At 36.9% G+C, this 72,089-nt stretch overlaps 2 protein-coding genes and 1 long non-coding RNA gene across 5 annotated transcripts; all 3 read right to left on the reverse strand.

The window, feature by feature from the left end:
* Positions 1-7,154: 7,154 nt before the first annotated feature.
* On the reverse strand, positions 7,155-24,603 carry LOC105440694. Of its 2 annotated transcripts, none has more exons than XM_030985333.1 (7): positions 22,447-24,603; positions 21,728-21,815; positions 19,436-19,500; positions 11,676-11,772; positions 9,589-10,791; positions 9,139-9,252; positions 7,155-8,761 (listed from the first exon to the last, which is right to left on the reverse strand). In XM_030985333.1, exons 5-7 carry the CDS (start codon positions 10,033-10,035, stop codon positions 8,576-8,578), a joined length of 747 nt encoding a protein of 248 aa, XP_030841193.1. In that variant the 5' UTR covers positions 10,036-10,791; positions 11,676-11,772; positions 19,436-19,500; positions 21,728-21,815; positions 22,447-24,603; the 3' UTR covers positions 7,155-8,575. The 2 variants fall into 2 exon arrangements, with proteins under 2 accessions (XP_030841193.1, XP_030841155.1); XM_030985295.1 differs by having other exon boundaries at positions 9,589-10,901.
* Positions 24,604-43,539: 18,936 nt separating this feature from the next.
* LOC115923985 lies at positions 43,540-45,074 on the reverse strand. The gene is made up of 3 exons (XR_004064107.1): positions 45,064-45,074; positions 44,486-44,491; positions 43,540-43,624 (listed from the first exon to the last, which is right to left on the reverse strand). It is a non-coding gene; the product is annotated as an uncharacterized LOC115923985 (long non-coding RNA).
* Positions 45,075-48,489: 3,415 nt separating this feature from the next.
* Positions 48,490-56,739, reverse strand: LOC115923998. Of its 2 annotated transcripts, XM_030985534.1 has the most exons (5): positions 56,614-56,739; positions 55,917-56,054; positions 55,125-55,331; positions 54,111-54,169; positions 48,490-49,987 (listed from the first exon to the last, which is right to left on the reverse strand). In XM_030985534.1, exons 2-5 carry the CDS (start codon positions 55,932-55,934, stop codon positions 49,810-49,812), a joined length of 462 nt encoding a protein of 153 aa, XP_030841394.1. In that variant the 5' UTR covers positions 55,935-56,054; positions 56,614-56,739; the 3' UTR covers positions 48,490-49,809. The 2 variants fall into 2 exon arrangements, with proteins under 2 accessions (XP_030841394.1, XP_030841345.1); XM_030985485.1 differs by lacking the exon at positions 56,614-56,739 and having other exon boundaries at positions 55,917-56,141.
* Positions 56,740-72,089: the final 15,350 nt, after the last annotated feature.

Below are 72,089 nucleotides of genomic sequence, written 5' to 3' on the forward strand. Positions count from 1 at the left end.
TCATCCAGGCGCCATTTTTGTTTTTTTTGGTACTTTTTACTCATGATCATATCTTCATAACGGAAAGGCATTTCTCATTCATATTTATCACGATTAAGGTCAATATCCGTCCGGTCAATTTCAGGTCAGAAAACGCGCGCGCATGCGTACGTCCGCGCGTCACCGCGCGCGCAAAAAATAAAAATGCTCAAAATCGTCTCAAATTTTTTTTGCATACGTTTCAGGCCATTTTAAGCATTTTGCAAAAAACGCGCGCACGCACATGCGCGCGCGTTTTCGCGCGTAATTGCTTTTTCCTACATAGAATCGCCAATTTTTTTCTGTCATCATATTTGACACATTTTTCCAAGCATTTTGATACCTTGTTCACCTTTTTCTGACCATTAATAACGGAATGAGCGTCCGTTTAAGATAATTTCCGTGCGTGCGAGCTCTTGTAATACATAGCATACATGGGCAAAAACATGCCTATACAAAATCCATTGTAGCGCTTTAGGATGCAAAGTGAACCCAATTTTTTCTCCATATTTTGATAGAGTATGAATTGGAAATATGATTTAATGTCTCATTTGACCCTCAATTAACTCATGACGTCATCATAATGGCCTCCCAACTCAAAATTTCAATTTGCATATTATGACGTCAGTATTTTTCTGGAAAATTGACTGTATCTCTGTAAATATTGATTGATTTTCTTCCAAATTTTGATATGATCTAGCTGAGACAATTTTCTACAAATGCAGTTGCCACAATATTTCATTTTGACAAAGGTATCATGGCGTATTTTTGCGATTAAAGGTGGCATGTCAATTTTTCACATTTTGCGTGTATTCTCTATGGGACATGACTTTTTCTCAAAACTGGATTCTACATCCTGTCTTTTGCGAGCAATATCTCCATTTTTTAGCTTTATTTTCGCTGAGCTTTGAGTATGTTGTAGCTGAGACAATAAGCTATCATAAGTGTGCCCTTTATTTTTTGGTCAGATGCCGGGATCATGCTCATATTTCACTTACAAAGTGGGATTTGTAAATTCTATTTTCCGTTTACGTGTAATCTCTATGGGAAATGTTTTGGTATATCAGTAAGGCACTTGACTTCCGACCTCGAGGTCCCTGGTTCGAGTCCGGGCGTCTCCAACAATTTTTTTTTCTTCACTTTTTTTCTTTTTGACCTTTCACTCTACCATCTCCTTTGAATAAAAACACGTACAATCGCAAATAATGTAATAAACAACCATATTTACTTTATTATTACCCTGTTATCACTTGATCCATTACTTTTTGCGTGTAATCCTTATGGGAGATGACTTTTTCTCAAATCTGGATTCTACATTCTTATCTTTTGCGAGCAATATCGCCGTTATTTCGGCTTGGTTTTTGTTGATTTTTGTGTATGTTGTAGCTGAGCCTATATATGCTATCTAAATGTCCCCTCATTTTTTCAATCAGATGTCAGGATCACGCTCATGATCATCATCATGGTTATCATTATCATCATCATGACAATCATGATCATGATCAAGTAGTTTATTTTTGTTCTTTATTTTTATTTATTTGCACACTTTTTGTTAACAGGATAACTCAAGATCAGTTTTTTTTCCATATTTTGATAGAGTATGAATCGGAGATATGATTTCATGTCTTATTTGACTCTCAATTAACTCATGACGTCATCCGAACTCAAAATTTCAATTTGCATATTATGACGTCAGCATATTTTGAAAATCGATTGTATCTCTGTAAAAATTAATTGATTTTCTTCCTAATTTTAATATGTTCTAGCTGAGATAATTCTCTACAAATGCAGTCGACACGATATTTCATTTTGACAAAGGAATCATGGCGTATTTTTGCGATTAAAGGAGGCCTGTCAATTTTTCACATTTTATATGACTTTTTTTTTCAAAACTGGATTCAATATTCCCTCTTTCGCGAGCAATATCTTCATCGTTTTTTGGTCTATTTCCCCCACAATTTAAGCATGTTATAGCTGATAATATGAGCTATCTTAACTGTGCCTTCCGTTTTGATTGATGTTGAAATCATGTCGAAATTTTCAATTGAAAGTTGAAATAGCGACTATGCCAAGGCCGTTTGTCAGCTTTACATGTATTGTCTAAGGGACATATTTTGGTATATTGGTTAAAGCACTCGACTTCCATCCGGTGTAATTTTTTTAAAAATTTGCTTTCGTTCTTATCAGTGATTTTATCATCTTTTTCGACTACTATATCTCGATCTATCTCTACGCTTTCACCCTCTCCCTCTCTTGCTCTGCCTCCCTCTTGATCTGCTCTAGCTGATGTCTCCCTCGATCTGTCTCTACTCTTTCACCGGCCAGCTCTCCTTTTCCCGCCTTTGGCTCCCGTTCTCCCTCTTATGTCGTATAGGATGTTCCTTAATTTCCTTTACCTCTTTCCTTTGCCCTTTGTATTCTTTTTTCACCCCTTCCAAGTAGCCTATGCATTCTGATTTCTCTTTCATCCCTCGGTCCATCTCATGTATTTTTACATGACTATACCAGTCTCCTTCCGTCTCCTTATATCTCACCATGTTTCACTTTGATGACGTCATCACAGTGACAATTTTGATTGAATGCGACATGTCAGAATTTTCTTAGTTTGCGTGTCATGCCTATTGGAGGTGACTTTTTCTGAAATCTGCATTAGGACATTCTAGTCTTGTTTGAGCAATATCTCGATTATTTTTTCTCGATTTTCTGCAAGCTTCGAATATGTTGTAGCTGAGAAAATTCTCTACACTTAAGGTCACATTTTTTTTCTATAAATCAGATGTTGGGATCATGGCGATATTCCAACGACAAGATGTGAATTGAAAATCCTATTTTTCGTTTACGTGTAATGTCTATGTGGAGTAAGTTGGAATTCTAGACAACACCGACGCAAAGCCCCTGGACACCAGGTCGAGTTGTCCAGGGTGGGGTGCTTCGGGGGACAGCTCGATCAACTTTTTTTTCTCCTCATGATTTCATGATCTAAAATCCCTCATCTTAGATAAATTTGTCATTTTATGTATTAAATATGCTTTTATAAACACCAACCCTAACCTAACCATAACTCTAACCCGGCGATTGTACGCCTTCGGCTCGTCAAAAATATATTCTCGTTGCAAAAAATATCAGCTTTATTCTTTAGAACAGCTCTCAAAATACTCACAATTTCCATGTTCCCTGTCATGACTGCGTTAATTATAAAAGCATTAATACATAAAATGACAATTTTATCTACGATGAGTTATTGCCAGTTATTCACCCATGTATACGCAATGTTTACGTCTCTAGCTCCCACGGACAAAGAATTGTTTACATGTCAATACATTTCTCTTTCTATATATCTATCTACTCACATCTCGCTTAATTCTTTCTCCTCTCTACTGCTTTGTTTCCCTTCCCTTCTCTTGCTCTATTTCTGTATCTCTCTTTCTACTCTTTCACCCTCTCCCTCTCTTGCTCTGCCTCCCTCTTTTTCTCTTGCTCTGTCTCTCGATCCTTTTCTCTACTCTTTCACCCTCCCCATTTTCAGCCTCTGGCTCTCGTTCTCCCTCTTTTATGTCTTTGGATGTTCCTTAATTTTTGTCAATAAAATCTATTCTTCCTATTTAAAGTCATCATCTTATTGAAAGTCATCATGACAACTTTTACCATAAACAAAAATATTCTTTTCAAAAATAATTCCTAGGTACTGAGCTTCCTTCTCACATTCCTAGATAAATACTTATAAAACAGTACGACATACACAAATCACTCAATTACTACATATCTCATGAAAATGTTTGGAACAAACTGTTTCAATTTTTACTGCACATAAATTATCATTTAAGCTTTATCAAGGTAAACCTTTAAAGTCAAACATAACATTCTTCATCTTATCAACCATTACATGATATCAGAAGATCATGACACAACATAGCTCATATCACTAAATACCAATCCTAGTCAATATACATATAGTTGTATATCCAGAAATCTCAGTTCTCAACCTATGGTTTAATCAACCAAGTTTTATAATGTACAATAAATAATATGACATTCTTACTTTTATCAAGTCATGAGACTTAGATACATTACATTTCTCTTGTATTTGAGTTGAAATCTGCACATGCAATTCTAAACGCAATTCTAAATGCAATTACTAAAACGTGTTTCCAATAATCTGATTTTTTGTTTTAAATGATATTATATAGCACCCGTACTTCAGAACGTTAATATCATGAAAAAGGTTGAGCATGGTTATAAGTCTACAAACACCTTTGAATAAAACCTTTGCTAAAAACAATGCCAACATAGCACAACAATATCATGCTGTGGGATAATAGCATAAAAACAATCCATGTATAAATATGTATGACATATTCTGCACAAAGTTGAAAACCTATAACATGGCTATACGTCAATGTCCATAGAGTTTGTATATAACCTGTTAATACAAAGTAGAGATTATCAAATGTTCACATCATCACCTGAAGACAATGTCTTTGACTCAAAATTAAACAATTATCCAGCATTAAAGAGCACAACCCATTGTGTTCAGCATCATTAAGCCCTCTCTGATATATTTAGATACATAAGGTGGCTGTCTAATTATCATCTCTTTCTGTTTTTTCTGTTCAAAATGTAGTGAGTAATATTCCTGCACTTGCATAAACTACAATGCGTATATATTGCTGTAATATTTTCTTCTTCATATCAAACTTGTGTAGTGGATTTCATGAATTTCTACAAAACATATGCTCAGGATAATAATTTTGTATGTGCTATCATAGAAAGTTTGATGGGTATACATTTGTGGCTGGGAAGATCAATATAAAATAAATCTCAACATTACATAATCCTGGTAAATGCAATATGTATTCAACAAATGACATTAACAAAATATGTTATTAAACCGTGATACACATCCAATAATTTACAATGGTAGACAGACAAAAGAAATCCATGAGTATAGTGCATTTTACATTCTGCTCATATAATCTGCTGTAACATTATACTGAACCTTCACCGATACAAGCCGAAACCTGTAATCTTGGAGCATCATGCTCCATCTCATGATTCTCTTATTGTCAAACCTCTTCGCTTGAATATAGAAGAATGGTTTGTGGTCTGTGTGTACTTCAATTCAATACAAATAATATTTTAACTTTTTGATTGCTCGTACTATTGCTAAGCACTTTTTTTATTTTGTGTAATTTCTTCCCGTGGTAATGACTTGTTACTCGCATAAGCAATCAGGAATTCTTCTCCTGAATGTTACTGCATAAGCCCAGCACCCACATTTACCTTCAATATAAACTGATCCTCGGCATCTTCTGCAGAATCTTGACACACCTTCCTACTCTCTATACACAAATCAAAGCAGCCAGCCACTGACAAGTTAACCTTCTGCCTGAGAAATTATTTGTTGAGAAGATTAATGTGATATCTTAAGAACACCACTGACAATGTAGTCATAGTCATACTTTACGCCAGCACAGGGAATGGACCCTCCATTTCAGCAACAACTTGTTCTGATCAGTGGGAAGCAAGATAAACCTGATCTCCGTTATTAAATTTCCTGTTTCTAGCATTCATATCCTAATACTTCTTGTATTTTCCTGCAGCATGCACCTTTTAAGGCTTCCTGGGCTAACCCCCATGACTTCACCAACTTCTCACGGAGCACTATGTCATATTCATACTCATCTTTCAACTCCGGTATTACACCATCATTTGTCCTCAATTCCCTTAACATATCAAAGACACTCGCCAAGACCCAGTCTTCACTAAACCAAGTTTCTGAAATGGTAGAAATTTTGAAGATATTCAATACCTACACATGGTGATAAAAAAATGTAATATAAATGAAACATTTCCATTGTCACTGCTAATATTAAAATAATCAGTGTCTCCGTTACCTTTACTACTGCTATCACCTTCACCAGTATTGTTAGTAGGTGAAAAGCATTACCCTTATTCATCTTTCAGATAGATGTTATTACTGATCACTGGTTTTATGCTAATGTTATCGTATTCATTTAATCAACGTCTGAGGAAATTAATTTTTCAAAATATTTTTTGTACAAAGCAAATGAGATATGAGCTCGCATGTGATGTCACACAGTTTGCAATTTGTGCTTCACTGATTACAACTCCAACAATTTATAACTTTCTCATTTGTTTTGATTTTCCTCAAAATTTCATTGATTTGTTTCTCTCATTTATCTGCTTTTATGAAGACCAACTTATTTTTGGGGTGGACTTCTCTTTAACACTTTACATGTATGAAGATCAACTTATTTTCGGGTGAACTTGCCCTTTAACACTTTACATGTATATGTAAGCATCTTAAAAAATGCATATTTATAATTATATGGCTAACGTCATTTACTCCTTACTGTACTTGGGGGGGGGGGGTGGCGTAAGAGCCCCCCCCCCCCTCCCCCACCCCGCATTTTTGGAGATAGCGCCGCAACCGCTTGGAATTTTACATTGTTGTTCTTCGATTCTTTTCCTCAAGTCTTATGCACATTTTGATACCATTTTCATCGAATTTGGATACACCTGTCAGGTGTTACATAGCAATTAGTATGCGCATATCATCAAAAAGTGCTACAATTGCATATATACATGTACAAGCAGAAATGTGAATACAGGTAAATAGATGTATAAGTGGGAGATATGAATTGATATCAAATTGCTTTGATACGTTTCTCAAAGTAACTTGATGTATTCCAGAACAAAAGAATACATTAGAAATAAAATAATAGATCGAGGACTTAAAACCACAACTGTCTATGTCCAAATATGCCATTTGAGTAAAAATGCATTTAAAAGTTTGATTGCAAGCATAAAATCTGACAAAGTGTAGTAGTTATGTTTAATGCCATTAACTTATAAATAATACTTGGTCAAACATCATACATGGAAGCCATGACCTTTTGACCCTGTCAATGTCAGAAACTTAAAAAATGGGAGTGCCAAATACCATCCATGGAACTCTTCAGGAATGGCTAGGCTATTGCACAAGTTGATGAGATCCTTCTTCTTAAGGTTTAGGCTTTTTTAAATGCTTCTCTTGGTAGACAAGGTCCAGATTAGGTGGAACTGATGATCTATCTTCTTGTAGTCATCCAAGTAGTTATAGATGGTAGCAGATGGTGCTTTGCTCTTCCTTCCTGTATTGGAAGCTCTTTACATGTAGCCAGTTGAAGACGTGTCTATCTTCGTCTAGGCGTTTGTTATTCATGATCTGCTGTGAGAGATTTTTCAGATCATAAAAGTCTCCATGGCACATGTTTATGACCTTGTATGGAAGCCGACGTCTTAATTTGTGGAAGATGTTTTACCCAGTCATGCATTGTGAAGACATTGATGTTCTTTTTTTCTGTTTCAATAGCAGAATGCATGCTATTGCATTCCACGTGGGAATGCCCACTCTCCAGAAAATTGTGTGCGATGACTTTGAGATGTGTGTTCTGGATGGCATAGAGTAATGTTGCAGCGACATTCACTTTGCAAATCAAAAGAAGCAGAGACAAAAGTCCTCTTTCCAGCAACTACCTTGGCCTGGCATAGCTGCCAACACTTTGGAATTTTCAATTAGTAACATTTAAGTAAAACTGAATATCATGTGCGCGTAGCGCACATCACGAGCTTTCTTTGGAAAATCAGAGTCAAATTCCCTCATGTAGCAGGGTGTTGTTTGGCGAGCCTTAGTAATAAGGACACTTTTTAGAGTTTCGTTGCTCATGGACCCTCTGAAGTCAGTTTTGTTCTTTCGCACCTGACTGAAGACCCTTTCACATTCAGCATTGGTATGGGGTATGGTTAGAATCCCTTTTGCAAGTCTGTCATAGCACAGTTCACCAGAAACATTCTTTTCTGTCATCATACTTGTCCACTGCTTGTCAGTAGATTCCTCATTTTGCACTAAGTCCGGAAGCTGAGCAATTTGATAGATAAGGAACTGGTTCTCCAGAGCATCTAGGGCACTGTGCTTGTCTTCTTCTTCTTCCTGAAGCAACATGCAGGGGAACTTGTTGATGAAGAACTTTAGAGAAGTGAATTTGGCATCCTTCTGATATGCAATGTCAGCCACTTGCACATGGATGAGAACATCAGACTTCAATAGAAACTTACTTACAATGTAGTCACATGCCTTGGTGTAATATGAATGCACTGCTGCATAGAACTTATGGCAATCAGACTCATCTAAAGTGTTCACAATTTCTCTTGTTGCGCTTTTTATGACCATTTCAGATTCTTCACAAAGATTCTCCTTGTTCTTGTAGTCCAGAAGGGTCAAGTCTGTGGCTGCAATGATTGCTTGTGGAGCTACAAATTGGCTGTACAAGTCACGCAGTAGACTTTCTAGTATTCCTTTTAGCTTTTGTATCAGAGGACTTCTCGTCTGAAAGATGACATTTTTCTTGTGAAATGCAATGATGCTGTGGCTGATATTGGGTTTGAGTGCAATGAATTCAGAATTCTTTCCTGTCTTGTTTTATCTCTTACTGTCTGTCTTGTTTCTTTTTTCCTCCACATCTTGTTTTTTCATTTCCAGTCATTTTACTAGAAATCATACTGGGATGACTGGAAGTTCCAGTCTTGAGCACTGTTGAGCCTGTTGCCTTGCCAACAACTTTCCCAGTCTTCTGCTTTTTGCTAGGTGTATCCGAAGCTTCCTCATTTGTCGTTTTTCCCGAGTAGTAGAGCTTGAAGATGCAGGTCTACTGTGTTGTGGCTGTGGTGTTTGAAGTTGAACCTGGGAGGTAGAGAAATTATTGATTACCATATGAGAAAGAAACAAGACTACTGACACAGTTTACAATTAAAAAGATACACTACATTTGAAATCTTGGCAGATGACTAGCATTATTGAATACATTTTTATATCTGTAAACTGAACAGCGGAGTGAAGATGATTGGAAGAGAAAGAGCTTACAAGTAAATGACCTAAAAATAAGAAGAAAAAATAAATGATGTAAAGGAACATATTTAACTGTCACCCTGTATATATCGTCCCTATTTTCACGAAGTGACGGTAGTGAGGAAAATCGTCACGCAAACTGTATGCAATTTTATTTCACTACCGTCACTTCGTGAAAACAGCGACGAATTATGATCAATTTTTGTACTCACTTGGGTCTGAGACTGGGCAGGTTTGCTCACATGTGGTGGATCTGCAGACACCTTCTTGGGAATGCAGAATGCTTGGAGTTGTGCAGTCATCTTGGTTTGGTGAGCAGGCTTTTTCTGCAGGACAAGACAAGCTTAAAAATTAATGCGATGCCTGCAACACTATTGATGACTTATTTATAAGCATGAAATTTAATTACACATTAAATTAAATTTTGCAATTACCATTTTGGTTCATGTAATATCCATTTTCATTTTTTTTAAACTATTTTAGAGTGTAAAATGATAATAACTGTTGCCAATTTGAGGAGTAAAAGCTGATTAATTCAAACATTAAGAAAGCTCTCTACTGCTAGGGTTAATCTATTCAAATCTGGTAATTTTAATGATGGCCATATTTAAATGGAATAAAAAGGAGTAGATGCCTTGTAGTAATACATTTTCTAGCCTTACCTTCAGTTGAGATCCCTGAGCAGGTTCATTTTTCACAGCTGGAGTTGGCTTCTTTGGAACAAGTGAAGTCTGGACACTATTCTTGGTAGCCTTGGTCTGTTGAGTAGGCTTCTTCTGCTTTGTCTGTTGAGTAGGCGTCTTCTGCTCGGCTGACACTTCTCCTTCAAAAAAGAGGACTAGAGCTTGCCATTGTTGGATAAATCTTGGCAAGCATTGGCCCAAGCTCAGCCATCTCGTACAAGCATGTTTCAGAACTGCCTGCACTTCGTTCCCAATGAGCATCTGGAACTTCTTGAGATTCAATTTCCTGTTCACGCTGGCTTCCAGATAGTAGAACACATCAATAAGGAGCGAGTCAATTGAATATGGTAATGCAGATGACGCATCTTTGGCAGCAGAATCAATTAGATGATTGGGGCAACCAAGCACTGACACTTTCCGAGGCATGCCACAATTTGGTATGGTTTACTGTCGCTGACATTACTCCCATCAGTTGATATTGCAATTGGCCGTGCTTTCATGGCTGAAACGATCTGTCCTTGTTTATCTTTGGCCATTTCACGCACAAGACAAGATGTTTGGTCCTTGCACTGGTAAACTTCATAACCTCCTCAGAATTAGGAAAGGCTTTTTTCAACAATGGTCCCATGTGACTTGCAGCTGATAGAGGAATATTGTGCTCCAAATAAAATGATGTAAATAAGCACTCAGCTCTAGTTATATTAAAATCCTTGGAGGTTGACATCCATGATGTTATTTCTCGTGCTGACGATTCAGACTTGAAAGCAGTGATGTGTTGCTTTGATTTGCAATGAACAACAATGTCATTACAACCGCCATGCAAAATTGACAAATCTCGGCGACATTCCTTGCAAGTTGCATGATGTTTGCTCTTTCCTGATGATGCACCGAAGTCAAATTTATCAGCATATTTCTTGTTGTAAGCATGTCCTCTTTTGCACTCCATCTTATTCACAACGATTTTCTGTCTTACACGATGCAAGGAACTGCTTTGGCATCTTGAGCCTCTGTTTTTTGTACGAGATGGGTTTCCGTGAAATTCTCCTTCTGATCTCCAGACAACTGGTCATACTTCGTACATGTTGCACATTGGTCTTTTTTATTTATCATAACGTTTTTTCCGGGCAATGGTATGGTGTTGCTTGGCCACAATCAGTGAAATAGCTGCATAGGGAATCTTATCTGCTTAATGAGTAGAAAACTGCAAGTATTGCGCAATTCTTGATGAATGTACTTGAAACAGTCTGAACATCAAAGTAAAATGGCTAATGGACACATGGGAATAGACAGTTCTGAATAGACACAAAGTGAAATGAATATACAGTTCTTTGGTGGACATAACTGAATTTCACAAAAAATGGACATAGACAGTTCTGGCTTTAAGCCCTCTAGAAAAAATAAGAAATAAAAAACAATATAATACATATTAAAGAAAATAAAATGAAATTTGCATATTCAAAATTTATGCAAATTAACCTTTGCATTTTCAAATATCGACAGCCCCCCCCCCCCCCCCTGCAGTCAGGGGTTGCTCAAAATAGCCCAGGGCCAGTAGAATTTCAGAAATATGTTTGCTTGCTCTTTCATTAAAATTTAATGAGAAAATTGTAAAGCACAGTTTTTGTTGGGGTTGCAGGGGTTTACTTGTACATGTTTCTATGCGATTCCGTGTTTGTTTTTTGGGGGAAAAAAGATGAAAAATTGTATTTTAAGATCGTATTTCACTCTTATTATCATACTAAATATGATTTAATCGTACTGGTTGGCATCTCTGTATAACCCTCCAATTTTCATTAACTCAAACAACTTACATCATAGTGAATAACCTACTCAACTAAAACGCATTATCACTACCAAACAATCATCTTTCAGCGAATAACATTCCAGCATTGCGTCCCGATATTAGTATTCTTTCATTATCATTAACCTTCCCATTTTGATATTCCATATATAATATGATATCAACCTCTTCTTTACTTAAATACTTGCATGTCTCATTGTCACGTTCAAGCTTGATCTCTGATTTGAGTGTCTTCTTCAGAGTGATGGTTTCCACCGTGACGTACCTTGTCTCCTACTCCAACCCAGTCAAAAAATGAGCACTTTGCAAGGTTCATGGAATGTTCCAACTTCAATATACGGATCAGGTCGACAATCCTTAATCTGGGAAGAAAAAGCATGGATGTATGATCTTGTTATCCATCCACCTATCAATCCAGTATTCTAAATGTGCACCATTGTTTTAGATTTCTCAAATATGATCTATAAGTTCGAAATACATGTACATGTCATGATGTGAGTGATGTTTAAAGATACTAAGGTTTGAAAGGCAAGGAGTGACAACACATAAATCCTTTAACTCATCACCTTAAGAAAAGGGTTTTTACCAACTTTACAACCTGCTTTCAATGTGATGTCCATGGCAGATGATATCATTGATAAGTGTACGGTAAGCCAACAAAATATTGACAACCCTTTTAAGAAGGAATAATATTCATATTGGTTTTTGCAAGAATGAAGACATGATAAATGAAAATGTTTAATTATCAACAAAATTAAGAAATTTACTTGTTTATTCTTCTCATTTTACTACTAATATTAAAAAGCAATCTTAACAGCTTCATGGTAACTATAATATGTAGGGATGACCTCTGTTTCCAATAAATCTAGTCCCTTGCTGTACACATGATCTATCAATGTTCCCTTCTCAGTAGTAGCATTAACAACATGCTGTTTGTAACCTTTATTACACATTAGCTTGTTTACCTGTAAAGAACCTTTAAACAAATCCTCATTAAAATCTCCCATCACAATACACCTAATGCTTGTTTTGTGTAATACATCTAGCAAATTGTCTAATGATTCACAGAATGATTTGATACTATATGATGGAGGTCGATAAACAACTGAAATCACAACAGAAACTGGTTTGGTGACAAGAATTGCAATAAACTCTAAGTTGTCGACAGATATGTCTAATCTACTTGAATATGTATTCTTGATATACATTGCAACACCTCCGTGCGATTGTTCTTTGAGTACATTTCCAACTCCAGAATTACAGTATGACAGATGTCGTGGCTGATGATAAAATCGAAAGTTATCTAAAGCAACGTCACAGAGATCATCATCATTAATCCATGTTTCGGTCAAGCAAATACAATCTACATTCACAAATTGGCACTGGGATTTGAAATCAGTAAAATGCTGTTTTAATCCTTGTACATTTTGCATTACCAAAGAAAAGTTATAATCGTGAATATCTTCGGAAGTTTCATTCTCAATAAACGGCTTCATAATCTCAATGCGTTCTTTAATTTCTGGATTACAATATATACGTTTAGGATCGAAATGTTCTATCACAAGTCCAGATAACGAAGTAACGCGACTAAGCCCAACATATGCCTGTCCAGATTGAAATACATTTTTTAATGATACAACAGCTTTGTCTAATGTCGAACCTTGTACTTTATGAATTGTGCAAGCATAAGCAAGCTTAAGTGGAAATTGTTTTCTCACATATTTCTTACCAATGGATTCTTGAGACATTTCGATTGAATGAATACCAATATCGGCCTTCTCAAAATTAACTTTGATGCAAACTGGATTCAAATTTGTATGATCCGTTATTATTTCTGTTACATTTCCGAAACATCCATTTGTCAGGCCTTTACTAACATCAATGTTTTTGAGCAACATCACTCTAGCATTAACTGCAATCCACAGATAAGGAGGCAACTGGGTTTTCATCTTTGTATAAGGTTTTTCCCGTATTTGATTTCCTTTTTTAACATCTTTGTCCATGTCTTGTGCTTTTACGCATATCATATCTCCACATTTTTTATGCAATAATTTCTTGTTCCAAGCATCTACTTCATTGTTACATGCATAGATATGCAGAGCATTTTCACATTCTTCACCAGTCTCACAGGACTTGAGCATTGCTAGGTCTTCATCACAGAGAATCTCTTCCCCTTGTTTTACACGTAATCTATTTAAGAGAAAAGCAAATTGGGTATCGTCTTTTTGTCTCATAATGTCTTCAAGTTCTACTTTCTTGAAATTAGCATTCCACAATGCACCATTGAGTGTGTCTTTATATAAAGGAGTTCCTAAGACTGGAGGTAACTGATACATGTCTCCCACAGCAATAACTGAAACACCAGCAAAAGCAGTTTGATCTCGTGATTGTTTTATTTGTCGTAGGCGGCCGTGAATGTAAGACATCAACTTTTGATTTACCATTGATACTTCATCTATGATTAAAATTTGCAATTCAGCCAGCTTATTTCGAAGGACACTTATTTTCTCATCACTCAGAGGTTGATACAGTCTTTGTGCATTGATTGGAATAGAAAGAATACTATGTATAGTATGGCCATTGATATTGTATGCAGCTACTCCGGTTGGAGCCATTTTCAATACTGAGACATCATCAGGATGTGGCAACATTCGGGCTAGTATACGTGTTGCTTCATAGTAAAGACATTTGATCAAATGACTCTTTCCAGTACCAGCACCTCCAGTTAGAAACATATGAAACGGTTCGACCGATTTTCCATTTACTCTATCTAAACACCACTGTCGTATTTTGTAAAAAACACTCTGTTGCTTCTCATTCAAAGACCTCATCAAAGAATGTCCATCTTGTTTGGAAATTTTTACTGAACGTAGTTCAATGCTATAGTCATCTTTTTTCGGTTCATTCTTTAAATCTGGGATATCAAGATCTCCATCACAATCTTCGACATCTACATTTTCTTTGGGATGTTCAAGTCGCTCTACTTCCTTTTCCGGACATAAAAGACCCCATGCATCTTCGTGTGGACCAAATTTGTCAAGATGCTCCTGTGCATGATCAATTGCATCGGCATTCATTTCAAACTTCTTTCGGTTAGTACAGACAATTGACCAGACTTTCTCCAATTCACGTCCACATATTTTCACAGAACCTGTCTCGTAGAACTCTTCATGTGTTTCAAATGTTGGGGGCTTTAATTGTCCATCTTCAAAATATGGCAGAAAGAGTTGCAAAATGCTCAAATAATATTTTTCGGGTGAGATGATGGGTGAGAATCGGGGATATCTTACAACTGCATCTCCCGTACGAGTACGCTTCTGAATATATCCCAGATCGTTATCTAATTTAAAGACATTTTTACTTCTTGTACTTGGCGTTTGGGATGCAGTTAAGATTCTATACTGAGAACAAAACGTTGCAAGACACATATCACTGAATTCTGCGTTTTTAGGTCGAGCTTTGTATCTGTCGAGCTTGCTAGGCATCCAAACATTCTCATCATCATCATTATCGTTATCTGGTCTGCTCTTTATAACGCTTAATGGTAAACTCATTCTGACAGGGTCTGGTCCAACAGGAATGAATTCCACTTTCCTAGAAGATTCTTTCAATCTGAGACTGCAAACACGATAGACGCTTTCTTGAGCAGACACTTCACGATTTTGCATGTACACCTGGCCAAGTTTTTTCATGCTTTCCTTTGCGTTCTCATTTCCCTCTTTCATTTCTGATAGTGTATGACTCAATAGCATTCCGATTTCTCGTTCAGCTTTTGACATGTAGGATACAATATAAGCCACGCATGCAAATACATTTGTTACGAACTGCAAATCCATGTTGGCATTCCAGCTTCTTAGTAGACTTGGATTAAACTGATTCACCCATACATCTTGTATTTCTCTTTTGATGATTATACTTTGTTGTGATGCTAATTCATTATGTGCATTCTCAAATTGATTTTGTGTAATGCCAAGCTTTTCAAAGAGATGGTTTACACTGTTGTACTCGATTCCATTGGATAATGCATCTTTAACTGACTTTAACAATTTCTCTGCATCATCTTTAATCTTTTAGAAGCTTTAATTTGATCATTGTCCTTTCCCTTATTTTGCACTTTCCCACAATCTTTAGCTGGAATCTCTTCAACAGGTGTTACAATGAATGTTTTTTCAGATGGTGGTCTTGGGAAATTAAATCTACACGCTTTTCCCGTTTTTGTGCAAGATTTAGAATGTTTCTTACTGTGTTGTTGGACCTTGCTTACTATTTCATGTAGTTCTCGATCTTCCTTTTCATCCGGTTTCTGGCAAGAAATGTATTTATCTACAAATTGTACGACATCATCATCTTTATCGATACCCAACTGTGGAGCATTTTCAACCCAGAACAAGGCATGAATGTGAGGGGAACCACGGGCTTGATACTCTACTCTCCAAAATGAATCAACTACTTTACCAATCGGTGCAGCGGGAGATAAAATAACTCTCTTCATAAAAGTGTGAAATCTTTTATCAAACATTCTGGCAACTGTTACTGGATTTGATCTTAAAAGATTACATTTTTCTGTATAGTCTAATTCACTCGATTCCCTGGTGTCTCCTTTTTGTCTAAGCAATGTATTCATTAATTCTGGCCATCTCATATCGGCAGATGAGAAAGAAGCAAACCATGTCGGCTTTCCAAGCTGTCGTACCATTGCGAGAACATCTTTTTGTGTCTTTTGCCAGAATGGAGGTGTTCCACGAATTTGCTTTAAAAATTTATAGCCCTTGTCTGATTTTAGTATTTTTTTAACTTTCTCTGCATCTTTCAAATCTGAGGCAGTTATTGAAGACGAATCATCTTTTTTGTTTGGACTTTGCCTTAAAGCGATAGAAACTTGTGATATAACCTGTTGAATTTCATAAATATATTGTGCATAAAAGATGTAATCTGTATTCTGAGCAAATCTATTGTCCACGTGCATCAGTCGGTTATGCAGATAACGTCCTAATGTTATTTTTTCATCTCTTCTATCATGGAATGTTGGTTGACCTTTAGGAAATAACACTGGGAAACATTTGGCCTCATTGCTTTCATCTTGTAGAATTGATACAGGGCTTCTTCCTTCACAAGGAGCACAACATATTATGTCTTCAAAATACTGATCTAATATTTCCTGTCCAATATCTACCGGCTGGAGACATGAGTCTAACTGAATACCGCGTAAGCGTTCTTCCATATCGTCTTCAGTGTTGTTGTCATCTATTTTTTGTTGTAGTTTACTGTTGTCTTGCATGTTTTCATTAGCATTTTTGTCTTTGGACAAAATGTAATCAATTTGTTCTTCCATTTCCTTCCAATATTTTGCCAAACGAGCTTTACCACCAATTTCCACTGCTTCTTCCTTTTCATTATCTTTTTCATTTCGTTCAAGTGAGTTTTCCCATTTATCATTTACTGCAACATCAAAATACCACTTATTATTTGCTTTTAAATACTGCAGAGCATTGAGCAAGTTAGATTTATCTACAAATTTGTACTCATAATAGCTTTTGTACGACAATTTTCGTTTGAGTTTAACACGGATCAATTGATCTTCAGTCTGTGGTCTTGGCAACATATCTACTGTTTCATAAGTGTTTGAAGGCACGCACACGACTGGGCCATGGACTCCATTTTGACCACCTTTAGGCAAGGCCATTAACTTCATGAAAGGGATATTCAATGCAATCAAATGCTGTTCTAAATTGTTCAGATTGGCAAGTTCTTCTGGAACTTCATGTAGTTGTAAATTGTTCATGTTTGCTTCTGCAGGTACTTTTCCAGCTTGCAATTTTCTATGACAGGTAAAGCATATCCAAAGTGTCGATCTGGCTGACTGGCCTATTAAACATTTTGACCGGCATTCTGAATTGCAAACATGCAAATATTCTTCACTTATGCACGTCTGAATTTTATAATTACTCTTTTTACATTTCAATACCTGGTTCTCAAAGAGAAGTTTTAAGCATACACAGCACACATATTCTGGGCCATGAGAAATTATCTTTCTAAATTCTTCGAGTACAATATCAAACTCGGACAATTTTACCGTTCGAAGTACAGACCTTTTTTGATTTTGTTTTATTACATTTTGCCTATATTTTTCAATTCTTTTATATTTCATTTTTAAGCTCATCAATTTCTTTTCCTTAAATTCGTTGCCTTTATATCTAATTTTGGACAATGTTTTCATATTTGCCTTTTTTGTATGTTTAAATTGTTGATCGTTGTGATATAATTTCTTCATTTGTTTTTTCATGATATCTTGTTGTTTTTCCTTAAAATTTTCATCGTTCAAATATTTACTTCTTAATTTGCTTTTGTGAATTCGTTTAAATAGTTCATCATGCTGGTATTTACTTCTTATTCTACTCTTGTGCATTCGTTTAAATAGTTCATCATGCTGGTATTTACTTCTTATTCTACTCTTGTGCATTCGTTTAAATAGTTCATCATGCTGGTATTTACTTCTTATTCTACTCTTGTGCATTCGTTTAAATAGTTCATCATGCTGGTATTTACTTCTTATTCTACTCTTGTGCATTCGTTTAAATAGTTCATCATGCTGGTATTTACTTCTTATTCTACTCTTGTGCATTCGTTTAAATAGTTCATCATGCTGGTATTTACTTCTTATTCTACTCTTGTGCATTCGTTTAAATAGTTCGTCATGCTGGTATTTACTTCTTATTCTACTCTTGTGCATTCGTTTAAATAGTTCATCATGCTGGTATTTACTTCTTATTCTACTCTTGTGCATTCGTTTAAATAGTTCATTGTTCCAATATTTATTTTTCATTTTAGTCCTCATAGCTGTTTTAACATTTTCTTTAAATCCTTCATTTCTCAAATATTTTTGTTTATTTCTATACAAAATTTTCTTTTTATAACATAAATCAGAATGATATTTGGTTTTCATAATATTTAGCTGTATGTTCCTGAAATTTGAATCCTCTTTATACATTTCTTTTTGCCTTTGTTTCACATAAGCTCCTTGCTTTATTTTGTGTGATAAATTAGTGTTGTAATTCTCTTTTTGTCTTTGTTTTACTTCATTTATTTTTTCCATGTTATAGGTTAAATCATTTTGATATTTATTCTTCGATTTAATTTTCCTCATTTGCGCATTGTGAAGACACTTTTCCTTTTTCTTAATTATTTCATCTTTGGTCAAGGCTCGTTTTTCTCTCATAAGCTGTCTACTGCGCTTCCTTCTTTGATTAGAACTTTGTCTGTGTTTACGTTTTTTCTTTCCATGGTCTACATTTCCAACATGAACTTCTCCAATTATTATTAATTCATCATTACTATCAGCACATTCGCTTGCATCAATTCTTAAGCTGTCGTTCTCATTCATTTTTACCAATTTGGTTTTTCGAACTTCATTACCAAGGTCAACATCGACTTTTGCATCATTTTCAATGTTACTCAATTTTCGTTTTCTGCTTAAGATAGAGTTGGAATTCTGAACTTTGTTCACTAAATTTAATCTATCAGAGTCATTCCCGCATTTAGTACAATTTTTGAAATCTCCATTTTGTTCATTTACATATTCTGTCTTGATAGAGTCATTTCTTTTCAAAAGACAACTTTTATTCAGCGGTGGTTCTTTTAGTTTCGTTAAGGTAATTGTCACACTCTTCAGTTTCAATTCCTGACCGTTATAATGTACATCATGACTGATCGTTTCATTTGCTTTTTCAGGGAAGAGAAATACATTTGGGTTATCAATCATCTTTTGTGGGGAAACACTCTCATCCAATATTTGAACTTCATCAAAGCTTTCACAATGTATGGAACATCCAGAGCTTCCAGACTGACTTTCACTGTGTGTATTTGACGAAGGAATTGGATTACAAACAAAATCCTGTAACTGTGGATAGCCTTTCAAGGTTTCATTCTTACCGGAAGTTGCTTTAGCACATACACTAGTTACTTCATATTCGGTGTGCAGGGGGCATCCCATTGATTTTGCTAACCTCATGCAATGCTTGTACACACCTTGCCAGCTTTGAGTACGAAGTACAACACTGTGTCCGTTACAAATCAGGAAACCTCGACTGCTTCTGGAATGTGAATCAAATATAAAAAAACCATCTTGACCAGATAATACAATGAAAGTACTTCTAGCAAATGTCACAAAACATGCATCAGAATCAGTACAGAGTTCTTTTTCGAGTGCTTGCTTCAATGTCATCGAAAGAGACTGGGCCAATATCAATTCATCTCCATCTAACAATCCAGTGACTGGTTCACGGCATACTATGTTAAACAATTCATTGTACGCATCCAAATATTCAAATAGATCAGATATCAATAAGTATTGGTTGTCGAGTGAAGTGGATCGCCGTATGTAACAATATAATTCATTACCGTTATTCAAAATCCTGTCTAGATCTGTACTTTTCCAATCATTGGCATTTTTTACCTTGCTATACAACAGTGCAGAAAGTGAATTGGTAACACACTGCTTTCCACTTAAGTCACCAAATCTTGTATCACCTTGATTGAATGTCCCTTGGGCAACAAGCGTTATTTGTGTATCGACTCTCGTGCATTTGTCTTTGTGATCACTTTCAAGGGTTTCGTCCTTGGTGTTACGTTCGTTGTGAACGACTGATTCAGACTGATTACTTGCACACTGTTCATATGTCATGTCCAAAAGATTTGCAGTACCTTTCCTCTCATCGTGATTTATCGTACCAGTCTCCAACGTGAGCCTACGTTTTTTTCCCTTTGGATCAACATGGTTTTGAAATGTTTCAGGAGACTTATCCACTACTTCATCAATTTCTTCCTCTATCTGCGCCTTGGATCTACACTTTTTGAACTCATGCTTTACTTTAACATCAGCCTGAATTGATGGACATGGCAAAGTTCTCTTTGACGTTCTATCTTCTTTAGTTGTTCTTGTCTGTTCCAATGAATTGAAATTGACAAAATCTACAGATTCAACAACATTAAAATGAACATTTCCTGTGTACAGTATATAAATTCCCTTATCAGATGTTACAATATTTATTCTTCCAGGTTTCTTTGCAGAGAACAATTGCCAACATGGTACTTGGTCATTGTATGAATAAATATCAGTATCGATTAAATTTGCTAAAGCGCTAATTTCAGTGTCTGTAGCCCACGTTCCGTCTTCCTTTATTCTACGTTTCAAAACATATTCTCTGACTGTTCTATATTCTTGCCTGAATGTATTACTAAACATGTCCTTGGTTTGCAATAAATGTTTCACAGTGGCATTTCTTAGAATTGCATGATTACGCTCAGTTCCAGAAATTACATAGGAAATTGCACGAAAGAAACAATTGCCATCACCAGTAATTTGTTTACTCTGTAAAGGAACTCCAATACAGCTATTTCTATCTAACCTTGAATCACAGCCTTTGCCTATATATCTGATATTCAGTTTTGAACAAATGTTCCGTTTGTCATTATTCTGGAGGGGTACAAATTTAAAATCTTTATCTGGTCTGTCACGTAATCCAAGATCTGCTACAAATTCAACTTCTGTTTCTGTTTCATCAGTACATGTGTACATATTAGCATCTATTGCCTTTTCAATGTCTTCATCTTTGATATTTGAATCTGAAGAAGATTCTAAAGGATTCCTTGAATGAGCATGATCATTAAATGACATATCAGTATCATTGTCTGTACCATCTTTTACTGTATCAAAGCTTCTATTCTCCAGGTCATTGTCAAACACTGCATCTTCTTGTACACCATCTGAAACATCTGAAAAATCATTTTTCATCATATCATCATTTTCCAATACCGATTCACAGACATTGTCTACTGGTTCATTTATGGGCATATCTTTTGGTCTATCACAAACATTCAAAGGCATATTGCGTTCTGGTAAAACACTTCTATCGCATAAATCACATCCAGGACTTGTGTCTGTATCACTATCAGATTCTATACAATTTCTTGCACACGAACGTTTCACTGGTATATGAACATCACTGCCACTATCATCGTCCGTTTCAATTTCCCCATTTTCATCAAAATTTGATTTCAACAGATTATTCTTTGAATCGTCCTGCACAACTCCATCTGAACCTTTGTTGTCTTTCATATTGCAAATATGCTGGTCTGAGTGTGTATCATTTTTACATGTATTTGTATCAAGTCCTTGGTCACCTGCATTCATCGATATCTTTGTATCCTGCTTCTCATTCTTTACTGCTAATTCTATTCCTTCATCTTTGTCAAATCTAATCTCCGATTTATCAGAAGAGTGATTTCCATCAGTACCTTTTTTCCCTTTGGAAGACTGACCTTTCTTGTTCCTTGCTCGACCTTTCTTGTTCTTTGCTTCTTTTTTCTTGCCACCAGCATGAACTCTGTACTTTCGCAAATCCTTGATCTGTTCAAAAAGATTACAAGTACATACATCGATATCAACACATGTATCTGTTCTAGATTGAGTTGGCAAATTGCTTGCTATGTCTGCCCAGGATCGTGTTTGTGCTGTTTCACTTTGCACACACATGTCATTATACAACTTCATTGCATGTGGGGACTGCACACTGTAGGCATATAAACCTAAAAGAGTTTCTGTGTAAGATTGAACACTGATATCTTTTTTCTCGGATTTCACCTTCTTTTCTTTACAATCAACTTTCTTTCGGTCTTCCTTTTTTTTTCTGCTATGGCTTTCATAGAATGTCTTCATTGCTTTGCCGATGTAAGTTACACCAGGTTCTAAGACTTTGCCATTCACCGATTTTCTTCTGATTTTCCTGTCTGTTTGATGATCATCTATTGATTTGGGATACAATTTTCTTGATTTTAGTTTCTCCACCCATTTCGTCTTCCTTGATTTCACAATTACCCAGTCATCCTCAAATTTTTCATTTTGCATCTCTTCGTGTTCTATTTGGGATGAATTTTCCATAGCCAAAGGATTATGTCTATCAGACTCATTTGTTTTCCTGTCAGTTATATGATGTTGTGTTCCTCTCAATCGATTGGTTTTCTTTCCCTTTTTACCATACCTCTTCTTTGATCTGCCACATTTTCTTTTGTTGGTCGTACTTGATAGGGTCCTTGATTGGTTCAAATCCAAGTAACAGTGTTCATCATGATCACCAAGAAGTTCGTATCTATTGAAATGAGAAGGGATGCATACTTGATCAAACATGCGATGAGCCATGTTGTTATTTCCACAAAATGAACAAATCCAGATCAATGTCAGGTCACTCAGTCTGTCTTCACAAGGGAATCCCATACATGTCACATGAAAATGCTTACTACAACAGTCACATCTTGCATCACTTTCATTTTCTTTGATTTCATTGTTACAGATACAGCATTCATTAAGCTTTGGGTTGGTCACCAATGCACAACTAGTCAGTATATTCATGATTTCATCAAGTGTTTTCTTAAATTCAATTGTATCCATCATGGTAAATTTTGCTTATATACTTGCAACAGTTCTGGTTAATAATTACAAGTCTACAATTAACGGTTCTGTAACTTTGATATATAATGTTCTGTATATATTCCTTACTCCAATAGTCTTTTATTTAAATATTCCTATTGTGAATTATGAAAAACTAATCCTTACTGATATTAAACTCTATGGTATTTCAATAGCCTAGCTTTATATACACTAGCTTGTACTGTGTTAAGGAGCTATAACGTTTTTGTCTCAAGATGGCGTTTTTTATTAAAATTATGAGTAGGTCATTAATAGCCTAAATGTATTGTAGGCCTATATAAGTTCCCAAATTGCTAATTTCTTTGTTACTCTCTCTCTGCAAACAGGTTCACTTTATATCCTGACCAAAATATCTTTCTTATTCTCTCTCAAATCAATCAACCTCACTTATATTTTTAAAACTATATATATATCCTGACCCAATCTTCTTTCTTACTCTCTCTGCAATCAAGCTTACTTTTATTTTTAAAATTCTGAACACTATATATCGAAGGATTTCTTTCCTTTTCTCTTTACAATCAACCACGCTCACTTTTCTAGGACTCTATATATTGACACAAATTTTTTGTGATTATGGTCTTATCAAGTTCTAGGAATTAGAATTAAATTGCTTTCTCGCTGTTGTTCTTCTTTTTATTTCAGTTTGCTTTTAATTCCTTTTAGAAACTGCCAATAATTTCTTTCTAATTTACAGTAATTATGTCTTCTAAAATGGCAATACAGTCTTTCAAACTTGCAATATTGCCTTCTTCACACTATTTTGTTCAATCTTCTTTATTCTTTGCTGTGTATACGCTCTTTTTACTTTCCCAAGATTACTAATACTACTGTTTTGAATTCTAATAGAGGTCTTATCAAGTTCTAGGAATTAGAATTAGATTGCTTTTTCTCTATTGTTCTTCTTTTTATTTCACTTTGCTTTTAATTCCTTCTAGAAACTGCCAAGATTTTGTTTCTAATTGACAGCAATTTTGTCTTCTAAAATCGTAATACAGTCCTTAAAACTTCCAATATTATCTTCAACGACTACTTTCCAATCTACTTTACTCTTTAAAATGTATACCTCTTTTTTTCTTTCCCAAGATTTACAATATTACTGCTTTCAACTGTAATTATGGTCTTATCAAGTTCCAGGAATTAGAATTAAATTCCTGTTCCTCTATTATTCTTCTTTTATTATTTCAGTTTACTTTTAATTCCTTCTAGAAACTGCTAATAATTTCTTTGTAATTGACAATAATTATGTCTTCTAAAATGGCAATACAGTCCTTCGAACTTCCAATATTTATCTTGAACGACTACTTTTCCAATCTACTTTACTCTTTAAAATGTATACCTCTTTTTTTCTTTCCCAAGATTTACAATATTACTGCTTTCAACTGTAAGTATGGTCTTATCAAGTTCCAGGAATTAGAGTTAGATTCCTTTCCCTCTACTGTTCTTCTTTTTATTTCAGTTTACTTTTAATTCCTTCTAGAAACTGCCAATAATTTCTTTATAATTGACAATAATTATGTCTTCTAAAAATGGCAATACAATCTTTAGAAATATTCTGTTCCAGTTTTGATTCGATTCAAGATTTCCAGATTCAAGTTTCATTCAGTATGTTTCAGATTCAAGGTTCAAGATAGTTCAAGTTCAAGTGCTAGTTCAAGTGTAAGTTCAAGAGCAAGTTCAAGTGCAAGTTCTTTGGAGAGTTCAAGATAGTTCAAAATAGTTCAAGATAGTTCAAAATAGTTCAAGATAGTTCAAGATAGTTCAAGTGCAAGTTCAAGTTCAAGTGCTAGTTCAAGTGCAAGTGCTAGTTCAAGTGTAAGTTCAAGTGCAAGTGTAAGTTCAAGTGTAAGTGCAAGTTTAAGTGCAAGTTCTTAGAGTTCTTTGGAGAGTTCTTTGGAGAGTTCTTTGGACAGTTCTTTGGAGAGTTCTTTGGAGAGTTCTTTGGAGAGTTCTTTGGAGAGTTCTTTGGAGAGTTCTTTGGAGAGTTCTTTGGACAGTTCTTTGGAGAGTTCTTTGGAGAGTTCTTTGGAGAGTTCTTTGGAGAGTTCTTTGGAGAGTTCTTTGGAGTGTACCACCCTCGGTCCTGCAAAAGACAGAAAGGAATAGAAAAAAAAATTAATTAAATTCAATACACATGTCTGGGCAATTCTTGAGAAATCATCAAGGAGCTCGTAGGATAGAACCTTGTGGTACACCATTTGTTATAGACAAAAAAATTGAGGAATTATTATTATAAACTACATATTGAGATCTATTAGAAAGATTACTTTCAAACCAAAATGACAGACAAATTTTAGTGTTGTTGTTGTAGTTTCCGAGTGGTGAGTCAACACACTGATTACTGAGCTGGGAGACATTGCCAGGCATAGCGCCATAAATCGAAACTAAAAAAAAAAAAAAAAAAAAAAAAAATTACTCTTTCGCCGCATAGGCCGCACCCCGACTTTTTGATATTTTCTCTTCCAATAATACTGCGGCCTTTACGCCGGCAAATACGGTAGTCACATTACCCAAAATTAGCCTGCTCGGCGGCCGAGCGGCGAGTTTTTAGCCAATTTTGCCCGGTCACCGCTCGTTTTTAAGGCATCGCTCGGTCGCTGCTGAAGTTTTAGCGCGGAGTTAAAATTCGGGCGGCGCCTGCTCACTTTCACTCGCCGCCCAGACTACGCTCGGCGACCGGGTGGTCGCCGCCCGGACGCCGGCCTAATCGAGCGTGCACCGTCGAGCGATTTAGGTCAACAATCGAAGCCCCTAGGTCAAAGGCTGTCGAGCAGTCGCCGCCCGGTCGCCGCTGGAAGATTAGTCGGTCACTGGGCGGCGAGTCCAAAATAGGTCGGCAGCCTTTGACCTAGCGCCTTCGATTTTTGACCTAAATTGCTCGGCGGCGAACGCTCGATTAGTTCGGTGCCCGGGCGGCGAACGGCCAGGCACCGAGCGTATTTTGGAGCTCCGCCGATCACTGGCCGGCCGCCGGGCAATTTCTTTAAAATCAGCCGGGGGCTGGTGGGAGACCGCCCGGCAATCGGAGGGTCACCGGTCGGTCACTGCCAGGACACCGCGCGAAAAAGCTCCGCGATTTCGCCCAGTTTTTACCTAAAATCGCTCGGCGACCGGTCGCCGCCCGGACGCCGGCCTAATCGAGCGTGCACCGTCGAGCAATTAAGGTCAAAAATCGAAGCCCCTAGGTCAAAGGCTGTCGAGCAGTCGCCGCCCGGTCGCCGCTGGAAGATGAGTCGGTCACTGGGCGGCGAGTCCAAAATAGGTCGGCAGCCTTTGACCTAGCGCCTTCGATTTTTGACCTAAATTGCTCGGCGGCGAACGCTCGATTAGTTCGGTGCCCGGGCGGCGAACGGCCAGGCACCCAGCGTATTTTGGAGCTCCGCCGATCACTGGCCGGCCGCCGGGCAATTTCTTTAAAATCAGCCGGTGGCTGGTGGGAGACCGCCCGGCAATCGGAGGGTCACCGGTCGGTCACTGCCGGGACATCGCGCGAAAAAGCTCCGCGATTTCGCCCAGTTTTTACCTAAAATCGCTCGGCGACCGGTCGCCGCCCGGACGCCGGCCTAATCGAGCGTTCACCGTCGAGCGATTTAGGTCAAAAATCGAAGCCCCTAGGTCAAAGGCTGTCGAGCAGTCGCCGCCCGGTCGCCGCTGGGAGATCAGTCGGTCACCTGGCGGCGAGTCCAAAATAGGTCGGCAGCCTTTGACCCTAGCGCCTTCGATTTTTGACCTAAATTGCTCGGCGGCGAACGCTCGATTATTTCGGTGCCCGGGCGGCGAACGGCCAGGCACCGAGCGTATTTTGGAGCCCCGCCGATCACTGGCCGGCCGCCAGGCAATTTCTTTAAAATCAGCCGGTGGCTGGTGGGAGACCGCCCGGCAATCGGAGGGTCATCGGTCGGTCACTGCCGGGACACCGCGCGAAAAAGCTCCGCGAATTCGCCCAGTTTTTACCTAAAATCGACCGGCCACCGACGGGAAATCGACAGGTCACCGCCCAGGCATCGCTGGGGCTCTACAGCCTGCTCGACTTCTCCAACAATCTATCATTTGCACTAGGTGTTTAAAAACAAACAAACTTGTTCTTCTTTATCAACTCCTTACATAATTCAAGGATTCTCTTCAAATTTTGGCAACACCCAATGGAAGAGTATTGAGAATTGTCCACAAAATTATGTTACATACCTACGGAAGTGTCATAGAAAATTTCATTAAGCCATAGCTTTCCTATTCCGCGTTCAATTATGTTCCCAATTATGGAGATCTGTTTCATTCCATTGTAGCTTTATTTTAAAAACTACTTGACTTTAGCCTTCTTAAGCAGATCAACTTACTCTCTGCAACTCTCAGCAATCTTGAAAACAGTCAATAACCTGAAAGAAAAAAAGAAAAGAAAAAAAACAATTGCATTTCATAAAATACCAATATGATTATATTACAAAAATAAATACAAATAGTGAGCCCTCATTCAATGCTTAAAGATACTATGTCCCTTTTGCAGCCACAATCAAATTCTGTAGAACTTTATAGGAATTATGAATATGTCATGTATGTCCTATCTGTGAAGTTTAAACGTTAGCAGTGTCCTAATATTCAAATTATGCAAAGAAACCCGTTTACTTGCTACATTAGCTTCACTGTCAGACACTATTGAGTGACTCACTAGCTTTTTTCTTCTTTGGAAATAACATACATGTACATAAAATGAGCTGTAAAGGGTATATGAGCATTTGTCAACATCAATATCCCACTTCTGCTTGTAATGGCCAAAATTAAACTGATTGAATCTTTGCGCAGCATAAAATGTACGACCATTCGGTACAATGGTCTGAAAATCAGACCATTACTTACTGGCTCTATAGCTCTTAAGTCGATTTGACAACTAATAGTCGTTATTTTCCAACTTAAAGACATTTTCAAGCCCCCCTTTTTTTAGGGAAGTTCTAAATTAGTATTATCTTTCAAATGCTGTTGAAATTTAACCTTTTCATTTTGTTGGCCTGCAAATGGGACATAGTACCTTTGAAGGCAAAGACCAGTTTTGGTCATGCGATTGCATTGTGAAAAAAACGTTGTGGAATCGATCAGAAAAGGTTGCTCAGCTAGCATATAAGTATTGGTGTGATCTGGATCATCAAAATGATGAGATTTGACCCAGTCTTGGTAAAGTTACAAGCACTGTACACAGAAAGATGTATGTGGGACTACGCGACACACACAGAATAATAATTATTTAACTTTTGATTAACACAATAAGACTAACTAGATGGAACTTAGACTGCGTGCAGTCGAAAATGATGCCTCCGCTATAGAGCGATTTTACAAACCAAATCGGAAGCAATTTTTAATATTCAAGTTTGATTGTAATCCATTATCAAGTTTGATTGTAATCCATTATCAGGTTCTCAGAATATTTTGATTACAAGCTATTTCAGTTTGAGAGTAATGCCTCTGGCTACTTTGTAGTGGAGGCATGAAAATCGAGAATGATCTTATCTGTTTGGATTGAAATCAATCATATTGTGATGATAATTTTCATCCATCAAAGTCCTTAGTAACTACCGTTCCAAAGATGGTGAAAATAAACAAGACATACCTCCTCGTCCCCTTCCTCCGCCGAATTCTCCCCTTCCGCGTCCACCGCCGCCTCGTCCACCGAAACAGCGTCCTCCTCCTCATCCACCAAATCCACCTGTAACAAACATTGTATGTCTAGTTAGAATCCACTGTATCGTATTTGTATAATAATTAAAATTATATTATTAAAGGTATAGACCAGTTCTGGTCATGCAATTCAATTGCATTGTGAAAAGAAACGTTGTGGAATCGATCAGAAAAGTTTGATCATCTATAAGTATTGGTGTGTACTGCAAGGTTCTGGAATCATCAAAATGATACAAAATTTTGCCCAGTTTTGGTAAATTAAAAGCACTGTACACAGAAAGATGTATATGGGACTATGTGATATCTATCCAGGCCGAATCTATATTTTAACTAGATGGAATTCGACTGCGTGCAGTCGAAAATGATGCCTCCGTCATAAAGCAATTTTACAAACCAAGACAGAAGAAATTTTTCGAATTCAAATTCAATTGTAATCCATTAACAGGTTCTCAGAATATCGTGATTACAAGCTATTTTTGCATACATAATGAGCCCATGACCTTTGACCTTATGAACCAAGAATTTACTCAGTTCATTGGCTCTGCAAGTAACATACATGACCTAATTTTGTCAGGAATCCATCGGTTGGTTCTTGAGATAACGCGATCACAAGCTGTTTTTGCATACATAATGTGCGCTGTGGCCTTTGACCTTTGACCTCGTGACCCCAAAATTTAATCAATTCATCGACTCTGCAAGTAACATACATGACCTAAGTTTGGCAGCAATCCATCAATCGGTTCTTCAGATAACGCGATCACGAGCTGTTTTTGCATACATAATGAGCCCTGTGACCTTTGACCTCGTAATCCCAAAATCTAATCAGTTCATCGGCTCTGCAAGATACATACATGACCAAAGTTTGGCACAAATCCATCAATCGGTTCTTCAGATAACGCGATCACGAAAACGGGACGTACGTACGTACATACAGACGGACGGACAACCCGAAAACATAATGCCTCCGGCTACTTCGTAACGGAGGCATAACAATCAGGGTTTCATTCTCCTTTAAATGAAGTTGGGTGGGGTGGGGCAAGAGGTGGGACACATCACACACAGCACAAACCCATATCCATCGTAATTAATCATAAATTCATCAGATCATTAACAATTGTTATGCTTGGGGACTTCTCGCTCAGCCAAATTGAACAGCCAAATCTTGCACAATCTAATTTTCATACCCTGTACAAAAGTGGCCAGTGCTCATCCAAGTATGAATTATTATCACATGTGTTGGCATCATATGATAGACAAGAGCTTCACCCATCCATACATATGACAATTTCCCGAGAATGTTTCACATTTTTTATTTATTTGGCAGAATATTTAAAAGTTTCAACTTTGATTTTTTTAGACACTCGGTATACCTACACTCCAAAAACTTTCTTCCGTCAAAGTCCAAAGCCCCTGTCAAAGTCCAAAGCACCTGTCATCAAAACAAAAAATAAAAAGTACAAGTAAAACATGACAAAAATATAAAAAACAAACAATTAAATAAACCAAGTTAGATTGCATCACAAATTCAACTTTGGTAACAACTAATTTGCATACTTTGATGTCACTCAAACATTTCATAATACAGTCCAACCTCATTATAACAATTCAGTATGTCATACATATCAACCATCAAGGCCCCATTGCATAAAACTATCGTATCTTTACAATTAATGATATCTCTACAAACTATGGTAAATACCATTGATTTCTTGATTTTTATTAGCTAAGCAGTGTTTGCAGAGATACCATTAATTGTAAAGATACAATAGTTTTATACCACAGGGCCCTGGACTTGACAAAACACTACCTACCGTATGTACTTTTGATGCTAAATTAACATGCTACAATTGATTTTTCCCCAAAGGTCACCTACATTAATTATCCATCCTGATAGGTTTCTTTCAGATAGCATGAGGGCAGTACAAATATGTATCAAGATTCCATTCATTCTTTTGGAAGCCACCTAGCCATCATCAAAATTGTATTAAAAAAAAGAAGAAAAAAAAGAAAAGAAAGGAGGCCCCCCCCCCCCCCCCCAAAATGAAGCGGGCGGGGACGCTAAACATGTAAAAAAAAATTAATGGCCTAACTCAAATCTTTTGGGACCCATAAAATAGCTTTAACTTAGACAAATTTTGATTTAGGACGATCATAAAATAATAGGACAAAACAGGTTGGGCTACGTGTAGACTTTCAACCATAGCAATTTTTGACTTATCCAAGTTCGACTAAGGCAAGGTCAGCTGTACTATATGTATTGCATTGGACTAAAATCAAAATACATCTATCATTTGCACTAGGTGTTTAAAAACAAAGAAACTTGTTCTTCTTTATCAACTCCTTACATAATTCATGGATTCTCTTCAAATTTTGGCAACACCCAATGAAAGAGTATTGAGAATTGTCCACAAAATGATGTTACATACTTACGAAAGTGTCAAAAATGTTATATAGAAAATTTCATTAAGCCATAGCTTTCCTATTCCGCGTTCAATTATGTTCCCAATTATGCAGATCTGTTTCATTCCATCGTAGCTTTAATTTAAAAACTACTTGACTTCAGCCTTCTTAAGCAGATCAACTTACTCTCTATTAACAACTAATATCAACTTACCGGTACTAACCAAGTCTCTAAAGAACAGTCAAAACTGAAATACAAATAGAAAAAAAAACAAAAAAACAATTACATTGCATAAAATTCCAGAAATGAACATATCACAAAAATAAATACAAATGGAAATAATGAGGCCTCATTCATAATGCTGAATTACATAAATACAACGGCCCGTATTCTGAAGTTGTGTCTAACATAGGTTGCGTTTATCTAGCAAATTTTTGGCTAGAATCAGGTTTCTCAAACGTCTTTCAGGCAAATTTAGAAGTAGATAAACGCAAAGCCTTTTTCAAACGTCTTTAGATATGGGCATATCAAAAGACGCAAAAAGGTGCGTTTTGTATGTGACATACAGCCAGAATCACGTTTCTGAGAGATCGATAAACGCAAAGCTGTTTTGTACCTCACATACAAATAGGACCACACAGGTGTTGTGTACAAGCATACGTGTGAAGTTGACCTCCGAGAAACTGTCTGCTTCCCGGGTCAAACGGAGCTGAGCAGCTGCGAAGAGACAAGGCCTTTATTGTGAATCGTGAAGTGTAGATAAACGCGACATCCCGCAAATCACGATCATATAGTGGGGTTCGATAGTGGGGTACGATATGTACATATCTAATGGCAAGCCTAGATAAACGCGCCCTTAGTCATGTCTTAAGTTAAACGACTGTTTAGTTAGACACGACTTTAACGCGAGGTCATGTCTAAGTCCTGTTTAACTAAATTTTGTATTCTGAAGTAGTGTCTAAGTCTTGTCTAACTAAACAACTGTTTAAGTCCTGTCTAAGTCGTGTTTAACTAAACTGTTTAAGTTCTGCGCAAGTCGTGTTTAACTTTTAGTCATGACTTCTGCGCATGGCCAATAGGCGTTAATTCTGACGATAGACCCAATGCGCATGCATGCGCGCACCGGATAAATAAATTAACGCGCACAGCTAGCTGTGTGCGTGCTGGTACCATGGTGATGTGATCGTGACGTAATGACTAGACTGCATGTACTGTGTACGTAGTACATATGTACTGTACGTACTCAGACCTGCCAACCTCAAGAGTTCAAAAACTGTATTCTTTAATCCCAAAAGTTGTATTTTACTGACAAAAGTTATATTCTTAAAAATAAACACGGACTGTGACATGATGGATCAATGCCTCTTACAGTTCCTACAAACAGGAAGAAAATTTGTTATGGATCATTGGCTGAATATGCATGATTTTGTCACGACTGGTGTGTTCAATGAACCAATGAACATCCCCAAATGGCCGATGTGAGATGCTTGTAGGATACTTTAGAGGTCAGAATGGGCATTTTGCCATTAGTAATGGCACACACACAGAATTTTAAAAAAATATATAAAAAAAAAAAAAAAAATTAGGGCGCAATTTCCCCCCCCCCCCTTTTATTTTACTTTTGCCTTGGATTTAGGCCTGTTTTGACTTTTGGATTTTATAATGAAGCCAGGAATTTCAGCTGTCTGATGTGGACTCGTCTCTAGACCCACTGTATGGATTTTATTTTTAATCAAGGCAATGAATCCCATTGACTTTTTGGTAAGCCTGCAAGGTCTTAGTAGGGAGGCCAATGCCCGGGCGTAAGGCTTCTACGCCTACGATTTGTGCGCTCGTCGTCCAAGTCAGAAAATTACCAGAAGAAAAAAAAGGGGGAAAAAAAAGAAAAAAAATATCTATGGAATAAAATGTATAACAAATACACAATTACACACTCCACAACATACCTATAATCTCGGATCTGTAACGGTCTTTCACCATTTATTGACGATCTTCCAGATTTTGACATATTTTAATCCATTAATTGGGCTAGCAGACGAAAATAACGGACGCACAAGAGAAACTAGAAGGGTCCTAGAGGGCGATGAGGTTAGCTCACTAAAATCCTTCTCAATGACTGAAGGTAAAGCCTAAAAATATGGAATCAATTTAATATCAAAGAACTTTTGATAGAGATTAACATATCAGATGTGCACAAATGTCACTTTTAACAACTAGAAAATATAAAGAAAAAAGATTATATCTTTTTAATTGCAGATTTTTACAAACTGCACATTCGAAGGTAGATAGAGTACGATGTTTTTGTCAATCTTGCGTCGGTTTGAGCCCCATAGCTAGAGCCATCTCAAATTGAGAAGAAAAACTGTGAACAGAGACCTCATTGTTCCAGCCCCAAATAGAAGTCTTGCGACATCATTATATGAATATGTATGAGCTCCGGTCTCATCGCGCGCAAAACAAATTTGACGTAGTCTCACACATAGTACCTTATTCTCAGCACTAGACACCAGTGTCGTGCAGTAATGTATGAGAAGTGTAACAAAAGACATTTCAGTAAAAAAAAAAAAGTCTATGTGAGCAGTCTATACTCCAATTGAGAAGTGTAATGAATGCCATGATTTGAACGTGTGTGTTTTAGTGTATGATATCATCATATGGTTAGTGAGAGAGAGAGAGAGGGAGAGAAATATCTCCGTAAGTAGTACACGTCTATCAATGCGTGCAGTCATGTTTGATTCCGTATTGTGATCGCTACAAGTGCAAGTTGGATTTATCGATCGATGATAATGCAGTGTCAGATCTTTACTCATGAGGAAATAGTAATTGGAATACATCGCAAAACTAAGGTAGACCTCTAGGCCTAGATCTATTTATTTATTTCAATTACTTTCTTAATTTACAATGAGTGGCTTTCGAGCTTTCTCTCTATCATGTTTTGACCCTCCATGCCATGGCTAGTGTAAAGTCCCTCACAAAACAAAAGTGGTCTCACATGGTTGAGGACTTGAGCTGCACTATAGATTTTATTCCAACCACAAAATGGCTGCCAAGATGGCTGACATCCAGTCCATCAAACAATAATAACCAATCACAAGATTGGACAATAAATAGGTAACCAATAGAAAAGCTTGTAAAAGATAGAGTGCCATGTGCCATGTGTGCTGGGTTGAATAGCTAAGAGATAAGGAAGAGTGTGTGTGTGTGTGGTGCTATAGCAGGTAATGTGCATGAGGATGAATGAATAGGGACAGAACAATAGAAGCCAAGAGCTAGCAGACATGAGAAAATGAATGTAGGTCAGGAGTGCGCTAAAGCATATCGGAGTGGAAAACTAAATGTACAGTGTGAAATAAACAAGTAACCACTTGGATCCGTAAAATTAAAACCTTACATAATATACCATCTTCACAGAAAAATGTCCTCATTTTAAAAGATACATCGTATTAACATGCATTTGTTTCCGAAGAAAATGAGTCACATAAAATTTGCTTGAAATACCTGAACACATCAAATCATGAAGTTTTCCTTCTGTACAATTCTTTTCTTTCTTTTTTTCCCTTTTTTTTTTAAAGAAACAGCATCTATTCATATTAGGGAAAATTAAACTGTTTAACTTGAAAGGTCACACATATAGCGAATACAACAAAAATGGTATGCTTTCATCAATGAACATCTTTCAAGCAACGTCCCAACTTCAATGGGTTCTATCCTTTTTCACCCTGAAAATTCTAGTCTGATGATTTGTAGACATAAACACTAAATAATTTCCTTTTTTTCCTGTTTCTGTCGATGACAAAATATCCCATCTTTCATATCCAATTTGGCAATTTTCAAAAAATAAAAAAAATACATGAACAGGCAATGTCTTCACCTAAAAAAAAAAATATATATCACTGTTTCGTGAGTTACTGTTAAAATTATCTTTGGAATAAGTTAGCCAATTGAATAATGAAATACAATGTACACAGACAATATGCATGCATTCTGACATAACTCTTTCAAAACTGTCTCAGATTTAAGGAGACATTATACAAATACCGTGTCTATGGTCGATATAATCTCGACTACACATGATTTATGTAATGAGAAAAAAACACATCTTATGAATTCATGTATCAAGAATCTGTTTTAAATCCAAATATCTAAAAACATCAATATAAGTCAAATGACTAAAAATGATGTTCAGAAAACAATGTAAACATGTACTTAAAATCAAATAATCCCATCAATTTTTGTCGTTGACACATTTATATAGTCCTTTTTGTAAAATAATGCAGGTCAACCCTGTGACCAATACAATCTGAATCTCACATTTTTTTAACTTTTTTTTTTCTTAAAATTGAGCACAATTGCAAAATTGCAATCAAAATTTGACATCTGAGTCTTTTTTCTGTAAAATAAAAAAATAGGAGCAAAAATGAGTTCACCCAATTGATGTGTAATTAACAAATTGGATGGAAAAACACATGACAAAATGTTTGAAAGTTTGTCTTCTTCTTTTTCCCGTCTAAACATTAAAAACTGACAATTTAATCCTATCTTTACTGACAAGTCCTACAAAAATATCATAAATCTTCCAAAACGTTCAAAAATCAAGAATTCTATCAATAACCTATTGTCACAAACAATGGGGCCATGGCGAATGCAAGGTATGACAGCGAAAAGTGAAAATCAGCAAGTCTTTCAATCATCTATCACTATTGCAAACATTATTTCCCAAAAGTCTTTACAGTTCGTAATCTTGAAACTTGGCAGGTACTTTAACCTGTCGACCAGATCTCGAACGTGCGGATGAGGACGGCTGAGGTTGGGGTTGGTCAGCGGATGAGGACGGCTGATGCTGGGGTTGGTCAGCGGATGAAGACGGCTGAGGTTGAGGCTGGTCAGCGGATGAGGACAGCTGATGTTGGGGTTGGTCAGCGGATGAGGTCGGCTGATGTTGGGGCTGGTCAGCTGATGAGGATGGCTGAGGTTGAGGTTGGTCAGCGGATGAGGACGGCTTAGGTTGCTCAGCTGATGAGGATGGCCAAAGTTGGGATTGGTGAGTCGTCGACCTCAGTTGATATTGGGGTCTGAGTTGAAGTTGGCCAACCGGCGAGGACAGCTGATGTTGGGTTTGGGTAGTCGGCAGTGATGGCCTACATGTAGGTTGTTGCTGAAGTGGGGCTGAGTCAATTAGCCTGGATTGGTGGCTAGAATTGGTTGGCTGGTTTGATGCTTGTTGCCGAACAGACAAACTTGACCGTGATGGTTGGTCATGGTCTGACTGTCGGTGATGGAGGATGCGTTCTGTTGAACTGGTTGGCTGGTTTGAGGCTTGTTGCCGAACAGACAAACTTGACCGTGATGGTCGGTCATGGTTCGACTGCTCGTGATGGAGGATGCGATCTGGTGGTCGAGATGACCATGTGATATAGGCTGGTCCATGGCTAGTAGGTTGATTTGACTGCACCTTTCTCCTAGTCTCGTCTTCTGCTGGGGGACCTGGTGGGTACTGTGTCGTTGTCCTCTCAGTCCCATGTATTGACGTAGGCTGTGGGGTTGGTGGGGATGGTGGAGTTGACATCACTTGTGGGGCTCTGGCTCGATGCGGTTTCAAACGATTATGATGGACCCGTCGCTTGAAATTTTCATCATGGACATGAACTATGTCATAATTTAGTCCATCGTCTGATGAGGAAGATACTCTGAAAGGACCTTTCCAGTTTGGTTCAAGTTTGTTCCTGATGTTGGTTGGGTCATGTAACCAAACAAAGTCACCTGTGTCATACTTTGAAATGCGTTTCTTCACATCATACTGTCGTTTCTGTTGTTGCTGTTGCTGTCGTGTATTTTGTATGGTGCACTCCCATGCTTTTCTCAATCGCTCAGACAGGTTGGTTGTGTATTCGAGGAGTGTCTTGCCAGATGACGATGGAGGGGGGGTTGAACAGGTGATGTTCGCAGGTGTACGGGCTTCCCTGCCATGCATGATGTAGTATGGCGTCAAACCTGTTGAGGCATGAGTACTTGTGTTGTACGCTAACTGGACTTGATTGATGTGAGTGTCCCATTCTCCTCCTTGATGAGAAATGTACTTCGCAAGTTGATCTTTGATGGTGCGATTACAACGTTCGACTATGCCAGCTCCTTGAGGATGATAGGGTGTCGATCTAGACTTTTTGATGCCCAATTTGCTGCATAGTTCTTGCACTAATCTTGATTCGAACTGTCGACCTTGGTCGGTGTGCAAAGTCTCTGGAATACCATGTTCTTTCACATATTCTTCAAACAGATGTTTGGCGATGGTTGGAGCAGTCTGATCTTTCATTGGGAAGATATTGACATATTTGCTGAAATGATCAGTCACAACGAGTATATAGCGAAATCCTCGTCTTGAACTTGGAAGCTCAGCAATGTCGGCAAAAACCATCTCCAAAGGGCGAGTAGTGGTAATGGGACGTAAGGGTGCTTGATGCTTAGGGGTTGGTAACCGGAAAGACTCACAAGCTGTGCACGTGTTGCAGAAATCAGTGATTTCCTTGTTCATGAAGGGCCAATAGCACATTGACTCTGCTCTCTGTATTGTGCGATGAGCGCCGAAATGTCCGGATGATGGGTCACCGTGTAACTCTTGAAGTACCCTAGGAATGAGGGAGTTTGGTACGACAAGTTGGAATGAGAGATTACCAAGCTTGTCTTTCTTCTTCCTGTAGAGTATACCGTCTTGGAGGATGAATTTGGGATACTGCCACAAGAGACGTCTAACTCGGGGGTTGTGTCTACGGATCTGTCGAATGGTTGGCCGCTCACCATTGTTGACGCATTGGATGACTGTACTGATGTCTTGATCTAGTTGCTGTTCATGTTGAACATCTACATCACTGCCAAGGATTACACCACGGTAAAGATGAAGGGCGTTTGGTGCAGACTGCCTCGTTGAATCATTGGGAGTAGATGCGTCTGTTGATAGTCGTGATCTTGATGAACGAGTCTCGACTGCATTACACAGTGGATTGGTCACCATGTGCTTGAGTAGCTGATCCGTCAATCTTGGAGTGACTTGGCTCTCTTGACTCGGGCGTCTAGATAATGCATCTGCATTTCTGTGTGATTGTCCTTTCTTGTGAATAAGGCTGAACGTGTAGGAATTGAGTTCCAATATCCATCGTGTTCTCTTCCCAGTTGCATCGTCTTGAATTGGGAACTTCCTGAGAGCCAAAAGAGGTTTGTGGTCTGTCAGGATAGTGAAGTGTTGGTGTCTTAGATAATGACGAAAATGGCGAACAGCTGTAACAATTGCCCAGAGCTCTCGATCATAAGTAGACCATTTCTTCTGCGTAGTGCTGAGAGTTTGGCTGAAGTAGGAGATTACACGTTCTCTACCATCTTGAGTCTGTGAGAGGACAGCACCAACTGCATGAAGGGATGCATCCGAAGATAGGATGAACTCCTTTTCAAAGTCTGGATAGGCGAGGAGAGGTGGATTGGTTAGAGCTTCTTTCAGATGTTGAAAAGCATTTTCACACTCTGCTGTCCATACAAACTGTTGACCTTTTTGTGTAAGGGTCGACAAGGAAGTTGCAATCTTAGAGAAACTTGGCACAAAACGTCGGTAGAAAGATGCCAGGCCAAGGAAGGATCGGACATCTGTAGGTGTCCTCGGCTGAGGCCAGGACTTGACTTTCTCAACGTTGTTTGGGTCAGGTTTCACTCCTTCGGTGTTGATTATGTGGCCAAGATACGTAACTTCTTTCTTGAAAAAGCCACACTTTGAGGGTTTAAGTTTGAGTCCAGCGTCTCTGAATCGTTGCAATACTTCTTGGAGGTTCTTGCAATGATCATCGAAGTCCTTGCCCATGACTATGCAGTCATCAAGGTATACCAGGCATGTAGACCAGTGGAGGCCATGTAGAACGGCTTCCATGAGACGCTGAAATGTCATGGGAGCGTTGACCAGTCCGAATGGCATGACAGTGAACTGGTAAAGCCCTGTGCCTGTGGTAAAAGCAGTCTTCTCTGTATCTTGGGGATCAAGCTTGACCTGCCAATATCCACTTGATAAGTCCATGACGCTGAAATATGCTGATGAAGAAAGGGAGTCAATTGAATCATCTTGGCGTGGAATAGGGTGAGAATCTCGAACAGTTACTGCATTGAGTTTTCTGTAATCCACGCAAAATCTGTATGTGTTGTCCTTCTTCTTCACCATGACGATTGGGCTCGCCCATGGGCTGAAGCTCTCTTCAATGATGCCTCTTTGTAGAAGTTCGTCCACTTGCTCCTGAATTTCCACTCTCATTGCTGGTGAAGTTCGATACGCCCTCTGTCGTATTGGAGTAGCTGTGGTGGTGTCAATGTGGTGATGAATAATGTCAGTCTGACCAATATCCTGAGACGTCGTGCTGAAAATATCACTGTAGGTCTGAAGAAGATGTTCAGCTTTCTCGTACTCTGTCCTCGTGAGTTCTGAAGAAGGGAGAACACCAGCAACTGGTGACTTGTCTGTCACTTGTGGATCAGCGTCAGTAGTTACGCTCATGATCTTGTATTCCTCTTCGGTATCCCCAGTAATGGAGAAGAATTGACCAAGGCAGGTGTCTGCAGGTAGATCGACTGCTTCGTCAGAGGGATTAATGAGGCGTACTAGAATAAGACCATCTTGAGGCTTGAACAGAGATCTGGCACCGATAACAGGAATGTGATCTTGCAATGTAGGTTCAAAGTAGCCATCATAGTCTCTTGGTACGATGTCGAACTGTGGCGACGACAATCTTCCCTGGACATGAGTTTCGCAGCTTGGGGGAATCCGAGCTTGTCCAACAAGAGAAACTTTACATTTCAGCGGGGCTTGGTATTGCTGACGATCGATGAAGGGAATAACATTTCCAGGCATGTTGAACGATGTTGGCGATATGCAGGCATTCTGGCTGTCAACAAAGTCCCATCCAAGGACAACTGAATGAGTGATGTTGCGTGCAACAACGAACTTGTGTTGTGTAGCCTTGTTCCCTAAGTGCAGAGATGGTACGATTGTCCCAATGTTGTCTACCAGCCCACCTGTGATAGTAGATGCCATGGACGTCAACTTTTCCAATGGGCTCCTTTGCGATGCTGGAATGGATGACAAAAATTTGGCACTCAACAGAGAGATGAATGATCCACTATCTACGAGTGCCAATACATAGACATTGTCGATAACGATAGGGATGTAGGGCGATTTCTTTGGCGAAATAGGTGCTATTCGCATTGGGGCCTTGGTGTGTGTAGTTGATGAATGGCCCTCTTCCTCAACTACCAGAAGTTTCCCTGCTGCTGGTCTTCAAAACGAACTTGACGATAGGGAGCCTGTCTATGGGAGTCAACTTGATAACCTGCAGTGGAAGGATGCTGCTGATTTCGGCTGCTAGAAGATTCATAGGGCCGTCTAGAGGGTGAAGTCCTAGATTGATATGCGTAGCTCCGATTAGGGCTTGGAGATATGCGTCTTGCATATTCAGGAGATCTGCGTCCTGCATATTCTGGAGATCTGTGTCTTGCATATTCTGGAGATCTCTGTCTTGCATATTCTGGGGACCTGTGTCTTCGGTAGTCTCGGCTTGGTGACGGAGACCCACGACGTTCCATGTGTCTTCCCTCACGGGAGCCTCCTGATGGGCTGCCACCACGTTGCTGAGATCTGCTAGGCCTTTCAACTGTCTCTAACTTTAAGGACATCCTATCCAGCTTCTTCTCTAACTCGTTGAGTCTTGGCAGTAGCAGTCGTAAGACTGATGATTCTGCAGGCGTCTTGTCCTGGACCCGATCATCTACTGCTGCTACTATACCAAAATCGTGTGCTTGGTGTGCTCTTTCTACACGAAGTGCGATCGTCAAGGCCTCGTCAAAATCAAAGCCTCCGAGCTCGTGAATCTTGACTTGAAGCGGTTTGTCTACCCCGGCAACAAATCGTCGAAATCTCTCACCACCTTTTGCATTGTCATCATAAGACGGGAAAGCCTCTTCTACTAAGGAAGCAATGGCTGATGCAAACACCTCTAAAGGCTCACCTGGTTGGCGAGTTCGGGCAGTAATACAAGACTTGAATGTGTCAATAAACTGTGTCCGGCCGAAAACCTGAGAGAGTTTCTCTTTCATCTTCTTGAAATCCTTCTTGTCCGAAGCAGACAAGCTCTCCCACACGATGAAGGCTGATCCTGCTAGTCTTGCCGGAAGGAGGGTGGTCAAGTTGATAGAAGTGTCCGAAAACGCCTGTGCAGCAACTTCAAATCGACGTATCCATTGACGGAAGTCTTTGCCGTTCTCTCCCGTAAACACTTCTGGCAATTCCATGCGATAAGATGCCATACTGTAGGAGTTATAAGCAATCGACTCAACAGATATGATCATCAACAAGATATCAACCCAGTAAAACTTACTGAATGAGTCAATGTGAAGGAGGGGGGGGGGGGGGTGGACGGGGGGTCACTCTGAGTGCAGATGAAGAAAATGCAAACTCAACAGTTGAAATATCTGTGGCGAGCGGCTATGATGGAAGGAGGGTGTATTCTGCAACTGGTTATGTTGCTACGCCAACACTATGTAGAATATGCAGGTTGATATGGCAGAATGCTGTAATGTACGGCAGCCAAAGGCAGACTATACATGCAAACTGGATGTGATAAGTTGCTAGAAAAATACAGAACTGTATGAAGGGTGAAGAAAAAAACCTCGCTCACTGACGAATCGATGAATGCAAGAATATTCACCAAAATACAGCTCCAGTATGAAGAAGAGTAAAGGAAATCTCACTTACTGATGCAGTATGAATGAAGAAATTCACAAAACTACTGATGTAGGAAGAAATCAAGGCTCAAAAAGTCAAGATGAAACTTCAGTAATTAATGAAGGAGGTTGAATACACACAAACACTAGCTGCCTCAGCTTAAAATGAAGGGAGGTCAATCAGTGCAGAAGAAGGGTGATATCATGCTCTCAAACATTCACATTCATATACAGATGGAGGGAGAATTTCACTTTGCAACTCACCACTAAAAACACTGCAGGAATTTCTACATATGAAGGAAGGCTGCAATTACAGTTAAGTGCAGAAAAACCACTGCTGGCACCAGTTGTAAAGTCCCTCACAAAACAAAAGTGGTCTCACATGGTTGAGGACTTGAGCTGCACTATAGATTTTATTCCAACCACAAAATGGCTGCCAAGATGGCTGACATCCAGTCCATCAAACAATAATAACCAATCACAAGATTGGACAATAAATAGGTAACCAATAGAAAAGCTTGTAAAAGATAGAGTGCCATGTGCCATGTGTGCTGGGTTGAATAGCTAAGAGATAAGGAAGAGTGTGTGTGTGTGTGGTGCTATAGCAGGTAATGTGCATGAGGATGAATGAATAGGGACAGAACAATAGAAGCCAAGAGCTAGCAGACATGAGAAAATGAATGTAGGTCAGGAGTGCGCTAAAGCATATCGGAGTGGAAAACTAAATGTACAGTGTGAAATAAACAAGTAACCACTTGGATCCGTAAAATTAAAACCTTACACTAGCATGGCTCGATTGCGGTTTGCATGCAATTACCGTACCTGAATGAATGTACTTTCGCGCGAAGTTTTGAACTTGTTGTCCGGGCAATGACCATGATGACACGCCCATTCCCTCGGGCCTGTCTAATTCTCAACGTAATTGAAATTGATTGTTTCAAGGCTCGTCTTACGGACGGCCAGGCGCGCGCGTAGAAGGAAATGTATAATTATGAGCTGGATATCTCCTATTTTATGGACATTCTGGAGTCGGCAGATGGGTGAGTTGTCTTAGTGAAAGTAAATGCTTTCTTTTAATCTTAGTTTTATTATAAACAAAGTAGTAATTAAAAAGTTAGATTTGGGCATTGGCCTCCCGGCGCTAGAGTAGTTCCGTATCCATTTTTTTAGCAGTTTAATAATCCATTCTTATAGGCTTAGCAAAGGAATTTTAGCCCAATTTGTTACTAATTTGAATCATAATCATGATATAGAGGTCTAGGGCCTATTGCATTTTCCACCTGAATTTGGATCACATCCGACATCGGGAAACCTCCGTTTAGTTTAGGGCTTCGATGTCGACGTCGTTGCTCAGTACCATCTCCAGTAGGGGCGCTGGTCCGAGAATGAGGATCGTCCTCATAAACAAGGATATCCTCATAAACGAAGACAAAATGTGTCCTCAAAAACAAGGGTCGTCTGCATTTTCGAGGACGTTTTTTTTCATCAGCGCTCTGGGGGTTTCATGTTACAGAACGGCCCGCTGGCGATGCCAAAAATGGATTCCCCGGGGGAAAATAACCCTAGTTGTCCGTCTACTTTTATGGGTTGTCCGTCTTCCCAAGGATTTATTGCTCATAATGTGAAGGTCTCTGTACAAAGTCAATGTAAATTGCATCAAGAAAATCATTGCAGAATCCGTTTTTTGCATCGGCAATGCGCCGATCAAAAATATGAAATGTCTGCAAAAATGCAGACGGTCCTTATTTTTGAGGACGCATCGGTCAGTGTTAAAGAAGACGATCCTCGTTTATGAAGACGATCCTTATTCTTGGACCAGCGCCCCTACTGATCTCTACGCTATAGAGTAGTGGCTCTGGTCTGCGGCCGATCGGCGGGAACTGCCGATTCTATTTTTATTGGAATACTCACAGAATACTTCAATACCCTCAATAAAGAGTCCATATACTTACTTATTAAATAGAAGTCACAAATAACCTAACTGACCCACAGCGTGGTCAGCATTGACCACGTTTCGAAATGCTTCGAGTTCCCCGGTTTGCGGGCACGCATTACCGGTTTGCGGCACGCGTACGTCACAAAGCTTTATGCGCTACGTCACGATGAAAGCATGTACCAAATTACTACGGGTAACCCAAATTCTCATGTTTATCTGTTGCTACGGTAAATTTGTCAAGTTTTAAACAATTTCACCTTTTTCTCGAATGGATCATCCCATCCGGGGGTAGATCTAAGTACTACTAGAAACTATCGGGTCATAGCGGGTACACACATCAGCACACATACCATCATACACGATCCCGCATGTTATGTGTGTATTAACACCCCCCGCCGCAAACCAGAAAAAACACGTAATTACGTGCCGGTTTGCGGCCACCCCATGCAACTGGCCATGCGGTGGCACAATCAAAATATCTGCGATAGGAGACAGACCACAGCCATCATACTTCCACAAAAACATCAAATTTCACCTCCAATCGGACAAATATCGGACAAATAGAGCTACAATATTGATCTAGTCATGCCTCGATCTCTTAACTTAAAAGTTAGCACCTGCTGGAATTTTCATCGGCGACTGGTGCCGTAGATTTCCGACATCGCTGACGGATACTCCGTACCGACAGGAGCACCTGCTACGGACATTTTCGGCAAAGCAGAACTTACTGTGGAATCCACGGTAGGTTTCAATGATTATTATCGAGTCATATTCATTTTATTTTTAAAACAAATACCCCTGGCCGCAAACCGGGCGATGCCGCAAACCGGAGACTCTACTCTAGCTCTGCACCTCAAACTGAAGCTATCAGTCCAAAATTATGCACATTTCTCGCATGCACGATACCATAAACCATACGAGAAGTTTGCATAATTTTGGACTGATAGCTTCAGTTTGAGTTGCAAAGCTATAGATCTAGCGTAGAGACGGTACTGAGCGACAACATCGACATCGAAGCCTTAAAGACAGTTTAAACGGAGGTTTCCTGATGTCGGATGTGATCCAAACTAGTCTATGTCTAGGTCTAGATCAAACTTTTAGACCTATGGCTATGAATTAAAATTAGTAAAAAATTGGGCTAAATTTCCTTTGCTAAGAATGGATATGAAACTGCTAAAAAAAATGGACACGGAACTACACTAGCGCCGGCCTCCCTATACACAACGCCGCAGCAACAATTATAAACCTCTGAGTCTGCTCTGTACGGTAAGCGGTACAGGGGTGTGTTTTGACTAACGTGTGGCTGCAAACATGACTTTCCATGCAGCATAATGAGAAGGAAATCTCGAATAATCAACTTACCTAAACGACGTGTACAACTAAGGTCAAGATTCGGCTTCACAAGGCAAGATTTTGTCCAAGAGACAAACCACAAAGTGACGATGCTCTCGCGACGACAAATGTTGTTGTTGTGTTTTGGTTTAATGGCGATTAGTCAGTAATTTGACTATAATTGTCACCAAAATACTTTACGGCACGCGTTATATCTCTCATTTTTGTATTTTTTAAAAATATATTTATTTCGTTTTATATTTATCTATCTTTTAAGATAGTATCGAAAAATAATATTGTAAGCAAAACATTCATGGGCTTTATTAGTGTTTTTTAACAGTACGTGCAGATTATTTGTTATATCACATACACACAATACATAAATGTATTAAAAAAAAGGCATTACGGTATTCTCTAAAACAAAAATAAAAATTGAAAAGAAAGAAATCTTGCAAAATTAAATTCATCAGGTAATTCACCAAGTCTATGTTATCTACAAATTGATTGATATTTTTATTGTAAAAAGATATCGTAGACTACTCTTGCAATTAAAACTGAGGCATCTAAACAAATAATTATACATAATACATTTATAAAGCTCTGGGTTTTCCTTGTGCTTGATCATTTTTTAAAAATTCTGTAGGCTAACATTCTTATTCTTTCTTTCAAATCAAATCATAAATGCCCATATTTATTTCACTTGAATATTGATATGAAAATCTCATTTTCAGTTTAAATAATCATAATAGGCAACACTTTGATCTTTGTCCAGTAAAGCCATGTCCCAAATGAATTTTGGTTTTCAACTTAACTGCCAAGTCTTAAATGTAAGAGATCCATCATCAGTGGTGGATCCGGGGGGATGGGGGTGGACACAATCGACGCCCCCTATTTTTGTGAAAACCACTCATTGACTGCATGTTAAAATCATAAAAATTTGGGTGCACCCCCCCCCCCCCCCCCCCCCCATTTTCGGATCCCCCTTTTAAATCCTAGATCCGCCACTGCATTATCTTGTCACAATCACAATGATCATCACAACAATCCTACCAAGGATCACCCTTATGATGACCATAATCATCTTCATCTCCATATACATCATTATCATCATAATCATCATCATGCACCATCATCATTATCAACATCATATCATCAATATCTTCATCAACAACATAATTGTCATAAACACAAAAATGGACTCGAGTTGGCTTATAAATTAAAAAAACAAAAAATAAAATCTTTCAGATAATTATGTCAGTTCCATTATAAGCCAACCCGAGTCCACTTTGGTGCTTCACACATCAATTCCAGGACCAACCGAGACCGGTTTAAAATCTTTATGCAAACTCAATCCAGTTTTCAAATGGCATCATCTATACATTGTGCCACCTCCACAGGCCACCTCAGTCCATATCTAACACTTTTCTAAGACCACTTGAAGCACAATCCAATACAGTCCACTCCTGTTATAACGACATTTGGAAAAGTGCATAACATGCATTGTATCTAAACTCGATATAACAGGAATACTGTAATCTAATATGATAACACTATTACAACTTGAAACCTATATTCACTCACTCCTCAAAGAAATAAGAATCATTGTATAACAATGCACATACACTGTACATGGCACATAGAATTCATCTCTACAATTCATTCATGGACAACACCATCCCCTGATTAGTATTTCAATCACATAAATAAATTTAAACAGTTATTCATGAAACTATATTAAAAAATACTTTAATACAAATATAAACACTAATAGAAGCAACTTTATGCAACTTTTCATCTGTATCATTGTATTGTTGATCCAATTGTATATGTTAAACACTACACATGCATCACAGAAAAAAATAGTATACCCAAATTTAAAAGCATCATATATATATGTATAAATTGTATGACCTTGTTTTATTTCATGTTAAAGATTAACTTATATTCTCTTCAATAATACAGAACTTAATTACTTTCATGGTAAGTTATACCTTATGAGGAAATAAGAGTACAGGGTACTTTTTTATGGGATGCACTATAACATATTTTGTTTTAAACTGTGCTAATAACTACTAAAATCTTCACAACAAATAAAACATTACAAATTAAATCTACCCCAGATGTGTATACTTTGCTCCTATTGTGAAACATTTCAAATGTTAATTTCTTGCAACAATCTAAACTTAGTAAATAACATTTTTTCAAATATTTCCTTACTTTCTGACGTACAATTAACACATTTTAGGAAAGCAATCATTCATATACATCTTTACACTTGACCTATTAATATCCATACGGCACAGGAATATTACCGGATCGATATAACTTTCATACGGAACGTATAATCTCTGTAATCATATTTTTTTTTACTTACTCTCTGTCATACAATTAACACATTTTAAGAAAGCAATCATTCAAATGCAACTTAATACTTGACCATGAACAGAAATATCTATAATGCACAAGAAAATTGTAACATATCTTACAGGATCGAACTTTCAAACCCAACAGTTTCAAACAAAACGCAAACAATGTGACGGAAGTTGATAAAATAGAACAATTATAACCAACATTATGGAGAATATTCTCAATACTCTCCCCCCCCCCCCCCCAAAAAAAAAGGTTGTCAGGCTCCAAAACTAACACTTAAAATTCACCTTTAAAATTACATGTATATAGTATAAATTGCTAACAAAAATATAAACAAAATATAAAGACAATTTATACAACTACGTCTAATATGCCTCCCCCTTAAAACAAATTATTTCAAAAAAGGGTGACATCTGTGGCCCTTGACCTTTAACCTCTGTATTCCAACAGTTAAAACCAACAACTATGTATAACCATATCCAAAACAACAAAATCACATTTAAATGTACGATTGGGGTCAAAAGTTTACATATCATAGAAAATATAAAACAAACATTTTTACCACAATAACAAAAATAAACTTCATTTTTTTAATAAAAATGGAGTTTTGCATATATTTGGTAACATAATTTTTTGGAGGTTTTTCTGTTTAGTGAAAATTTAATACATGTTTACATAGGAAAAACATAATAATACTATATTTCTAACTAAAGTATGCATGTCTAGGTATTTGGGTTTGTTTACCAATATAACAGTATCAAAAATAGTTTCATTAGCATCATGCTCATCTGGAAAACAATTAAATAATCATACTTTCTGCACAACATAATTGATAATACTTACATTGATTCAATCTAGGTCAAATGTTACATATCTAAAATAATTAGTGGCAATGCCTGTAATTTGCATTATTTTTGATTATCCATATTTTTTCAAGCAAGATCACAAAAATGAAAGCTCTATTGAGTGTATACCTTTTATTTTTATTATCTTACTTTCTGACCTACAATTAACACATTTTAGGAAAGCAATCATTCATATACATCTTTACACTTGACCTATTAATATCCATACGGCACAGGAATATTACCGGATCGATATAACTTTCATACGGAACGTAAAATCTCTGTAATCATATTTTTTTACTTACTCTCTGTCATACAATTAACACATTTTAAGAAAGCAATGATTCAAATGCAACTTAATACTTGACCATGAACAGAAATATCTATAATGCACAAGAAAATTGTAACATATCTTACAGGATCGAACTTTCAAACCCAACAGTTTCAAACAAAACGCAAACAATGTGACGGAAGTTGATAAAATAGAACAATTATAACCAACATTATGGAGAATATTCTCAATACTCCCCCCCCCCCCCCAAAAAAAAAAAAGGTTGTCAGGCTCCAAAACTAACACTTAAAATTCACCTTTAAAATTACATGTATATAGTATAAATTGCTAACAAAAATATAAACCAGACAATTTATACAACTACGTCTAATATGCCTCCCCCTTCAAACAAATTATTTCAAAAAAGGGTGACATCTGTGGCCCTTGACCTTTAACCTCTGTATTCCAACAGTTAAAACCAACAACTATGTATAACCATATCCAAAACAACAAAATCACATTTAAATGTACGATTGGGGTCAAAAGTTTACATATCATAGAAAATATAAAACAAACATTTTTACCACAATAACAAAAATAAACTTCATTTTTTTAATAAAAATGGAGTTTTGCATATATTTGGTAACATAATTTTTTGGAGGTTTTTCTGTTTAGTGAAAATTTAATACATGTTTACATAGGAAAAACATAATAATACTATATTTCTAACTAAAGTATGCATGTCTAGGTATTTGGGTTTGTTTACCAATATAACAGTATCAAAAATAGTTTCATTAGCATCATGCTCATCTGGAAAACAATTAAATAATCATACTTTCTGCACAACATAATTGATAATACTTACATTGATTCAATGTAAGTCAAATATTACATATCTAAAATAATTAGTGGCACTGCCTGTAATTTGCATTATTTTTGATAACCCATATTTTTTCAAGCAAGATCACAAAAATGAAAGCTCTATTGAGTGTATACCTTTTATTTTTATTATCTTAGATGTATGAAAGAAGTTTCTTGAAAGTTACCAAAAGCAAAAATAATAATAAAACTAAAGGAAAATACAGGCAATGTACATCACCAATTATATCCAAATCAAAATAATATTAACATGAACATGTACTTTATACCTTCAACTAAAACCCAGAGCCATTAGTAAACAGAGTTTGGCCAACTCGGTTACATTTGGGTAACAACATGGCGCATTTTCTTTTGTATTGTGCTTGCCTAACAAAGCAATATGCGCCATGTTATAACCTAAACGAGCCGGGTTGGCCGAACTTTGTTTATTGATGGCTCTGCTAAAACCTATACATCCTAAGGTAAAGTCTTACATAAACTTAAACATCATCCTGTCTCAACCTGACGCACACCATGACCATCCCCTCCTGCCGGATGCTCAAGATCCCCCTTGTGGGCAGATGGTGCAGGTTTACTTCAATATTGGATTGACCATTGACGGTGACCTCGTATTCTGTTCCATCACATTCGAAAATCAATTCATATGGTAATTCCAGGCTGTAAGGAAACAGACAAACACAATATTAGATGAATATTCAAATAATCCCCAAACCAAACAATATTATGACAAGTGTTCTTCCAAACACGCTTTGATCCTACTCCTGTGTATAAATGGCACAAAAGGCTTTCTTCTCCAAACCTATATCACTTCATGATTTTAAAAAAGATGATTCTATACACCAAGAGAAAAATCAAATTAATAATACTGACAGTTCTGAATATTTCTTACAATGAAATTATTGCTTTAATTGGTCAAAAAATGAAGGCATATAGGGTTGTGGTCACGACAATGAATTGTGGAGAAAAAAATCTGTCTATAGATGCATCTGAAAGATGGTAACAGCTAGTTCACCTAATAATTGTTGTGGTTTTTGATGCTTTGGAATTGCCAAAATGATATTGATATGAAATTGCTTTAAATTGCTTTAATTGGTCAAAAACTGATGGCATAGTGTTGTGGTCATGACAATGAATTGTGAAAAAAAAATCAGTCTGTAGGTGGATTTGAAATATTTTTTTGAATTTCTTTTTTTTACAATATTCTGCTAAGAATCACATCCAACCCACAAATAAATGCATATATTGAGACTAGGCCTACATGTTTCCAATAGATATTTCATTTTTTTTATCTGTCATAATATGAGTATGTAGGAAGGCATTTGAAAAGTAATCTTTGCCACTGGACTATTTTACTAAACTATAGTTAAATATTATATTATGTCTAAATCAAATGAATATAATTTTTTTCACACTACAAGCTGTGCAGTAGATTCTCTGTTCTTCATGTCTTTATCAAAATTATTTCCACTGAATATATGTTCTTGTATAGATCTACAAACCATAACTCACAAAAGGAGAACACTTTAAATAAATTCATTAGTATAGCTGGTAAGTTACATACATGTACTTGTACATGTACCAGCTGATTTGCCTGATTTTACGATCAATAAAAACATGCAATATGACCTTTTGACCCCTCAATGACCTTTACCCTCATCAACAAACATGTTGTATTACCCACTGATAAAGGATGCAAAAATAAAGTTAGACCCTGACTGGACCAGAAAATGAAATAACTAAATTACACATCAAAAATAAGCTAATAAGCTACAAGACAACAAAACCAAATTTAAGCGTTTTTCATTGGCCATCTACACTGTAGCTAGAAAGTGATTCCTTCCAAAACACTCAAAAATTGGCAGCTTCAAAATTGGTACTTTATACTTCAATTACAAAGTGGCCTGAATTATTGCTACATTGGTGAGTAACATCAAAGAATGTGCATATAGACGTCTAGCAGCCAGGAATGATTGTGTTTGCCCTTTCATTTCATAATAGACCCTCAACACACACAGGTCCACAGTTATGGAATGGTTTGGTTTTTTTTCCCTGAAGGGCAAACCCATAATCGTGCCTGTCTACCGGACAGCTATAGCATATTCCATGCACATCATTTGACGTCACTCCCCTGCACTATACAATTAAAAGTCATTTTCAAGTACTGGGGACCGGGGGGAGAGAATAGCCTAGTTGAGGTACAATCATGTATACCAATATGAAAATTAAGATTTAGTTTTGTATATTTATATTATTTTCCTACTTAGCTTTCCATTGATACAAGTTGTATTTGGGCAGTTCCAAGGGTACGGCGTTATTCAGAAACAAATTTCAGCATCCAAACAAATTTATCATCCATACTTTAATCTTTATTTACCAGTACAAAGATATGGTACACGACAATAGTTGTTGGTACCCATGCACTTTTCAAAATAATAATATTTGTTGTAGTGATCCACTTAATTAATGAGATATAAATATTCATAAGCTTGCATGGTTACGGAGTGACGCAAAATGGACATGCATATTTGAGCAGAAAACATTTTGCTTAAACTGGGTGAACTTTAAATAGATATCACAAGTTTGAGTTATTGATTGGATATGGTGTTCTTGGTGTCTTTCATAAGAAAATTGGTTGATTATTTTGTGATACGGAGTGGTATCTGGTTTCCCTGTGTATTTTGGGGTATTTTGTGAGAAGAAATGCTTGTAAAGACAAAAGTTTGTTAGAGTATAGTCCATGATAATTACTTTAAGCCAAAAAAATCAGAGAAAAGCAACTAGATATTTAAAGCACCATAGTCCCATATGTGCAAATTTGGGTTTGATCAATTATTCAGCGTAAGAAAACTGAATCTCATAATGTTTGAACTTAAAGACATAGGCTAACGTTGTAGGCATATAATTTAAAAAATATCAAAATCAAGAGGAATATGTATGGATAGCTTTATGTCAACTCAAAAACCCCAAAAGCATCAAAAATTTGGAATGAAACGCTTTAGATAAGTATACGTCTAAAACACAGATTTTGAGTATTTATTCTCGCCGCGAGAAAAATTACAACGGCCGTTACAAGAATCGATCACTAGATATCGTTAAATATCATTTTCAAACATTGCTTCAGATTTTCAATATTTAAAAATACTTCCCATAGATATTACGATTTGAGACATTCCGATTGGTCTTCCTAATTAACTCATACGTTTATACCATTTTCAAGGAACAAAATTAGATTTAAAAGAAATTTAACAAGAAAATTGCAAGAACCAACCGTTAAAAAAAGATTGATATCGTTTCCAAACATATTGTATCACATTTTCGCTATTTGAAAAAAAATTCCTGTAGATATTTTCATATGACACTTTCAGATTGGTGTTTTTAAACTATAACTCATGTACGTTTAAATCATTTTCAAGTAGTAAAACAAGCTTTTTTAAAATCCTAAAGACGTTAGCCAATGCCTTTAAATGATTGGTTGTAAAGAGGCCTTTGTGTTAATTTCAGATCCTAATTTGCATTTACAAATTAAGGCACAGTACCACATTAAAGTTTCAGCTCCATGCATGCACTTCAGCTTGGAATTGCCCATTTACTCACCGAGTATCACTCAACCTATATGACTGAGTGGATGCAAAAATATAACGCAACAAAGAATAAGAAAATAACAAAAATTGGAATTCCCTATACTTTAACACATATGCCTCCACCGTACGTAGGATCCTCCACCATACATGTAGGATCCTCCACTCTCTACCCTATACTCACTCAAATTATCTTTGTATAAAAACTAGGACGACAAAGCTGAAACTTCACAGACATGTAACCTGATAATTTATCTACAATATGAGACATTGTACAGCTCATGACTGTACATTGTTTTCATGCTATGTGAAAAAATGTGATAATTTTTCCTCCAAAATGTAACGCCTCCACCCTCTTACTATACCCCAATGTGACACATGACCTTATGATCAACTATAATCATTATGAAACAAAAAAAGCCGAAAATAACACATACTTCAATGAGCAATTCCCACTTTTATAAAGGACACAAAACAAGGCTGCGCAGGAATTCATTATTCATTTAACATGCTTATGTGCCGCCATATGGGTCAAAATCAATAACGGCATAAATCAACTAACGAAGACAAAAGCAAACTAAAAGTCAAAACAATTAAACATTAATAATACATGTATGAAAACAAACCGTTAACCATTACATTTTTACATTTAAATATTGATTGTCTATTTTTAACTTGTAGTTTAATTATGACTATGTTAGCTGATTTATTACATTATTAATTTTGATCCCCATGGCAACCCATACGCCTGTCATAAATGAATAGCTAATTCCTGCACAGCCTCTTTTTTGTGTCCTTTACAAAAATGGACATTGCTCACTGAAGCATGCATTATTTTCAGACTTGTGTCATGATAATATTTGAGGATATATGAACTTTTTCTACATAGTATATAAACATTTCCCCCAAGAACCATTTAGTTTTTATTTGGTAGACATTTTGAAAATGTATAGTTTTCATTGACACGCACTGTATAGAGGACTTCCACTTCCCTTTTCCACAAAATCTCAAAATTGATATTTGACCCCAACCAACTGATACAACAGTTTCAATGAACGCCAAAGATACATAGTTCCTGCAATACCACAAGAATGACAAACACAAACAGACCAACACACGTCAACCCAACAAAATTACCCTTTTTTACCTCTGGTAGACAAAATGTTGAAACAAAAAATATATTTAAATTCAAACAAACTTACTTGTCACTCGTAAGAGCAATAACTTGGCCAGTCTTATCCTCATCATTCATTACCACTGGCTGCAATAAAACAAACATAAAGATATATAGCACATATGTGCAACAACAAAATAAATATGAAATTAACATAGTAAATTAAAACCCAATTCATTTCAAAATAATTCATAGAATAACAATCCACATTTCACAGAAAAAATAGCATAATGCCATGTAATATAAACTTACAACCCCAAAATGGTGTTTATTGTATGCTTTTCCAACTCTTCCTGCTTAACATCTCCGCTAATGCTTTGACTGCAATAAGATGCAGAATGCACATTTTGCAATTGCCTACATGTATACCCATTGATCAACCTGTCTGATTATTCTTAAAGTCAAAATAGGGGCTTTATTCTTTGACCTTTACTCAACAACAGATGGCACTATACAATAACAGCTAGTATTGTAACAATCTCCAATTCTTCATTTATACCATGTATGTCATGTATCCAAGAACAAATATGGATTTTATTGAATCAATTGTTATTGTTGGCATAAATCTAAAAGCACAATTTCTTTTTCCCAGACATTTATCAAAACTTTGTGGTGACACTGCTCAAAAACATAACTCTGTCATGCATTACATATCATATTTACCGGGGGCTTCTAATCAAAACGTTTCTTGGAACATACCAGTATAATAAAAACTAAACCAACTTAATCATAATTCTTTTGTGAAAATTCAGTGCCTTTGATATCATATATCCATGATAAAGCTATTAATAATATTACTATATTAATATTTATAATGCACTTTTCCCATATAAAGGCTCTAAAATCGCTATATTATTACCCCGTTCCTTGAATTCAATTCCAGCTGCCATTTAACATTTTATAGGCGTGTATATCATCCTCCCAGGTATGCATCTACACCTGGATGGAGTGAAGCTAATGTAAGTAAAATGCCTTGCCCAAGGAAATAAGTGCCGGGGATCAAACCCACTTTCAACTTTTCAACTATTGTATGCATACAAACCTCAACACGCATGGCTGACGTCGAATCCAATTGTTTTACGTTGTTCCATTCCGAAACCTCCACACACTCGATTTTGAGTCGATCATTTATGTGAATGGGAATGTCCGTATGTTCTTCCCAGAGGCTAAGCCGAATGGACTCCTCTCCGTCATTTAACGAGACTGTGCGTATTCTCTTCCCTCCTGCGACATTACGGACTTCTCCAACCTACACAAATACAAAATATGAACTACAAAACTCACCCATAGTTCAAATATACTAATAAATAAAAACTTATAAACCTAAAATATACAATGTAGGCCGTACCCAAAAATTACAGGGCCACTCTTTATATTTCCATTTCAAATGAATCTCATTGCAAAAGCATTGCCAGGTTCAAGAAATGAGATTATCGTAGCAAACAATATCGTAAATGCAAGATTCCATAGCAGTTTGCAGAAAATCCATCCCTATTTGGGTGATGGGCTCAAACTTTAAGTCCAACAATTACCAAAAGAGCCCCTGGAACCTTAAATCGAAAAAACATGTTTCGACATTTGCAGATCAGGGAAACTTCCATTATGGGCGAGGGTGTGGAAGCAAAGCCCCCAGAACATCGTACAGATCGAGGGTAAAATTAATACACAAATACAAATAATTATCATACAACTGACAAAGCTTGGCATACATGTACATTGCTGCGGTCTCTTTTTTCCACCTCCGTCCACAGACTTAATTTGTACAGAAGTCAATGCGTGCGTACGAGTAAGTGGTCACTAAAATGTTGCAAAAAAAAAAAAAAAAAACACTTACCTCTTCCACATTCGCCATTACGCTAACACGCTTCTTCGTCGGCGACGCTTTTACTTGTGCAATGTTAAGAACAGGTGGGCTTAGGTAGTTCTGTACGATTTCATCCGGAAAATCAAAACCTGCAATCTTGTAGAAGAACTGAAATAAAAATGAAAAGAAAATTCATAAATTTCAATTAAAATCAGCTTTCCAATCATATCACAAATAGATACCCTCAAATTATAGACTCCAACCACTTATTTGTGAGTGTTCAAAAGGATCTAGGCCCATTTCATCATTTATACATTCAATTTAACCCGATATTTGTTTTTAGCAACACCTATTGCTGATCCATCTCGAACAACACTGGTCAACTGGAAGAAGAAGAATAATTTTTCAGGCCTGACCCCCCCCCCCCCCCCCAAGGGTCTAGGGTCTAGATCAAAGTTTGCTAGATCTACTTGTTTTTTTAAATTTTATTATTGATTTTTGCCTTGGTCTTGGATTTAGATGAAACTGGGTTTCAATCATGCTTTTGGTTTTGCTAGACCTATAAGTTGGTATTCTATTAGCCCTAGGAACGCAGGCAGCTTTGCAGGCAGCAAAAACGCAGGTTCTAACTTTTTAGGCTCATCCAAAATAAGTGAGTAATATTTTCATGCCATCCTCATAGCCTAGGGCAAAAATCTGAAAATATATTTTTTTAAATTATACCTACCTGGCATCTTTGTTCCTTCTTTAACAGTGACGGGCCATTTACTTTTTTTCCCCAAGATCATTTTTGTGCCAAATTCCGTGATTTAGACGGGTCGTTCATTTTTTCGCATGTTATATTCCCACTGTGACTGTTTTGAAACATCGCAAACGATACCGCACACGCGCGCCATGCCGGCATTAAGCGTCGCTGGGTACCGTTTGCGAAGTTTCAAAATGGCAGTGGAATTATTATAATTATAACACGGGGAAAAAGTGAACGACCCGTCTAAATCACGGATTTTGGCACAGAAATGATCTTGGGAAAAAAAATTAAATAGCCCGTCACAGTTAAGGAAAGAACAAAGATGCCAGGTAGCTAAAAAAAAAAATTAAAATATTTTCAGATTTTTGCCCTAGGATGGCATGAAAAAATGACTCACTTATTTTGGATAGATGAGCCTAAAACGCAGGCAGCAAAGCTGCCTGCATTCTCTAGATCTGGCCTAGGCACAATAAGTTAGTTACCAATACCAAATTATTGTAATTTCTTGCATTAAGACATCCTTAAAAATTAAGGTTATAGTTAAATACAGATAGGGGTACTACTCTGTCTAGATCTACCAACCTTGGTGTTATGGTTGACCAGTGCCTTCTTAGCGATTCTGTCTATAACAATATTCTTGGCTCCAAATGATGTAAGCACCTCAAGAGCTTCCAATTTCCGTACCACAGCTTGCATCCCAATTAGATCGTTGACAAATATGTCAAATAATTCCTCGGGATGCCCTTCCACCCCCACTTTGCCTTGCATAAACGCACGTCCACTTCTCGAGTTCTTGACAATGAAATTTCCAACCAACAGAAGTTTGGTAATGCTCGACATCTTAATTATCACGCAACAATACCGGTCGGTACTACCAGCGCAGCTAATTCTATATCATCTGCTGACGAACCTCAGCGCGCCATGCACCGGTCACATCTATAATACCAATTTATAAAAGCCATGTGTCAGCATTATTTGATGGAAAATTTTGGGATATACAATGTACGAGTAGCCTAGAGGAGCTAATAAAATAACCTTGCTTTAAAATAAATAATAAAAAATCCTAACCAAAGACTATGAATTCCAGCAATACATTTGATTTTAATGATCGTACGTTAAAAGTTAAATAGGTCTAACAACACCAAGTAAGATGAAATCACATGAGTTTTCATAATCCCCCCCCCCCATCCTAAATGGACACGTCTATAACACGGTACCCTAAATATAGGCATATTACTGGACAAGACGCCGCATGAATTTTGCATAATTAAATAACGTCACATAAAAAAAGAAAGAAAAAAAAAAACATAGAGGAAGACATTGCTCCTCCCCACAGAACAAAGCAGTAACTGTAATGGAATGTATTGTGCAGTATTTTATTTACAACACGTTATGAAATCTGATTCACTGACGTGCATATTGTTGTTGTTTTCCAGTTTTCACGCTCTCTTTCTGTCTCTCTTCTTTAAATCTCTAACACACGTTCTCAGCCTGTCCTATTATTTTTCCTTTCCCCCCCCCTCTCTCTCTCTCTCTCTCTCTCTCGGTGTATTTCTTACACTTCTAGTGGGGGTTGTTAGGGATATTTTGGTTCACATTCTTCCAAAAGCACCAAATTTGGCACATGGGTTGCCCATACCATACTATTTCGATTTTTGGTTGGCACCCGAGAAGGACGTCCCCTCGGGCCGCTGTAATGGTCAAACCAAAATGGCCGCTATCTTAGTGAGATGTCGACTGTACTTTCTATTTTAAAAAAGGGCTAAAATAGCACAAATTGATACTAATCTGGGGTTATATGGGTCAGTGAATCTGAATATGATGCTATTTAACCGATTTGATGTCATCATATTGCCCTAGTGGCTCTATAATGTTCATACTGATAAAAACAGTAATTTATGGGAACATTATTCTATATGACAACAAAGAAACGTTCCATCTATAGGAATTGTGTGAAAGTAGGTGTGTTATTAGGGTCTATGACATCTCGCAAGTACCTGGGTGTTGTCATCACATACACGACGTGCAACCAGCACATTGCTAGCTTGTTCCACAAACCAAACAACACTCGTGTTTTGTTCTCGAGAAAACTTAACATTAACTTCAGACCATGGCATATGCCTATAGAAAGTCGGTCTATAAGTGGAATATTGTGTGCGCTGTTATTTGAAACATAGTAATCTTCATAATTTTCCCAACAATTTGATACCATGTAAAGCATTTCATGACCATTGATAACGGAATGAGCGTCCGTTCAAGATGGACGTACGTGCGCGCGAGTTTTCTCAATACATAACATGGCCAAAAATATGCCTACATGTACACAAAATCCATTATAACTCTTCAGGATGAACGGGAGCCCCCATTTTTTTTCTTCATATTTGGATAGAATATGAGTCGGGAATATGATTTCATGTCTTTTTTTGTCCAAAAGTATATCATGACGTCATCATAACGGCCTAAGAACTTAAAAATACTAATTTTTACTTAATGACGTCATAACTTTTGTACAAAATTGAGTGTACATGAACATGTATCTCAGTGCATATTGGTTGTTTTCTATCAATTTTGGAGATGGTATAGCTGAGACGATTTTATACGAAAGTTGTGTATTTTATTTTTGATTTAGGTCACGGCATCATGGTCTAAATTTGCAATTAAAAGGATGTCATTTTTCACATTTCACATTACAGTACATACCACCGATAATTAGGTGGTATGTATCACATACCACCCTCTTGTTAGGTGGTCTGTCAACGACAGATCACCTATTGTTTTCGTCAGAATTTTCTTTCTTTATTTATTTATTTATTTATTCACTTTTTTGTGGACAAGATAACTCAAGATCAGTTTGATCAATTTCGTTCAACTTTGGCACAGTCATAGGTCATTGTCATGAGACGTGACAGAAACATTTTCAAGGTCATCAAGTCATCGTGACGTCATCCAGGCGCCATTTTGTGAAATCACGTTATCCATCATATCTTCATGACGCATGAGCAAAGGTCATTCATATTCATATCACATACACTTCAGGTCAAGAGTCAACAACGCATGTCATCAAAGGTCACATAAAGGTCATGACGCGCACGTACGCGCACGTCAAAATTTTAAAATGCTCAAAATCACTTAACTATTGAACGAGAGTACGAATCAGGTCATTTTAAGCATTTCAAATTTTTCCGTCCGTACGTGTTCCCCGCGCGCGTTGCGCGCGCGCACAGCGCGCAGAAAACGTCAAATTCAAATTTTGTACATGATTTAGATTTCTCTTACCGTAAATGACAATTTACATTAATTTCAGTCACTCTTGACCTTTCATAAGGCTGTGAGCGCGCGTCAAAGTCCAAAATCAGCGCGTACTGCTATGGGCAATATAATGCAAATTTGATCAAAAACACGACATTTTAAAAATCAAAATAGCTCTTCAGATAGTCAATTGACCCCAACTTTTATATCATGGTTGGAAAAAGCATGAGTTGGAGATATGATTTCATGTCTCATTTGACCCTCAATTAACTCATGACGTCATCATAATGGCCTCCAAACTCAAAATTTTAATATTCATATTATGACGTCAGCAGATTTTTGGAAAATTGATTGTATCTCTGTAAATATTCATCAATTTTCTTTCAAATTTTGATATGTTCTACCTGAGAATATTCTCTACAAATGCAGTTCCACAATATTTCATTTTGACAAAAGCATCATGGCGTATTTTTAAGATTAAAGGAGGCATGTCAATTTGTCACATTTTGCGTGTATTCTCTATGGGACATGACTTTTTCTCAAAACTGGATTCTACATTCTCGTCTTTCGCGAGCAATATCTCCGTCGTTTTATCTTTGTTTACGCTGAGCTTTGAGTATGTTGTAGCTGAGACAATAAGCTATCACAGGTGTGCCCTTTATTTTTCGATCAGATGCCGGGATCATGCTCATATTTCACTTACAAAGTGGGATTTGAGAATTCCATTTTCCGTTTACGTGTAATCTCTATGTGAAATGTTTTGGTATATCGGTAACGCACTTGACTTCCGACATCGAGGTCCCTGGTTCGAGTCCGGGCGTCTCCAACAATTTTTTTTCTTCACTTTTTTTTCTTTTTGACCTTTCACTGTACCATCTCATTTGAATATTAAAACACGTAGAATCGCAACAAATGTAATAAACAACTATATTTAATTTATTATTACCCTATTATCACTTGATCCATTACTTTTTGCTTGTAATACTTATGGGAGATGACTTTTTCTTAAATCTGGATTCTACATTCCTGTCTTTTGCGAGCAATATCGCCGTTATTTCCGCTTGTTTTTTGTTGATTTTTGAGTATAATGTAGCTGAGACTATATGCTATCTACATCTCCCTCATTTTTTCAATTAGATGTCAGGATCATGCTCACGATCATGATCATGATCATGATCATCAACATCATCATCGTCATCATCAACATTATCATTATCATCGTCATCATCGTCATCACCATTACTATCAAGATCATCATCATCATCATCATCATTGTTTACATGTCTATATAACTTATCCCATTCTCAAATCTATCATAAGACTTAGACAGACCACCTTATTCGTCTTCGTGACGAATTCATGTCTAGTTATTATTATTATTATTTATTTTTATTTATTTTCACACTTTTTTGTTAACAGGATAACTCAAGATCAGTTTAGTCAATTTCGTTCAGTTTTGGCACAGTCATAGGTCATTGTCATGAGACGTTAGAGTAACATTTTCAAGGTCATCAAGTTTTCATGACGTCATCCAGGCGCCATTTTGTGTTTTTGTTGGTACTTTTTACTCATGATCATATCTTCATAACGGAAAGGCATTTCTCATTCATATTTATCACGATTAAGGTCAATATCCGTCCGGTCAATTTCAGGTCAGAAAACGCGCGCGCATGCGTACGTCCGCGCGTCACCGCGCGCGCAAAAAATAAAAATGCTCCAAATCGTCTCAAATTAATTTTGCATACGTTTCAGGCCATTTCAAGCATTTTGCAAAAAAACGCGCACACGCGGATGGGCGCGCGTTTTCGCGCGTACTGATATTTTGCAACATAGAATCGCTGAATTTTTTCTGTCATCATATTTGACACATTTTTCCAAGCATTTTGATACCTTGTTCACCTTTTTCTGACCAGTAATAACGGAATGAGCGTCCGTTTAAGATAATGTCCGTGCGTGCGAGCTCTTGTAATACATAGCATACATGGGCAAAAACATGCCTATACAAAATCCATTGTAGCGCTTTAGGATGCAAAGTGAACCCAATTTTTTTCTCCATATTTTGATAGAGTATGAATTGGAAATATGATTTCATGTCTCATTTGACCCTCAATTAACTCATGACGTCATCATAATGGCCTCCCAACTCAAAATTTCAATTTGCATATTATGACGTCAGTATTTTTCTGGAAAATTGACTGTATCTCTGTAAATATTGATTGATTTCATTCCAAATTTTGATATGATCTAGCTGAGATAATTTTCTACAAATGCAGTTGCCACAATATTTCATTTTGACAAAGGCATCACGGCGTATTTTTGCGATTAAAGGAGGCATGTCAATTTTTCACATTTTGCGTGTATTCTCTATGGGACATGACTTTTTCTCAAAACTGGATTCTACATCCTGTCTTTTGCGAGCAATATCTCCGTCGTTTTAGCTTTGTTTACGCTGAACTTTGAGTATGTTGTAGCTGAGACAATAAGCTATCACAAGTGTGCCCTTTATTGTTCGATCAGATGCCGGGATCATGCTCATATTTCAATTACAAAGTGGGATTTGTGCATTCCATTTTCCGTTTACGTGTAATCTCTATGGGAAATGTTTTGGTATATCGGTAACGCACTTGACTTCCGACCTCGAGGTCCCTGGTTCGAGTCCGGGCGTCTCCAACAATTTTTTTTTCTTCACTTTTTTTTCTTTTTGACCATTCACTCTACCATCTCCTTTGAATATTAAAACACGTACAATCGCAAATAATGTAATAAACAACCATATTTACTTTATTATTACCCTATTATCACTAGATCCATTACTTTTTGCGTGTAATCCTTATGGGAGATGACTTTTTCTCAAATCTGGATTCTACATTCTTGTCTTTTGCGAGCAATATCGCCGTTATTTCGGCTTGATTTTTGTTGATTTTTGAGTATGTTGTAGCTGAGACTATATACTATCTAAATGTTCTCTCATTTTTTTCAGTCTGATGTCATCGTGGTCTGTTAATGATAATCATCAACATCATCATGATCATCATCATCATCATCGTCATCCCCATTACTATCAGGATCATCATCATCATCATAATCATCATTGTTTACATGTCTATATAACTTCTCCCTTTCTCAATATAGTAAATATTATAATACATCATAAGACTTGAAGACAGACCACCTAATTCGTCCCCATGACGAATTAAATTTCTAGTTATTATTATTATTTATTTTTATTTCTTCCCGTTTTTTGTTTATCGGTTAACTCAAGATCGGTTTTGTTAATTTCTTTCAATTTCGACACAGTCATAGGTCATTGTCATGAGACGTGACAGTAACCTTTTCAAGGTCATCAGGTTATCGTGACGTCATCCAGGCGCCATTTTGTGAAATCACGTTATCCATCATATCTTCATGATGCATAAGCAGAGGTCATTCATATTCATATCACGTATACTTCAGGTCAAGGGTCAACAAGTCATGTCATCAAAGGTCACATAAAGGTCATGACGAGCACGTACGCGCGCGTCAAAATTTTAAAATGCTCAAAATCACTTAACTATTAAACGAGAGTACGAATCAGGTTATTTGAAGCATTTCAAAAATTTCCGTCCGTACTTGTCCCCGTGCGCGGTGCGCGGGCTCACAACGCGCGGAAAAGGTCAAATTCAATTTGTTTACATGATTTAGATTCCTCTTACCGTAAATGACAATTTACATTAATTTCAGTCACTCTTGACCTTTCATAAGGCCGTGAGCGCGCGTCAAAGTTCAAATTCCGCGCGTGCTGCTATGGGCAATATAATGTAAATTTGATCAAAAACATGCTACTTTATAAATCGAAATAGCTCTTCAGATAGTCCGTCGACTCCCAATTTTTATATCATGGTTGGAAAGAGCATGAGCTGGAGATATGATTTCATACCATCCTGACTCGTACAAAGTGAAACAAAATCTTCATATTTGCATCTAAACTAAAGAAAATGTATTTTGTTGATGACGTCATTTTTGTCTTTGTTTAATTGAGATTATCTCGCTTATCAGTGATCGATTTTCTCCCAGATTTCGATATGTTGTAGCTGAGATAATTCTCTATTAAAAATATGTCATTCATTTTTCATTTTGATGACGTCATCATAGTTAAATATTCCATTAAAGGCGACAATGCATAATTTGTCATATTTGCGTGTTATGTCTATGGGAGGTCACTTTTTTCAAAACATGAATCTGCATGACAATGTGTTTTGACCAGTATCTCGGTTGTTATTCAACAGTTTTCTCCCAAATTTTAGTATGTTGTAGCTGAGACTATTTGCTATTTACATATTTCCTCATTTTTTTTAATCAGATGTCAGGATCATGCTTATGGTCATCATCACCATTAACATTATCGTTTTTATCATCATATAACATTATCATTATCATCATCACCTTTACTATCATGATTATCATCATGTTCATCATGATCATCATTGTTTACATGTCTATATAACTTCTCCCATTCTCAAATCTGTCATAAGACATAGACAGACCACCTTATTCGTCTTCGTGACGAATTAAATTCTAGTATTTTAATTGAATTTGTACAAAAACACAATTCAATTAAAATAAATTTGTGACCACTTTTTTGTGTGCACGATTACTCAAAATTGAACCGTCCAATTTCTTTCAAATTTAACACAGTCATAGGTCATCATCTTAAGACGTGACAGGAACATTTTCAAGTTCATCAACATATCGTGACGTCATCCAGGCGCCATTTTGTGAAGTGCTCTGAGAATCAACTCATGATCATATCTTCATAACCGTAAATCATTTCTCATTCATATTTATAACAATTATGGTCAATATCCGTCCGGTCAACTTAAGGTCAATTAACGCGCGCGTACGCGTCCGTCCGCGCGTCGGTACGCGCATAAATAAAACATGCTCATTATCACTTTTTGATCAAATTAGAGTACGTTTTAGGCCATTTCAAGCATTTCGAGAATTTTGCGTGCGCACACCTTTCCGCGCGCATAAATTTGCGCGCACGTTTTTGTTCGTAATGGTCGAACGCAACCTTAAATCGTCATTTTTTTGTCTATCATAGTATTTCCCATTTTTTTCCGAACAATTTGATACCATGTTTATCTCTTTATGACCGTTAAAAAGGAAATGAGCGTCCGTTTAAGGTAAATGTCTGTGCGTGCGAGCTCTTGTAATACATAGCATATATGGTCAAAAACATGCCTATACAAAATACATTATAGCTCTTTAGGATGCAAGTTGACCCCACAATTTTTTGCGTGTCAAACTCGTGAGAAATAATCTTGCCAGTTGTAAATAACATCGCGCACCAGCTGCTGGTGACAATGACAATGTATATTACGCGTATAACAAAATGCGCACCATACACGAACTCTATTGTGACGTCACAATCAGACCCATATCTCCGTCGTTTTATCTTTGTTTACGCTGAGCTTTGAGTATGTTGTAGCTGAGAAAATAAGCTATTACAAGTGTGCCCTTTATTTTTCGATCAGATGCCGGGATCATGCTCATATTTCACTTACAAAGTGGGATTGATAATTCCATTTTCCGTTTACGTGTAATCTCTAAGGGAAATGTTTTGGTATATCGGTAACGCACTTGACTTCCGACCTCGAGGTCCCTGGTTCGAGTCCGGGCGTCTCCAACAATTTTTTTTCTTCACTTTTTTTTCTTTTTGACCTTTCACTCTACCATCTCCTTTGAATATTAAAACACGTACAATCGCAAATAATGTAATAAACAACCATATTTACTTTATTATTACCCTATTATCACTACATCCATTACTTTTTGCGTGTAATCCTTATGGAAGATGACTTTTTCTCAAATTTTGATTCTACATTCTTGTCTTTTGCGAGCAATATCGCCGTTATTTCGGCTTGATTTTTGTTGATTTTTGAGTATGTTGTAGCTGAGACTATATACTATCTGAATGTTCTCTCATTTTTTTCAGTCTGTCATCGTAGTCTGTTGATGATAATCATCAACATCATCATGATCATCATGATCATCATCATCGTCATCACCATTACGACCAAGATCATCATCATCATGATCATCATGATCATCATCATTGTTTACATGTCCATATAACTTTTCCCTTTCTCATTATAGTAAATATTATAATCTATCATAAGACTTGAAGACAGACCACCTAATTCGTCCCCATGACGAATTAAATTTCTAGTTAGGTGGTCTGTTATCAACAGACCACCTATTGTTTTCGTCAGAATTTTCTTTCTTTATTATTATCAGGTGGGCTGTATCTAATACAGACCACCTTATATTTTTGTTAAAATCGCCTTTATTTATTATTTATTTATTTATTTATTTATTTATTTATTTTTCTTATTTCGACCCACTTTTTTGTGTTCAAGATAATTTGAAAATGGCTCAATCAAATATCTTAAAATTTAACACACATATGTATAGGCATATTCACAAAGCATAGGAAATTTTTCGACCTTGATCTTGACTGATGACGTCATCTAGGCGCCATTTTGTGAAAAAAATTGAAAATCAACTCATGATCATATCTTCATAACCAGAAGTAATTTCTCATTCATATTTATCAGGATCAAGGTCAATATGTGTCCGGTCGATTTCAGGTAAAAAAAACGCGCGCGTGCGCGTACGTCCGCGCGTCAATGCGCGCGCAAATTTTTTAAATGCTCAAAATCGTCTAAAAAATTTTTGGCATACGTTTCAGGTCATTTTAAGCATTTTATAAAAAATCGCGCATACGTGCATGCGCGCGCGTTCTCGCGCGTAACACCATTACAAAACATAGAATCGCCATTTTTTTTTCTTTCATAATATTTCTTATATTTTTTCAAGGAATTTGATACCATGTTTATCTCTTTATGACCATTAATAACAAGATGAGCGTCAATTCAAGATAAATGACAGTGCGCGCGAGCGCTTTTAATACATAGCATATATGGGAAAAAACATGCCTATACAAAATTCATTATAGCTCTTTGGAATGAACCGTGACCTTCAATTTTTTTTTCATATTTGGATAGAGTATGAGTTGGAAATATGATTCCATGTCTCATTTGGCCATTAAGTGTATCGTGACATCATCATAATGAGCTTCGAACTAAAAATAGGAATTTGCATATTATGACGTCAGCATATTTATGGAAAATTGATTGTATCTCTGTATATATTGATCAATTTTCTTTCAAATTTCGATATGTTGTAGCTATGATAATTGTCTACAAGTTAAATATTAACTATTCTTCATTTTGATGACGTCATTAGAGTGAAAATTTCGATTAAAGGCCTCATGTCAAAAATGACATAATTTGCATGTTATGCCTATAGAAGGTGATTTTAATTCACGTTATGAATCTACATGATATTGTTTTTTAAGAATTTTAAAGCAGTATCTCGCTTATTTTTGCTCTATTTTGTCTCAAATTTTAGTTGACCAGCCCACCTATACTTGTATTATATGTCTAGTCAGGTGGGCTGTATCTAATACAGACCACCTTATATTTTTGTTAAAATCGCCTTTATTTATTATTTATTTATTTATTTATTTATTTATCAGGTGGGCTGTATCTAATACAGACCACCTTATATTTTTGTTAAAATCGCCTTTATTTATTATTTATTTATTTATTTATTTATTTATTTATTTTTCTTATTTCGACCCACTTTTTTGTGTTCAAGATAATTTGAAAATGGCTCAATCAAATATCTTAAAATTTAACACACATATGTAAAGGCATATTCACAAAGCATAGGAAATTTTTCGACCTTGACCTTGACTGATGACGTCATCTAGGCGCCATTTTGTGAAAAAAATTGAAAATCAACTCATGATCATATCTTCATAACCAAAAGTAATTTCTCATTCATATTTATCAGGATCAAGGTCAATATGTGTCCGGTCAATTTCAGGTCAAAAAACGCGCGCGTGCGCGTACGTCCGCGCGTCAATGCGCGCGCAAAATTTTTAAATGCTCAAAATCGTCTCAAATTTTTTTGGCATACGTTTCAGGTCATTTTAAGCATTTTATAAAAAATCGCGCATACGTGCATGCGCGCGCGTTCTCGCGCGTAACACCATTACAAAACATAGAATCGCCATTTTTTTTTCTTTCATGATATTTCTCATATTTTTTTAAGGAATTTGATACCATGTTTATCTCTTTATGACCATTAATAACAAGATGAGCGTCAATTCAAGATAAATGACAGTGCGCGCGAGCGCTTTTAATACATAGCATATATGGAAAAAACATGCCTATACAAAATTCATTATAGCTCTTTGGAATGAACCGTGACCTTCATTTTTTTTCATATTTGGATAGAGTATGAGTCGGAGATATGATTCCATGTCTCATTTGGCCATTAAGTGTATCGTGACATCATCATAATGACCTTCGAACTAAAAATAGGAATTTGCATATTATGACGTCAGCATATTTATGGAAAATTGATTGTATCTCTGTATATATTGATCAATTTTCTTCAAAATTTCGATATGTTGTAGCTATGATAATTCTCTACAAGTTTAATTGTAACTATTTTTCATTTTGACGACGTCATTAGAGTGAAAATTTCGATTAAAGGCCTCATGTCAAAAATGACATAATTTGTATGTTATGCCTATAGAAGGTGATTTTAATTCACGTTATGAATCTACATGATATTTTTTTTAAAGAATTTGTAAGCAGTATGTCGCTTATTTTTGCTCTAATTTGTCTCAAATTTTAGTTGACCAGCCCACCTATACTTGTTCCAAACAAGTATTATATGTCTAGTTATTATTATTTATTTTTATTTCTTCCCGTTTTTTGTGGTCAGGATAACTCACGTTTGGTTTCGTCAATTTCATTCAATTTTAGCACAGTCATAGGTCATTGTCGTGACACATGACAGGAACATTTTCAAGGTCATCAGGTCATCGTGACGTCATCCAGGCGCCATTTTGTGAAATCACGTTATCCATCATATCTTCGTGATGCATGAGCAAAGGTTATTCATATTCATATCACATATACTTCAGGTCAAGGGTCAACAGGTCATGTCATCAAAGGTCACATAAAGGTCATGACGCGCACGTAAGCGCGCGTCAAAATTTTAAAATGCTCAAAATCTTTTAACTATTAAACGAGAGTACGAATCAGGTCATTTTAAGCATTTCAAAATTTTCCGTCCGTACATGTCACCGCGCGCGTTGCGCGCGCTCATGACGCGCGGAAAAGGTCAAATTCAAAATGTTTACATGATTTGGATTCCTCTTAACGTAATTGACAATTTGCATTAATTTCAGTCACTCTTCATATTTGATAAGGCCGTGAGCGTGCGTCAAAGTTCAAAATCCGCGCGTGCTGCTATGGGCAATATTATGTAAATTTGATCAAAAACATGCCATTTTAAAAATCGAAATAGCTCTTCAGATAGTCCGTCGACCCCCAATTGTTATATCATGGTTGGAAAGAGCATGAGTTGGAGACATGATTTCATACCACCCTGACTCGTACAAAGTGAAACAAAATCTTCATATTTGCATCTAAACTAAAGAAAATGTATTTTGTTGATGACGTCATTTTTGTCGTTGTTTAATTGAGATTATCTCGCTTATCGGTGATTGATTTTCTCCCAGATTTCGATATGTTGTAGCTGAGATAATTCTCTATCAGAAATATGCCATTTATTTTTCATTTAGATGACGTCATCATATTTAAATATTCGATTAAAGGCGACAATGCATAATTTGTCATATTTGCGTGTTATGTCTATGGGAGGTCACTTTTTTCTAAACATGAATCTGCTTGACAATGTGTTTTGACAAGTATCTCGGTTATTATTCAACAGTTTTCTCCCAAATTTTAGTATGTTGTAGCTGAGACTATTTGCTATCTAAATCTTTCCTCATTTTTTCAATCAGATGTCAGGATCATGCTTATGCTCATCATCATCATTAACATTATCGTTTTTATCATCATATAACATTATCATTATCATCATCATCATCACCTTTACTATCATGATCATCATCATGGTCATCATGATCATCATTGTTTACATGTCTATATAACTTCTCCCATTCTCAATTCTATCATAAGACTTAGACAGACCACCTTATTCGTCTTCGTGACGAATTAAATTTCTAGTTAGGTGGTCTGTTATAAACAGACCACCTATTGATTTCGTCAGAATTTTCTTTCTTCTTTATTATTATTATTATTATTATTTATTTATTTTTATTTATTTCTTCACTTTTTTGTGTGTCGGATAACGTAAGATTGGTTATGTCAATTTGATTCAATTTTGGCACAGTCATAGGTCATTATCATGAGACGTGACAGAAACATTTTTAAGGTCATTAGGTTATCGTGACGTCATCCAGGCGCCATTTTGTGAAATCACGTTATCCATCATATCTTCATGGTGCATCAGCAAAGGTCATTCATATTCATATCACATATACTTTAGGTCAAGGGTCAACAGGTCATGTCATCAAAGGTCACATAAAGGTCATGACGCGCGCGTATGTGCGCGTCAAAATTTAAAATTGCTCAAAATTACTAAACTATTAAACGAGAGTACGAATCAGGTCATTTTAAGCATTTCAAAATTTTCCGACCGTAAGTGTCCCCGCGCGCGGTGTGCGCGCTCACAGCGCGCGGAAAAGGTCAAATTCAAAATGTTTACATGATTTGGATTCCTCTTAACGTAATTGACAATTTACATTAATTTCAGTCACTCTTCATATTTCATAAGGCCGTGAGCGTGCGTCAAAGCTCAAAATCCGCGCGTACTGCTATGGGCAATATAGTGCAAATTTGATCAAAAACATGCCATTTTAAAAATCGAAATAGCTCTTCAGATAGTCCATTGACCCCCAATTTTTATATCATGGTTGGAGAAAGCATGAGTTGGAGATATGATTTCATACCACCCTGACTCGTACAAAGTGAAATAAAGTCATCATATTGGCATCTAAACTCAAACAAATGTATTTTGTTGATGACGTCATTCTTGTCTTTGTTTATTTGAGATTATCTCACTTATCAGTGATCGATCTTCTCCCAGATTTTGTTATGTTGTAGCTGAGATAATTCTCTATCAGAAATATGCCATTTATTTTTCATTTAGATGACGTCATCATAGTTAAATATTCGATTAAAGGTGACAATGCATAATTTGTCATATTTACGTGTTATGTCTATGGGAGGTCACTTTTTTCAAAACATGAATCTGCATGACAAGGTGTTTTAACCAGGATCTCGATTGTTATTCAATAGTTTTCTCCCAAATTTTAGTATGTTGTAGCTGAGACTATTTGCTATCCAAATATTTCCTCAATTTTTTTAATCAGTTGTCAGGATTATGCTTTTGCTCATCATCATCATTAACTTTGTCGTTTTTATCGTCATACAACATTATCATTATCATCATCATCATCACCTTTACTATCATGATCATCACCATGTTCATCATGATCATCATTGTTTACATGTCTATATAACTTCTCCCATTCTCAAATCTATCATAAAACTTAGACAGACCACCTTATTCGTCTTCGTGACGAATTAAATTCTAGTATTTTAATTGAATTTGTACAAAAACACAATTCAATTAAAATAAATTTGTGACCACTCTTTTGTGTGCACGATTACTCAAAATTGAACCGTCCAATTTCTTTCAAATTTAACACAGTCATTGGTCATCATCTTAAGACGTGACAGGAACATTTTCAAGTTCATCAATATATCGTGACGTCATCCAGGTGCCATTTTGTGAAGTGCTCTGAGAATCAACTCATGATCATATCTTCATAACCGTAAATCCTTTCTCATTCATATTTATAACAATTATGGTCAATATACATCCGGTCAACTTAAGGTCAATAAACGCGCGCGTACGCGTCCGTCCGCGCGTCGGTGCGCGCAAAAATAAAAAATGCTCATAATCACTTTTTGATCAAATTAGAGTACGTTTTAGGCCATTTCAAGCATTTCGAGATTTTTGCGTGGGCACACCTTTGCGCGCGCATAAATTTGCGCGCGCGTTTGTGTTCGTAATGGTCTTACGCAACCCAGAATCGCCTTTTTTGTCTATCATAGTATTGCCCATTTTATTCCGAACAATTTGATACCATGTTTATCTCTTTATGACCATTAATAACGAAATGAGCGTCAGTTTAAGGTAAACGTCTG

Source organism: Strongylocentrotus purpuratus, unplaced genomic scaffold (assembly GCF_000002235.5).
Source record: "Strongylocentrotus purpuratus isolate Spur 01 unplaced genomic scaffold, Spur_5.0 spur5_contig_36, whole genome shotgun sequence".
NCBI classification, from domain to species: Eukaryota; Metazoa; Echinodermata; class Echinoidea; order Camarodonta; family Strongylocentrotidae; genus Strongylocentrotus; species Strongylocentrotus purpuratus.

Coding starts and splice junctions, on each gene's coding strand:
- LOC115923998 (XM_030985534.1), bottom strand. Junction 54,170..55,124: donor CGTCAGCCATGCGTGTTGAG/GTTTGTATGCAT, acceptor GTTTTATTGCAG/CCAGTGGTAATGAATGATGA. Junction 49,988..54,110: donor ATTGCTCTTACGAGTGACAA/GTAAGTTTGTTT, acceptor GTTTCCTTACAG/CCTGGAATTACCATATGAAT.
- LOC105440694 (XM_030985333.1), bottom strand. CDS start 10,035: ATGCCTCGGAAAGTGTCAGTGCTTGGTTGCCCCAATCATCTAATTGAT. Junction 9,253..9,588: donor CTCAGGGATCTCAACTGAAG/GTAAGGCTAGAA, acceptor CTTGTCCTGCAG/AAAAAGCCTGCTCACCAAAC. Junction 8,762..9,138: donor CTGCCCAGTCTCAGACCCAA/GTGAGTACAAAA, acceptor TCTACCTCCCAG/GTTCAACTTCAAACACCACA.